At 37.3% G+C, this 72,089-nt stretch overlaps 1 protein-coding gene across 1 annotated transcript; it reads right to left on the bottom strand.

Annotated features, from left to right (window-relative positions):
- Nucleotides 1-4,542: 4,542 nt before the first annotated feature.
- SLC5A7 (solute carrier family 5 member 7) lies at nucleotides 4,543-25,496 on the bottom strand. The gene is made up of 8 exons (XM_056127874.1): nucleotides 25,319-25,496; nucleotides 19,831-19,944; nucleotides 18,860-19,015; nucleotides 13,692-13,840; nucleotides 12,438-12,581; nucleotides 10,049-10,202; nucleotides 7,244-7,461; nucleotides 4,543-5,376 (listed from the first exon to the last, which is right to left on the bottom strand). The coding sequence occupies exons 1-8, from the start codon at nucleotides 25,494-25,496 to the stop codon at nucleotides 4,750-4,752; spliced, it is 1,740 nt and encodes a 579-aa protein (XP_055983849.1). The 3' UTR covers nucleotides 4,543-4,749.
- Between the last annotated feature and the right edge of the window lie 46,593 nt (nucleotides 25,497-72,089).

Consider the following 72,089-nt stretch of genomic DNA (forward strand, 5'->3'; position numbering starts at 1 on the left):
TTATTACTACATTACAGTAATGTAGTAATAAATACTGCATTGTTATTATTTAGTAATTATTAAAAACATTAAAATATAATGTTTTTACATTATATTTTATTATATATTATTTGGATCGCCTCCCAAGCATTATTCAGGAGGTAAGAGGACCACCTCCAGATGTGGTAGATCAACTAGGCCAGGGTTTTGCTGCTAGGGCCTGAGGATATAGTGCTGCTCCTGGAATTATCCCAGCTAGGGGTACCCAAGGCACACTTGGAAGTGATAGGTGGCCTCATTGTACATAATGCATGGGAAGCTAGTGGATCAAACCCAAGGTCAGGTGCAAATTAGATATTCAGCCTAGTCACAGTAACTCTCTCCAGGACCCTTCAATATATATAAATCATTTTAAAAACCATTCGATTCTTTTTAATAGAGTGGTAACACTGAACTACAATCTAATTCCTAGAGTCATTCTATTGTAGATCACTTCAGTTACATTTCCAAATACTATTGTAATAGCCATTTACTTTTCACTAATAATATCACAAATTATAGACTTAAGTGTTTAATTCAATTTTAACTAACTCTAGATAGAAAAATAAATGACTCAGAATGCATGCTTCTTTTAAGTAGATCTAGTTTTATAATAGAAACTAAACCAAAATTAGCATATATACTGATTTTAGCTATTTTAACCAATATCTCATGCTAATTTTACTGGTTTGGAGCTCTGCTTTTTTAGGAGAGCCTTTAAAAGATACAGAAGTAAGGGTCAGAGAGATAATGTGACCAATAAGGCACTGGCATTGCACCAGCAACCCAGGTTAGAACCCAGATACTTCATATGGTATCCTGCCCTCATGAGGAATGATCCCTGGGCATGTAGCCAGGAAAAACCCCTGAGCACAGATGGGCATAACCCAAACCTCATTCCACTCCAAAAAAATAGAAAAGTAGAAATAATATTTATCTTGATCTTATAGCACCCTGGGTCTCTTTCAGTTTTGTTTTCAGAATATCTGTCTTTAGAAAATGATAATGCTAAAATTAAGTTCTTTGATCACAATGGTTACAATGAAGAACGAACACACAGAATCCAATATCATATGCTATATATTCTCTATTCTAGCTCCTAATCATTCCTTCTATAGCATAAATTTGTGATTACACAGAAAGCACAAGATCTCCAGAAATGTATGCATAGTGGTAGACACATGAGTGTAAAATTTCTGCCACAATGTTTATTCTTTCCTTCATTCACCCTTAATTTTACTCTAGGTCCTTATTCCTTACATGCAGTCTAAGGCACTACTGTTAATGATAAAGATTTAAGAGGCCAAAGTTCTTTTGGAGATATGTATACTCACCCTTTAGAAAATCTCTGGAGAATTTAGAAAGAGATGAATGATAATCAGAGGATAACAAAATCTAGTTTATCACATAATGATTAGGTGCATATCTTAAATTAATGGTTATGACAGAGCTCTTTGCCTTTTAAGAACCCAGTATCCATACAGATCTTCTTGATATCAATGGAACTTGTATTTTTATTGAAAGAAATCTTACAAACAGTAGTAGGCCATCTTTCTAATAAAAATAATTTGAATTTTGTGAAATATAGTATACATTTTCCTAACATTTATGCAAGTGGTAACCTTTTGGTATTTGGTTTTTGCATATGGCCCAGTAATTCAATGGTTTGATTCCATTTCATTGCATAATTTCTTTAAAGTACCATTGATAGAGCCCAACAAAGTTAAACCTAGATTGAATTCTATCAATTCACTTTAATGCCATATCATTTAAAACATTTACACTGACAGATTTAAATAAAATTACTTTACTCATAATTCATATAATAATTTAACAGGCAAAATATATGTTTATAATCATTATATATTTATAGATATATGTCTGGAACTTACATAGCAAACTTACAATAAATTATGTAGTATACCAGTGTACATTTTCTTGAAGACTGAAAACAAAAAATTATAGTGTATTCTTAAAAGAAAATGTTAATAGATGCCTCTAAATAAAAAAGCTAGACGCCACTGTATTATATTTACTTATTTCAGGCTTACATTAATTTCACAGTCACATAAAATTCAGTATTTATAAATATAGCAATAATATTGAATTTTCATAATGAGAGTATGAGGCATTTTTGTTGACATTTCAATATAGGTACAGGCTTGATATCTTGAAAACTGTACAAAAAATTATGATACCCAAGAAACATGTTACAATTACTGTGAACATATGAAAATAAATTTTTATTCTAATTATTTATCCACAGGTATTATTAACATAATTTAAATATAGCTAGGCTAGTGTCTAAAATGTTTATTGTTCTATCTTCATTGAGCATACATTTTTGAAAATCAGGTACATGGAATAAAGCTAGAACATGCTCTCTATTATCCATCACATCAAAATACAGCAAGTGATGAGCATAAGGCTTATCTTCCACATCTTATAATTTTGTTCCTGTCCTAGAAAATGGGAGGGAATCCATGAGTGAATTGTGCAATAAAGACTCTGTGATCATTGTTTTATTTCTTTTGATCTTCAACATTTTTTAATACTTAAAAATTATCTTACTAATATTTAGCACATTTTCAAATAGATTTTATACTAGTTTTCAAGTAGGTGGAAAATAATGTATTAACTAAAAGTGAGAACAATTAGCTTAAATTATTTATGTTATTTTTAATAATTTAACAAGGTAAACTCTTCCCATCTCTATCTCTGCAATGCTACAAAATGGATGAAATAGAAGAAATGTCTATTATTTACATTTATTACAACTTAATTTAAATATAACATTTGCTTATATAATTGTTGCATAAAATCATACAATATTAATGTTTACCAAGAGACATTACGTGTTTGTTGTTATCTGTTATCATAAAGGGTAAACAGTTTCTATGGAGACAAGTGCCTAAATAGGTTGAAACAGGAGCTAATGGATGGAGTGGATAAAAAATCATTATGTAGGTAATTATATAGAAAGCATGAAACATTTTTAAAAAATCATATCCTCCAGGAACTTTAATGCCTATCATTAAATTACTTATATACATCAAATGTTTACATCACTGTGGTTTTTCTTTGCTGTGCTTCCTTTGGCTCATCTCTCAATCCATGTCAGATACTCTTTGGATCCTCATACTTAGTGGTTCTATAAGTTTGTTATTTCCAAGTGTCCCATCCCTATGGTAATGCATTAAAATATGTCATGTTGCGATATTTAATACTACTATCCTCATATTTTGAAAATTTACCTGTAGATTTAATATAAGTTTAACCAAAATGTGTATTATTTATATTTTTAGAATATTACAATCAAAACAAGAAAAGAATTTTTTTGACAGCTTTAATATTGAGCATGGAAGTTAACTTATTTGGTCTATAATCTCAAATGAGAAATGTGCTTGGAAAAAGTACTTCAGTTTGAACAATTCAGCCTACCTTACTTTATGGAATCCAATAATAAGATACTTTTCAAGCTTCTCAGTTAACTCTGCTTTTGTAAATCAGCTCCAGTTACTTTTATAATATGATGAGTGAGAAAACATTTAAAATTGTTAAATGGATATGACATACTACATATGATATATATATATATATATATATATACATATATATATATCCAGAAAAGGGGCAAAATATTAGTTGAAGGCAAACCTCATTAAAATTATGTAGACACAATGTAGAGGCATTTTTTTTTCTCTTTAGGTCTTATTGTTACTTTCTGCTTTCTTTAACATTCACTATAAGCTTTTTTTTAAATGATAATTAATCTGGTACTTAAGTGTGGTTTATGCGGAATATTGCCACAAATTTGTTCTCTTTATACTAGATAATCTCTTTATAATAGAATATCCAAAATTGAGTGGATTTTGTTTTCTAGTTTTACTATCATGTGGAGGTGCCAGTTTTTCTCCCATTATACTTTACTAGTACTACCTTACATGGTTCATATTTAATAGAATTACTAATTTATAAATAGATCAAAACATTGCATCTTTGAAGGGAAAGCTTCATATGAAGATGAAATGTATCTTCTGATTAATAAGCATTAAGATTTATTGCTGTAAATTCCCTAATAATCATGTATCTTTGTTCTTCAGTGCCTATCTTAGTGCTTATTGCAAGTATGAGCACAATCAAAGGAATCCAGCACTATGTCAAAAAAATAAACTCAATTTCTATTACATTTCACAAAAAGGAAAAGCACAATATATTTTGTATACCACCAAAAAGAAAAATCTAGCAAATGTTATAAAACATGAATAGAAATGTTTTTCATCACATCAATAAAATCAGCTTGTAAATTCATTACATGATTAATCAATGTGTAGATAAATGATGATTCAAATAGCTTTAGAGCAACAGTTAAACTATGTATAATGCTATTAAATGATGTCTGGAGCAAGCCTATTTGATTTCCTAGGTTCTTTTCATATATATTTAATTTACCATAATAAATATAATTAATCTTGTCATAGATCTTTTTAGTGGGATTTTATTAATTTTGGCTACTGTAAAAACTATTGAACTCAAAATCAAATGAGAATGTATCAATGAGAGAAAGCCACTGCTTTTTGAAGTATTTTCTACTATCTTTGCGTTTGTAAAATTGCACTTTCATATGGGTATTTGGCCTTTTGTATTTTTTAAAATATATTTTTATATGCTGCACACCATACTTTCAGGACTAGCCTGTTTGAGAAAGCAGTTTTATTTTTGCAGGGATTACTATAGATTATCTTCGGTCCCAGATCCATCTGGACTGGAATTGATGTCAAGGAAGGCCTCTTTGTTGGTGAAAGTTGAACTGAGAGTAATGCTCTGTCGAGGCTTCACAGGTGCAAGTTCATCTAACTTAATATTTTCATTTTTGACCAGAATTGTCTTATCCATGTTTTCTTCACTGTGTCTTGCAACAACAGCATCAAACACATCTAATTTTGGTGGCAAGGTTCCACTTTCAAATAGGTATTTGGCTAGATAAGAAATACAAACATTGAATATGAATGAGGTAACCATTGCAAGAGTTTTAAATGGGAATCTCTGATAATATGTACCATTCTTGTCAGAATAGTAACCAGGGTAAAAGATTAAGGGCTGAAGGTGTAAATATGGCTCTCCACCAGTTATTCGTAGGAAAAGGCCGGAAATGTAACCTGCTACAGCTCCATATGTGTTAGTTCCCTTAACAAAGAGCACAGAAAGCAGTTGTGGGAAGATGATGATGTAAACAAGATCTGAGCTGAGGTACCAGAGACCATATACTGTCTTTGTGAGCAAGGCCATGGCTGTTGCAGATGCTCCAAACACAAGTACCGTGATTCTCATGACCCAGACGATTTCCTTGTCTGATGCCTGAAAATAATTGCATAATGTCAAAATTTCACACAATGTATTGGCTCATTTAAACAAAAGAGATAGCATTTTCAGCATTTAAAAAGTGATCTAAAGAATTCTCCTGCATTAAGAGGGGTTGAGGAAAGTGTATTGCTGGCATAAAGATCTATAATACATGATTTGCAGTGGGAGGAGGTCCGGGTTCTATACAAAACACCAGTGAAGTAACTTTAACAAACTTCGGGGGTCCTGGACACAGACCTTTACCCAGAAACACACAAATTCACATACAGATTCCCTAGTTTAAATTGATCTATCAGCAAACTGAACGAAAATTAGAATATCTAAAGCAAGCAGTGTAAGTGGCCCCCTGGATCATTCGGGAAAGATTTCTGCATATCACATGCCAGAGCACTGACCACAATGTGTTTTCCTGAATGTGTGTGTGGGAGAGGCGGGGGGGAATCAGGGAAAGAAAGTAAAATACCTTACATGTTGTCATAAAGCACTAACAATATAGTGACAAGACTACATATTTAGGAATAATTTTTATATGGTATCCCCACTTCCTCTCTTTGTGGGAACACTAGAATCTTTCAGATTAACCATCTCAAATAAGTAAATGGTACTCTTTGATTAACAATGAACTAGAAAGCCAATAGAAAAGCAACATTTTAGGAAGACAGCAGAGAGGGGATTACTGGCTCCTCAGTGATCAAAAGACCATGCTGATAGGCATCCACTTGATTAAAGAAAATCAAGTTGAAAGGGCATTTTATGACAAAAGTGGACTTAAAAAGCCAAGTGAAGAGCATGATATACAGATACCCCTGAGAAAATGTTTAATATTCTGCTTCTCTATGTTTCTCACATTTTTAAAAGACACTGAATGAAAGTTTTTCTAAAGTATTTTAAGTTTCATTAGAAAGACAAAAAGAAGGCCAGGATGATAATATTAGATTCGATCCCCAGCATCCCAGATGGACACCTAGCATGACCAGGAGTAATTCCTAAGTACAGAGCCAGTAATCACCCTTGAGCACCTCCAGGTGTGACCCAAAAAGGTAAAAAGAAAAAAAAATGACAGGAAGCTTAAATTAGACTGATATGAGTTATTTTTAGCATAAAGTTACATTGATTTGCTTCTTTTAATAATTGAATAAATGATAACATAAATATTCATAAGTAAAATTTACATAATATGTATGCTTAATCTAATTATGATCAGTTATATTTTATTCCTTTTTAATTTATTATAGGTAAAGTAATATATATATATATATATATATATATATTTGCTTTTTGGGTCACACCCGGCGATGCTCAGGGGTTACTCCTGGCTCATGCACTCAGAAATTGCTCCTGGCGGTGTCCAGGGGACCATATGGGATGCTGGCAATCAAACCTGTGTTGGCCATGTTGGCTGCATGCAAGGCAAATGCCCTACCCGCTGTGCTATTGCTCCAGCCCCGAGTAATATATTTTTACTGGTTGATTTTTTTGGTATTTAGTCTTTTCACTTTTACCTCACCACCATCAAGATACCCAAGAGCCCCCATCCCATGCTGCTGTATAAACCTGCCACTTACTCCTGTCCCCCCCAAATCTGGTACTCTCACTTTGTCCTGTCTGGTATTCTCAGTTTGTTATCAAGTGATATTATCTATACACTTTTTAGTTTCCCTTTGCATGCATATAGGTGAAATCATCTGTGATTTGTCCTCCCTCTGGCTTATTTCACTCAGTACGATAGTTTTGTCATATTTTAATTAAAAGTATTAATAAGCATGCAATACGACATGCAGAATAAGAATAAAGAATGGCAACAGCAGCAACAAGTTATATTTTTTTTAAAAAAAAACAGTTTTTAAAAAGATGTTCTTACATTTTGTCTGAATGAAAGCTGATAGATGTTCCGAGCAAACATTGAACTTGCTGACAAGATTGAAGAATCTGCTGATGACATAACAGCAGCAGAGACTGCACCAAGACCAAAGAAAGAAATGTACACAGGGCACAGATACTGAAGAACAATTGGCAAAATCATGTCTGCTTCCTCTTTAGTCTTGGGATCTGGAAACCCATACGTAGTTTGGTTCCAGTCTGTTGGACAGAAATAACAAACAACAACCAAAAAGCCATATGTTTTTCATTCTTTTGAGATTCATTAAATTTACTAGGCATACTTTAGAATGAATTTGGTTTGTATGAATTAGTCTAATTAGGTGGGAAGTTCACGTACTGGTCAAGCGAAATTGTTTTATATGTACTGACTTCTAGCAAGTTTGGTTACACTTTTATTTATAATATCTGTACAATATATGGTGGAATATTATAATATAGCACTGTAGCACTGTCTTCCTGTTGTTCATTGATTTGCTCGAGCGGGCACCAGTAATACCTCTATTATGAGACTTGTTACTGTTTTTGGCATATTGAATATGCCACGGGGAGCTTGCCAGGCTCTACCATGAGGGCCGGATACTCTCGATAGCTTGCTGAGCTCTCTGAGAGGGCAGAGGAATCGAACCTGTGTTGGCCACGTACAAGGTAAATGCTCTACCCACTGTGCTATCCCTCCAGCCCATTATAATATAGATATAAATATATATATTCATTCATATATGTATATAGAATAGAGAGAGAGACTTGACTATATAGTTTCATTTTATGATGGTGGCATTTCATTGTAGGAATATATAAAATATTCTTAAAATAAATCATGGATCATTTTGAAACATGAGAGAATACTTATTGTTGATTCCTTAGATAATTTTGCATAAATAAATCAAGAGAATAAAGAGCTATTTTTAGTCACTCTCAGCTATACATAAATTGGGTTTTGTAGTTTTCTCAGCATTATCTCTCAATGCAATTCTTTGTTTTTGAATCAAATCACATTTATTGGTAATGAGAAGTTTGACAGATAAAGTACAGACCATTTTAAAAATAATTTTATTTCTATCCCATGATTTTCAAATTTTTTAGTAACAGTGTTGTTCGCTGAACAAAAGTTTGGGTATAAGACTAAAATTTTCAGGTTTTTGTGCTGATTGACAAAATTGAAACATAAGATCATGTGTGAATGTATAGCCTTTTTTTCAATTGTTTAGTTCATCAGCACATGCTAAAGAATACAACAGAACTTCTAAATGTATGTTAGAATTATTTCTCTTTAATTTTCTAAGCTGGTTAAATATCATGAGTATAGGAAAAACAGATGTGCTTTCCTTTGGGTTCACCTTATTTTTAAAGTTTTCATTTTATATCATAATTATTTGAAGTTACACTTTAGTACTTTGAAGATACAAGTTTTATACTATTAATGAGATGTTATGGTACCAGAAATAATATAATGAATTTTAAAAAGCATAGGTTCTGATATCTTTAGCTTTTAGTCTTTAATAAATATCAGTAATGACAAGATGTTTTTCTAGTTTTCACATAAATGTTATTTTTTACTCTAAGGCATCAATACCATTAGTCATATTTTTAAGTGTTTATGTTAATTGCAACGAACAGCTAGAGTACAGACATGAATCATGATGTTAATTTTTAAAACAAAATAACCCAGAGCCAGAGCAATAGTACAAGGGTTAAGGCACTTTCCTTGCATGTGACTGACCCTGGTTCGATTCCAGCATCACATATGGTCTTCCAAACATTGTCTGGAGTGATTCCTGAGCACAGAGCCAGGAGTAAACCCTAAAAATTTCTAGGTGTGGCCCAAAGACAAAAAATAAATAAAATAAATTAATCAAAATTAAATAATTGAATGGGTTGTTTTACTAATTGAAAACCAAATGAGTCATGTGCATTTCATCCTGGATTATCTTTATAGAACACAGTATCATGAAAGGTAAACATCAAATTTGCTTTAATCATTTCTACCTAGATAAGACTTTGATTTCCCTTTTTTTAAAGTTACAATCAGAAGTTCTGGGGGATACTCCCAGCTCTGTGATCAGCAGTTATTTCCAGCAGTATATGGGAGACCATGCAGTGATGGGACTCAAACCTGGGCCTTCTGTGTGCAAACCATGCACTTAGTCCATTGAATTATCCTTTTAGGCTGCTTTAGTTTATCTTTACCTATACATACTAATTTTTCCAACGAAGAATGCTCCATATTAACTAGTTAATGAAAATGTAAAGAAATAATCTCAAGTTCAAAGATGACCATGGTATGGGCAAAAATTGTTTCAAGCCAGTACATATCAACTCTAGTTACACGTTGATTCATAGAGGAAGTTAAATATAACAAGTGTCTTGGTTTATCTCAGGTTATTAAAATAGAGTCCCTGTGGAGTTGACCATCAATATGCATATTTAAAGGCTATCCCACCTCTCCAGGTGGTGCCAATGTGTACTTCAGCTGGGAAACTTTTCTGACATGAGGTTATGTATAAATGTATATAGACATATATGTATTGTATATAGATAATAAATATATCAGCATAGGAAATGGTGCTCACAAATATTTTATGGGTAAGGTGAGCAATACAAGTGATGGAGATCACTGAACTTCAAAGTGTTTGTTGATAACCACAATAAAGTGACATACATGAACATTGCTGGGAAACAACTGTGAGAATAAGAGGAAAACAAGGGTGAGGGAAGCTAGCATGTTGGTAATTGGTCACTTCCATATATCTAAGTGGGTCAGTTAATGAACCTACAAGAGATGTACCTGTTGATGCTCCAATGGCTCCAATAAGTATTGCTGGTACAGCCATTACCAGGCACCCAAATGCTGCCAGGAAGGAGAGCACTTGAGCATAGGTGGCTGAGGATGAAGAAAGAACCCTTTGAAAGTACGCTTGCCATGGAATTCCACCCAGCATCTACAATAAAAACACAAGGGCATATAATAAATTAATCAACTAACACCTACTAGACATTTTAAAAGTAAGATTTAATTTAATCGTATACAGGATGACCTGTACAGATTGCTATTTCTTAATGCTCTTACGAACAATTTTGAGCAAGTTCTCTATTTCACTTAGTGCTTTTGTTTAACTTTTTTACTGATTCCTCTCTGCAAACGTATCACACACTTTAACTGCTCTCATTCTGCATTTTTCCTACTTTCAGTTACATGAATTTATTTATTTATTTTATTAGTGAAACACCTTGAAGTACAGTTATAGACTTAAAAATTTTTGTGGTTGGGTTTCAGTTATACAATGATCAAGTACCCGTCCCTCCACCAGCACCCATTTTCCACCACCACGGGTCCCAGCATCCCTCCCACCCCCCACCCCCCCATCCCACCCTGCCTCTGTGGCAGGGCATTCCCTTTTGTTCTCTCTCTCTCCTTTTGGGTCCTGTAGTTTGCAAGAGAGGCATTGAGTGGCAATCAAGTTTGGTCTATAGTCTACTTTCAGCATGCTTCTCCCACCCGGGGAGGATCCTCATAACACCCTTTATTTGGTGCTTTCCTCTCTATCTGAGCTTTCTTTTCTCCTAGCACATGCGGCTGGCCTCCAAGTCATGGAGCAAAATTCCTGGTACTAATCTCGGCCACTCCTGCGTGTTAGTCTTCCATTTTGTTGCTTTATGTTCCCCAGATGAATGCAATCTTTCTGTGTCTATCCTGCTCTTTCTGACTCATTTTGCTTAACATGATACTTTCCATGTAGTACCACTTGTATGTGAATTTCATGATTTCATCTTTTCTAACAGCTACATAGTACTCCATTGTGTAAATGTGATCTTTTTCTTCTAGCAGAAATATTCATTTTCTGTAGTTTATCTCCCTCAAGTTATATTTAAAAATACCCAGAAACCTTTATTTGTTCTTATCTGGTGTTTTTAATTATTAAAACACAGCCTAAAAATTATGAATATATGGACTGCAATGATAAACAGAAGTTAAGGTATGGTGGATCCCAGTTCAGTTCCTGCCACTGCATATGGTCCCCCAAGCACTGCCAGGAGTGATCCCTGAGCACAAAGCAGGAATAAGCCCCAAGCACTGCAGTGTTTTACCCCAAAACCAAATAAGATTCTGAAAGTATAAAGTTTAATATAAATCAATATAATTAATGAATATGAATTATCAGAAAATATTGTGACTGTAAGAGTACAAGGATGCAAAGGGCTTGAGTGCTTCTCTGGAACTAACTGTGTACTATGAATCAATGTATTTGGATGTTTTACAAAATGGGATGTGTAGAGTATTAGGAAAATAAAGCATCGAAAATATTAAAATTATTATGTTTTACTCATTTTTTATCTTACATACAAATGTAAGATAACACTTATTAAGTAACTTACTCAGTGCTAGTGTAGTATATTGGTAATTGCATTATACCTGCACTGAAAATGTGCCTAAAGATATTCTTGAGAAGCACACTTTAAAAAGTTTGTGGGTTGGGAAATAGTTAAGTGATTAGGGTACCTGTCACATCCAGGTTCAATCCCTGGAACTACATGGCTTCCTGAGAATTGCTAGGCCTAAGGTGCCCCAAAACATCTCCAGATGTGATTCTGGAGGTTTCTGAGCATCGCAAAGGTATCCTTGGTGGTACCCAGCATCATAGTGTACAAACAGCACTGCAAAGCGTTAGCAGAACCACATTCTTAAACCCTAGCATTGAACCCCTAGCCCAGCTGGCTGAGTGTTCTGAATTAACCCCTTGCATCCTCTGAGAACGACTTCCCATCACCACCAAAACAAATATTTGGAGACTTATAGCACCATTAATTCATATACTCAGTAATTAGCTGTTTCAGAAGAAATTGGCGCTTACTACCTTAATACAAAATTTAAATTCAGGCTTTTAGAAAATTTGTCTCTCAGATTGGGAGAGATATAGCTTAGTATATTTTATCTAAAGAACAGAAAGGTGGAGATGTAAACCCCCCATTGGTTACATCTTTAAGGCCTTATTGGCTCCTTACTTTGATAGTAGTGAACCATACTCAGTAAGTGACTCCATACTTCCAATGGAAAGTGATTAATTCAGGAATAGACATACGCTAGTAGGTGAATTGTAGATTAAACATTATAATATTGAAAAAGAATTTGTTTTAGAGTAATTAGATTTAGTTCCTCAGGTACGGATATCGCTTACCAACAACAGAAAATTATCAAGCCAAGTATAGACTTCATATGATTCAATGGTCCCCAGCCAAGGCTCCCGGTATTTGGTATGCACAGCTGTATATCCAATGTCAGTAACTGCAGGATGGGACATTGCAAATGGGACACTGATCCACTGTAACCAAATAATGATATTAGAGAATTAGGATGTTATTCTTTCACTTTATAACTTATAAAAGTTTCAATTTTCTTTTTTTCTTGCAGACCTCATAGATCAGTAATTTATCTTGACTAGATAGAGAAGGCCCTCCCGTTGTTCATCGATTTGCTCGAGCGGGCCCAGTAACGTCTCCATTGGAGACTTTGTTGTTACTGTGTTTGGCATATCGAATACGTCACGAGGAGCTTGCCAGGCTCTGCCGTGCGGGCGAGATACACTCGGTAGCTTGCCGGGCTCTCTGAGAGGGGCAGAGGAATCAAACTCGGGTCGGCCATGTTGGCTGCGTGTAAGGCAAACACCCTACCGCTGTGCTATCGCTCCTCTAAAATCATAATTTGTATTTGCTCGAGCAGGCCCAGTAACGTCTCCATCACGAGACTTGTTGTTACTGTGTTTGGCATATTGAATACGTCACGGGGAGCTTGCCAGGCGAGCTTGCCGGGCTCTCCGAGAGGGGCAGAGGAATCGAACTCGGGTGGCCGCTTGTAAGGCGAATGCCCTACCGCTGTGATATCGCTCCAGCCCCCTGAACGCGCCCGATTTTGTCTGATCTCGGAAGCTAAGCAGGGTCGGGCCTGTTTAGTACTTGGATAATTTCTATAAACACAGTAAAACTATGATTCAAAAAAATTACATATTGCCTACTTCTGTACTTCATTATATCATTTTACAACATATAGGTGCAGTCATCAGAAATATTTGGTTCAAAAACACTAAAAATAACAACATTATATTTATATATAAATACTTACTTGTTTTTGAGTTTGGGGCCACACCTGGCCCACTGTGAAAGATCTTTCTAGACTCTTGCACAAATTAAACTAACCACACACTTTTCCAACAAAATCTAAAAAAAAGACTAGCTTTTCACCCAATTATTAATGCAATTAAAATTAAATTTTAAATGAAATTTAATTTTTGATGCAATCAAAAATTTCCATATGATAACAATAGAATTTAAAAGTAGAGATGGAGAGTGAAGGGAGAAAGAGAAAAAGGGAGAATGGGAGAATGTGAGAGAGAGTTAACAGACTGATAGAGACAGAGGCAGAGATTTTCACTTACCAGGCCTACAAATATGCAAAAAAGTTGGACAACATCAGTGTAGGCCACTGAGTAGAGACCACCCACCAGGGTGTACAAGATGGCAATGAGTGCGGAGACAATGACAGAAGCATGCACATCAACATCAATGATTACGCTGATGGTGGCTCCTGAAAGAAAGTCAACAAGAAAACTCTGGTGGATATCCTCAGTAGATTCTGTGTTCTGTTTAATGATTTATTAAAAGTTTAGTGACAAGAGCTATTTCACCCTGTGTTATATGAAATGCATTGAATGATATATATCAATATATTTCAAAAACTTGGAAGATAGTATTTCTTTCTGAAAGTAGTGTTTTAGTCACTTGAAGTCATTTAGCAAAGTCCATGTATGGATATCTGAATTTCATAGTATCATTAAAAAATTTTATAAAAATATATATAAAATAATTTGTGATGGCTCCACAAACTCTAAAATATTTTCAATTACATGAAGTATTTATATTAATCAAAATAAACTTCTTAAATAAACATTTATACATTTAAAATTAATATTAAACTTCTATTTTTTATTAACTTTAATTTTTGTAAACTTTAGTTAGGAGACAGCCAGGATAAGGTAACAAGATGTGAGACAAATTTGTAAAGTAAGTAAGTAAAGGCCCTCCCGTTGATCATCGATTTGCTCGAGCGGGCCCAGTAACGTCTCCATTGGAGACTTTGTTGTTACTGTGTCTGGCATATCGAATACTCTCGGTAGCTTGCCGGGCTCTCCAAGAGGGGCGGAGAAATCGAACTCGGGTCGGCCATGTTGGCTGCGTGCAAGGCAGACGCCCTACCCGCTTGTATCTGACAACATTTTCTCTTTCAACTGTGTGAAAAATCGTATTCATTTTAACTGATGGAGTATTTCAGTCCTGTACCTAGGACAACAATGTACTGAAGATCAACATGATAGTTATGTTAACTTTATAACAAAAAATGTAAACCTGCTTCAGGTTCAAATATGTGCCCTTCTAAAATTAAGACTTTTTGAATTACGTTAGTTGGTGTGTTATTTCTAATGAGAATATTATGGTATAAGCACTTGAATTCCTGCTCTTCTTGCTCTATACGACCCTTCCCCATTGTTCTCAAACGCTATATTATTTGTATTTGATATTTTAATATAATACTGATAAAAGTGCCAAATTATATGTAAGATACTTGTTATGTTTTGTGTTTGTATCATCAGTGGCTAACACTGAATTATACTTTTCAATTGCATTGGAAATGTAATCCATCAAGGATGTCTATTTGTTTTCTCAAAGTAAAAGAGGTGCAATTTTTATCTTAAGTAAGAATACAAAATTTTTCTTAAGAATTCTTTTTCGGGCACTAGAGTGATAGCACAGTGGGTAAGGCATTTTGCCTTGCACGTGGCTGACGCAGGTTTGATTCCCATTGTCCCATATGGTCCCCGAGCACTGCCAGGAGTAATTCCTGAGTGCATGAGCCAGGAATAAACCCTGAGCATCACCAGGCATGACCCAAAAAGGAAAAAAAATAGGAACTCTTTTTCAGGACAACCAGTGCTGGTGTGAATGTGGAAAGAAAGGGATTCTCATTCACTGATGGTGGAAATGCTGATGGTCCAGGCTTTGTAGGAAGTGATATGGAAAACATTCCTCAAAAAACTAGAAATAAAACTTCCAACTTACATCTGACCCAGAAATATGGCTCTTTGGAATATACCCTAGTGGCCCCAAAAACATAGTACAGTAAAGCCATCAGCACTACTATGTTCATTATAGCATTATTCACAATAGCCAGGATCTGGAAACAACCCAAGAGCTTGAGTATAGATGAGTGGATGAAGAAACTATGGTACATCTACACAGTGGAACACTAGGTGGCTATTAAGAAAAATGAAGTCATGAAATTTGCTTAGACGTATCATGCTAAGTGAAATCAGTCGGAGGGAGAGGGACAAATATAGAATGATCGTACCCATTTGCAGAGTATAAACAAAATAACAACATGGTATGTGAATATTGCCCAAAGACATTAGAAACAAGGGCCAGTCCATGGTAGGAAGTATGCCTAATGGGGTGAGGGAGTATAGTTAGGACAGAGAAGTCAGTGGTTAACTAGTCACATTCATAGTAAGGTATCAGTAGATCTTATACTAGTTTGCTTTGTTGTTTTTGCCTCTTTGGGAAACCAAACTAAGTACTGCTCAAGTGCTTCAATGTCCCACTGAAGTACTTGGGTTTACTGCCCCGTGGTGGTCAGGAGACCATGCCATGCAGGCATCAAACCTGGGCCTCTTGCATGTAAAGCATGTGCTGCAACCCTTTGAGCCATCTCCTCAGCCCATATACTTCTCTACTTTTAAGATAATGTCACTAATGAACAGTAATTTTCAGTTACTCCTGACCATTTTTTATAATATTTTTATTTCATAAACTAGTTCACAATATTTCATTACATTTAATATCCAAACCCTAATCCCACCACCATTACAGCTTCCCACCACCTTATTTTGGATTCTTCCATCCCAAACCCCAATCTCTGCCCCAAATAAGAACCAAAATAATATATTTTGTAAGGTTGAGCCTTGTATGCATATATATATATATGTGATATATATATATATATATATCACTTGATCACTTGATCCCCCGTAATTCATCAATTTACTCGAGCGGGTGCCAATAACGTCTCCATTCATCTATTCTCCATTTATGCCTCAGAGACCTGTGCCCTACGAAAACAGGATGAGAACGCGATTTGGGTCTCTCAAAGAGGAATCAAAAGAGCTATGCTTGGAATATCACGATTCACTCAAATGAGAGATAGAATCCGGAGTTCCGATCTCTGTCAGCGCTCAAGAATCAGGGACGTTGTCTCATTTGCCAAGGCATCAAAAATCAGATGGGCTGGATATGTAATGAGGTTTACAAACAACCGCTGGACTAGAGCCATTACTGACTGGATTCCACGGGACGTCAAAAGATCGTGTGGACGCCCACCTACAAGATGGTCAGACTGACTTCTTCATCAAGACCCTGAATGATCGGTTTGAGGCTCTGCATGTTCCGTTCTAGAACAGATGCCACTGGGCTATGCTAGCATGCAACAGGGATGAATGGAGACGTTTTATATATATATATATATATATATATATATATATATATTTCCCTCTATGATTGGTTGTCTGTCTCCTACTTTGAACTCCATCTAATGTGGTGCGGTACTCTTGGAGTATGGGTCAGGTGTGTGGTATGATGCATTCGTAGCTGCGCAGTCCAAGAATAGGTTCACTCATGGGTGAGACTCTGAGCAAGTGTGTGGAGAGTGGCCATGATCATTATTATTGAAGAAACATTGGTGTGAATTTAAAAACTCACATTCATTCTCTTTATCAGAGTATAGAAACCAAGCAGTATCAGTAATCCTCACATACATGCTGCTGAATATGTATGTTTGCATGTATGTGTATGTTTATAGAGATATTAAATTCATTAATGCATTTTATATTTATATATTGATATATATACACTTACACATATATGTATGCATAAATAATGCATCAAAGTTCAGAATTTAGTCAGTGTATTCATGTTTCAGGAAGTCTTTTGAAATATTAAGTTATTAATTCTATTTTTCCTTTAGCTCAGTTATATAAATTGATCCTTATTCAGTGATTGAGCATTTTGCCTTCTGCATTCAGCCCACTCCTCTTTAAATGTCTCAGCAGGAAGTTTATTCTTAACACCAAAAATTTTTGGTTGAAAGCAATGACAAATTACCATTGATTTTAGCTCAGAGCAAGGTAGAAAGAAAGGTGTGTTTTTACAATTTCATTAGGCTGTAAGTGCAGTGGTAAATGTAGATAATTAATACTTAGCATCAGGGAAATGCAACATTTTTCACTGAGTTATTCAGTATTTTATAACTATCAAGTTACTTTCTACATTAAGTAACTTTTTTATTTTCTAATTGGTGTCCAATAAAATAACATAGGATTATACAGAAGTTTGAGAAAAAAAGAAAAATACAGTATAAATGATTGATATTACTGATGCCATATCTGATGATAAAATGTGTAGCCTAAAATATTCTACAAAGAAGGAAATGCCTTTTATCTTACCTCTTCTTTGACCACTTATGTCCTGAACAAACACTTTTTCTATTTGTGAGGAGATGGGGGATAATATATCAGGCGGCCTGAATGCCAAGCATTTACTGGTTCACCGAGGAAGGTTATGGAATTTCACCTCTGTTCATCTTCAAGAAGAAACTACTTGATCGGAAGGTAGACTATCATTCTTAAAATTCTCTTACTATCCCTTTGTATTCTAAACTTACAAATGGGTTTTGCATCCAATGGTCTAAAACATGTAGTCCATAGCTTTTAATAGATCTTAATTAGTCAATAGTCACTAGAGAATCTACACTCATTTTCTAAGTCTTTAAACATGTCCACAACCTAATCGTTATGAAATAATGATATTACATTGGAAAGAAAGGCCACATTGTTGGGATTTTCCTTGTTTGAAGAAGTTGCAACCATAGATAATTCAGTAATCATTTGTTCGTTCACTTATTCATAATAGGATTGCAACTACTACTAATATATAGGACTTGCTTCCAATAAATAGGTACTCCCTTTAGATATTGAAAATCATGAAAAGGCTTAAGTACAATGAAAACAAATTCCAGTAGGTACCTAAGGCAGCCAAAGATTAAGGCATCCAACAAATTTTGGATGATTGCTTGGTGGAAGTAACTTTTATAAGATCTGAAAAACACTTCCTGGGTTTTCTAAGTATGTGTAAAAGAAGTGGAGGCTAGTGGGAAGGAAAAATACCCGGATTTGTAAAATATCAGAGACAAGAGGAGCACTTTAGTATGGTAAAAGGAAGGCGAGGAAATAATGAGAAAGTTCATCAGCACCGACATCATCAAAAGACTGGATTTCGGTTTAGTTTCAGGAGAAAAACAGGTATGATCAGATTTGCATTTTAAGAGGATGTCTAAACTTCCTGGTGGAGAATATAGGAGGAGGCAGAACTGCAAGCGAAGATTTCATCATTCCAGGTGGGGGTGACCTGGTTTATTGCTGAAGAAAGTAAAATGTAAAGTTATTCCGAAGAAATTCAATTAGTCAGCTATTCAGCAATAATCACAACCACTTGTCCTTACCTAGAGCAGAAAAAATAGCTGCGGCCCAGAACATCTCTCCCATTAGCGCAGGAATAAACAGGAGCCCACCCATGCGCTTTCCGTAGATCTGCTGAAATGGGTCTAACATGGTCACGTACCCCTTTGAGCGCATAGGTTTGGCAAAGAAGAGACCACCTAAAGTAAGTTAAAACATACATGAGAGAGCTAAAGCATCACAATGTAATAGTTATACATTTTCAATCTTTGGTTATACTATAATTTCCCAAGGAGATACATATTTTAGAACATTTGAAAGTTAATAAATCAGTTTGAAATATCATTCAAGTAGAGAATCAAGAAACATTGACGAAATATAATTTCTTATTATGCCTTACTATATTTATGCTCTATGGACAATTAAATAATATACCTGAGGCAAGCTGATTAAAAAACTAAGTATAGGACAAACGTAGACTCATATTTATTGTATTTATACACTGAATTCTTACATATTTAAAATAGGCACAAGATTCCATGAAGGTATTCTGAGTACAAAAACGTTTAGGAACTCTGCTTAATTCCTGACCTTTTATCATTCTGAGACAGAAAAGAAATTCAGGCGTAATTCAAGTTGGTTTAATTTTAGTAATATATTTGCACTGTTTTTGAAATAAAAAAAGAAAGTTAAGAAATAAAGATCGAGACTTGACTTTTTTACCCATCCCATAATCAAGAGATCAAATAATATATGCGTTGGTGTTCTATTATTTAGATAGTTCTGGTATCAATTTTATACCTTCACATTGCTTTTTCTTGTGATTTCAATTGTTACTCTTAACTCCAGTTGTTGGGGGAGGAAGAAAATTCCTATATTATTGCTGGAGGTCAGGTGATGCTGGACAACCTGGGCTGACTACAACCTTAAAGCCACCCTTTAAGCTATCTTGCAGCCCATAGGTGAGTTCTTCTTGCTTGACAAGGTGGATGACTAAGGTTAAACTTTCACTTACCTAAAACCAGACTCAGAGAGTATCCAATTGGTGCCTGAGCCCAAGCTAGACCATATTCTGGAACATACACTGCTTCAGCTGTTCCATTGATATAACCTCCTCCAACCCAGGTAGCTGAAATAGGATGAAAAGTGAAAAAAAAAAAAGCGCTGTCAAACATGTCATAGCCTAAATTTGCTCAGCAGAATCCCAGTGGTTATTAACCTCTTGTGGCTATTTAATGCTAAAATGCAGTTAACCTGAATCAATACATTCTATGAATATAAAATATAAAAAGCATTTTAAGGTTTAGTATTGAAGAAAATTAATTGGAGATGTCCTAAAAATTCATTTTTATTGATTATATGGTAAAATAAAAGCATTTTAGTTATTGATCTCAATAATATAACTTCTATGAATTCATGTCTCTTTATATTTAAAAATTGTAGAAAAGTTAGTATTTTAAGTTTATATTTACATTTCTATTGGATGGTGTTAACAGATTTTTTGTCACAATATGTTAAGTAATTCTAGAGATAATACATTTTGAGATAATGAATGAATGAATATACGATGAGACCCATTGTAATTATTGAATATACGGTGAAGAATATGTCCACTTCTACTCTCAATACTGTATCAGAGAATATAGAAGAATACAGAAATATCCACAAACGTGATATATCTTTATTTTAAAATCTGGTTCTAAAGTCTTTCCCCAGTAATAACTATAGTTCTCAAGAAGTGGAATGTGTGGGTATATGCACAAATGTGTACATGTGTGGTCCTGGGTATTTATGTTTTTCATTAATAAAGTTGTTTCTTAAATGTTCTGGATACACAAAAACTGAAGGTAGGCGAAAAATATAACTTAACATCAAAGAAACTCCAGTGTGACTTTTAAGTAGATATTTTCTTTCTTCCCAAGTACCTAATACTTATTTTATATATTTATGAATTCATATATAATGAATTTATACATTTATACATAATAATATATATAATTTTATGTGTTTATATGTTTTTATTTGGGACCATAGGATCCCTTTCCTGGCTTTGCACTCAGGGGTCACTCCTGGCAGTGCTTGTGGGACCATATGGGGTGCTGGGGATGGACCCAGAGAGACCATGTGCCAGGAAAGTCTTTTACATGTTGTACTATCTCTTTGGCCTTCTAACACACATTTAACCCTCAGATAGCACTCAGAAGAATTTAAAAATATTGACAGCATACTCACTTGCAATACTTTTGTTCTGATCTAAATCCTTTTTCAGATATTTAGTATTTTAGAGACAACAGATCTTATTTTTTTTACTAGATGATATTTAGAAAAATTTTGTAACAAAATTGTAGCAGAAGCAAAGTTAAAGAACCCAATGAAGTATTTTTAAGCTAATTTGGAATAAAAGTGAGCTGTAAATTCTACCATTTTCTCCAGGAACACAATGTAAAATGCCCTCTGCTGAAACACATATCTTTATTGTTTATATTCCCATGGGGAGGAGGAGTGGTTATGCCAGAAGGAAGCTAGGGATATTGGTGGTGGGAAATGTACACTGGTGAAGAGATGAGTGTTGGAACATTATATTACTGAAACCAAATTATAAAGAACTTTTTGTGTATCTCACTGTGATTCAATTTTAAAAAGTTAATTAAAAAAAAAGAGATTGTAGGTTTCTGAGTTCAAGGCACAGCACAGCTTGGGAAGCTACAGGAAATGCTTTTATCCTCATACTAGCCTTTATATGATGGTAATACACACACAAAAAATGCTACTACTTGTTAATTTTTTTCTACTAAGGTTGCTAAAATTTTATTTTGAGGGGTTTGAAGCCCCACCTGGCGGTGCTTAGATCTCCATACTCAGAGATCACTCCTCTCAGTGCTCAGGATGATGCCTTGGATTGAATCAGGATTGCCCATGTGTCCTAGCCCCTCCTACGATTTTTTTTTTTATAAAATCTTCTTTCCTATCAAGTAAAATTGTAACTATGATCCAAAGAAATAAATCCCTACAGGCACAGAATCTGAGAGTTTCCACTAGACAAGTCTATTAAAACACCAGCAATCTTTTGTAGCATACCAGCAATCTTGCATAGCATAAAGTAAATGCTTTTACAGTCTTACAAGCAAAAAGCCTATTTGTGATAATTTATCATTGTATAGGTCTCCTCTCCTTCATGCAAAAGAGAAAATTAGTTCTTGCATGATTGCAAATATCACAGTACAAGCACAAAGACTTTGTTACTTATTAAGCAAAGTCCCTCCATGTTTTATCTATCTAGTTCCTTCTACTGTTCTCCATGTTAGTATATTTTATCTCAGATTAGTGAATGAGAATAAGAGTTCCTTTAAACTCTGTACATTTTCAGCAAGGTAGCGACAAAGATTCAAAGGCAACATAACTGGGGAATTGACCCACACAATTGTGCAGGGGAAGTGAGAGGGACCAGGGCTGAGTTCCTTGTATGAGGTAGATGGGTACACTGGTGATGAATGTGGTGCTGGGATTATGTTCATGAGAAACTATTATTTTATTTACTATTTATATTAAATAAATACTATTTATTATTTATTTACTATTTTATTTATTATTTTATTTATTATATTTATTTAATATAAATTTATAAATATTATTTATATAATAATTATATTATTTACTATGTTGTAAATTAAAAAATAAACTAAACTATGTGCATCTTAATTTTTCTTCAGTATAATCAATGAAGCTGACGAGGTTTAGATAATATGGTTAAAATTTTAAATGAGTCATGACATTAGTTATGGCAATTTTCAATTCTAAAAGAGTTTAAGGTATGCTTAAAAGCCAAGAGCCCAGAGCATCTTATAGGTAATATCATAATTCAATTCTCCTATATTATTAAATGGAAGCCAATTAAATTGAAAAATTCCAAATAAAAAGAAAAACTTTATGAACACAGAAAATTGTTACAGTGTATTGCAAACATTTTCCATGATCAAAACAGTGACATTTAAGAACTATTTCATTCAGAGAAGCAGTCTTATTGAGTAAAATTTAAAAAATTATTGCTTAAGTTTGCTTTTCTATTTTCTTTGTAACAAGAAAGTGAGAGCAATGTAGTTATAACATGTATTGATTTTTTTTACAACATATAAAGATTTTAGTGACTGGTCCTGATACACAGAAGGCATATTTATTGCTGAGCTATGTCCCCAGGTTCATATCATATTTTAAAAAATAAATTAATATTCCATAGGTTTCCTGCAGTGATGTCTAATGGTGTATGACTAATTCCAACAATACTTAGCCAGGTGGGGGAACTGAGGGCTCAGGATGACCCTACAGTATCATTATTGTGGACCGAAACTGTCAGAAGCCACCAAGGTCATTCCTAAGGTGGATTTGACTGACTTGGTCTATGCCTGTGGTGACAGAATCGAACTGAGAGCCTTGTAAGTGCGAGACTCATGCTCTACCACTTTGAATCATGTCTCTGGCACCCCAATTTTAATTGATTTCACATATCAATATTTTATCCAAATTTTTAGGGGAAAGACATATTTGTGTTATGGCGAAAAAATGAAAATGGAGGCACAGAGCTCTGCAGACTGTTCATCAATGCTAAGAAGAGGAAATAAGAAAATCTATATCAACATTTTAGTTTACTTATCTTTAGATAGTAGGTTGATGACTGATTCTTATTCTTTATTTTTTTGCAAATATCATTATAGAAAATATTGTTCACAGTACAAATACATGTACATATGGAGAAAAATAGTCATGCAGCAAAACTACAAACTATGTATACTTATAAAGAAATAAGATGGAATCTTTAAAAATGTTATATATCTCGGGTGCTGGAGTGATAGCATAGAGGGTAGGGCGTTTTCCTTGCACGCAACTGACCCAGGTTTGGTCATTCCATATGGTTCCCCCGAGCACCACCAGGAGTAATTCCTGAGTGCATGAGCCAGGAGTAACCCCTGTGCATCGCTAGGTATGACCCAAAAAGCAAAAAAAAAAAAAAAGACAAAGAAAGGTTCTATATCTGGATGGGAATATAGGGTAAAAGCACTTGCCTTGAATACTACAGATTTGGGTTCAACCCCTGGCACTACAAATGGTGTTCCCATCATGCAAGGGGTCACTCAAGCACAGAGCTAGGGAAAAAAAAAAACCAGCATCTTAGGGTGTGGTCCCAAGTGCTTCCCACTCCACTACAAAAAATAGAGGGTTATATGTGAGCAGTTGGGAAGGGCTCTGGGTCTGGGGCTGCCAGTAAACCTGAGCCTGGGTTTATAGGCCCTACTAACTTTGTTAACCTTAACATGATTTGATTCTCATAAAATAAAACAAAGCAACAACAAAAAATACAGTTTGGGGCTGATGCTCTAGTTCAACAGGTAGGGTACTCGCTGTGCGTATGCCAGACCTGGGTTGGATCCTCAGCACCACATACAGTCCTCGCAGCTCTGCAGGGAGTGATCTCAGAGCAGAACCAAGAATAAGCACTGAGTATTGACAGTATGGCCCCAAAACAAACAAAAACACCCCCCACACACACACACCAAATCTAAGTTTGTTTTCCATGAACCCTTTCACAAACAATATGATGCAAACAACCAGAGATTCTTCTGCCCTTCACCCCTACCCCTTCTGGGATGTGAGTGCAAGGAATCTCCTTTACAATAGGCACTCAGAGTTTCTGTTAATGTCAATTACATTACCAATGTTTTGAAATCTATAAAAACTCTAAAATAAAATGAGTGTTATTGATGGCTATGTATCAAATGATATACATATAAATTAAAATTTTACCAAGAAGAATATAAAATAAATCACTAAACAGAACCATGTCTGTGCTTAGGACAGAATTAATTGTCCCCCAGAGAGCAGATTGGAAGGAATCCTGGTAGGACACGCCCTAACGTTTCGCCTATTACATCAAGGCATTTAGAAATCCCTTTGTCATTTTTGTTTTTCAGTTCTATGGTTTCCACCTTATCATTGTCTTTCCTGTCAGGAAATTAGTTTATCAAATGGAAGAATTAGATTTCAAAACAGGGCATCAATTAATTTGGAAATGTGTCATACCCAAATTGATTCATTCAGGTTTAAAACCATCACCAGTGAGTGCACATTAAATTTGCCATTTAAAAATAACTCAAAGTCAAAACATCATGCCTACATTAGTGAAAATCAGCTATTGACATTTCATCTCATTAATGGACACGTAACTTGCATCACAAAGACACTTTTGCCCATTTCTCCAACCTTCCTTTTTTCACATTATTTTCATCCACTAAAGAGCCCAGACAATCAAATTAGTTTCATTGATATTAAACCCATTTTGTCCGATTGCTCAAAGTTGAAACCACTTGTTTTTTTAAAAATAAATTAAAAATTATTTTAAAATACATTAAAATGGCGAAAAATCCCCCCAAAGACAAAAGAACAACATTTTCTTTGTTACTGAGAAGCCAAGGCAGTGTAGGCAGCAAGGAATGAGCAGCATCTTCACCTACCTGTCATGGTAAATCCACCCACCAGCAAACCAATGTCTCTACCACCAACTATTATGGCTTCACTCCGCTCTTCGGCACTGCCACTGTTTTTGGTTCTCCAAGCAGCCCATATTCCAACCAACAAGATTAGAAGGTAGAACACGATGATAGCTATTAGTCCTTCCACATGGAACGCCATTTTTGCTTAGGAGTCCGTTTGGTTTAACAACTGGCTACTTCATCAAGACTTCTGAAGAAAACATAGCCGGGCATTATAAACCAACCAATCATGCACACGCAGCCAGTAATGAACCATTTGGTTTATGTTAGATTATGTGCCACTTAAAGCAAAAGTATATTGAAATCATATGGTAAACTAGTAGTTACCAACAAGTGTCCACTATTTTACTAATTTTCTATTTAGCAAGCTATTGTTTTGACCATTCAAAAACAAGAAAATATAAAAATGATAGTGAAGAAATATAATCATACTTATTTTTGCATTTGATAAGTCACTTCACTTACAAAGAGTATTTCTATACTAACATTTTGAAACAATCTTACCATTCAGTCTAGAATTATTCAGTAATGTAATCTCAAAAGAGATTAGCACAATACAATGTTCATTCACCTATCCCTATTTTCAAATAATTTCAAAAATCATTCCAAAGGAAAGGTAGCTATGTAAATAACTGAAAATATATTTAGGAAAATCCACTTCAAAAACTCATGAAACCCAATTTTCAACAAGTTGCTTATTGTTCAAGTTACTGTAGTAAGTAAAATGCTGTGTTTAAAGAATCTAGCCTCTTGATCATCCATTGTCTTCATTCCTTCCATCTCTCCTCCGCCCTCCTTAATAACATACACAAGAAAACAGAAAACCATGGGGCGAAAATGCGGAATTCGTTTTTTAAAAAAGGTGAGGGGGTGCAGCATCAACGCTATTAAATAACAAGAATCTTTAAGACAAAGCTAACGCTTTCATTTTGGGAATTCATCTCTTTATTATCCCACCCCACTCCATCCCCTTAAGTGATTAAGGTTAATTCATGCACCCTGCGTCACATAAACAAGTTTATAGAGGAAACTTCGATTTTTTTTTCCCCCTGCAAGCAAGTGGGCAACAAGACCTCGACGGAAGAAGCAGCCTCCATGGGATTCCGGGGAAGCCAAAGAAGCGCCAGCAGGCAAAAAGCGCTGTGCCTTTGTGACCCTTCCAGAAGAGAAGTTCTTTCTGGGGTCACAACCGGCGCCCCTCAGCTTCTTGTCGGGGCGTGTGAGAGTGGGTGGAGGGGTGCCTGCTACCCATCTGCCGCGCCCCGACTTCCCTGCCACCCGCACCCCGCAGTTCCTGGAGCGCGGGTCAGGGACCCGCCCTCGCAGGTTCACTCAGAAGCCGAAGCGCGTCCCCCTGGCTGGCCCCGCAGCAGCGCCCGCGCGGTCCGGTCCGGTGCGCCCAGTCCGTGCGCCCGCGGTGCCGCCCAGCGGGCTCCTTCCTACCTGGCGAGGGGCGGCGTAAGGTCTGAACCTCCGCCCCGGGGCCGAAGCGGGCTGCCAGGGTCCGGGGGAGACGCAGGCTGGAGGCGCGGAGCGGCTTGGGGCTGGGCCAGGCAGCTGGGACCCAGCTTTGGCGGCTCCAACCGCGCGTCCCCCAGGAGTCGGAGCGCAAAGTTGACAGGTGTGACTGCGCGAGCTGCGAGCTCGGCGTGGTGCGAGGTGGCGGCCGCTCCCGGGGTTGGCACAAGTCCCCTTTATAAGGTGGCTGGCGGGGGCGATCGTCAGAGCTCGGGAGCAGACGTCAGAGTGGAGCGGGGCTGAAGCTGCGGCCTGGGACAGTGCCCTCCGGAGCGGGCGAGTGCGAGTGCCAGGGGAACCAGCGCTTGGGGACCTGGAACACCGCCTGGCCCATGGGCAAGCGCCGAGGCTAGTGCCCGCCTTGACGGAACGGGCACGTCTCTGCCACCGAGGCCTGCGGGTCATTTCCGTTCTAACTTCCTATGACCGTGGTTGGAAGCTGGGAGTGGGAAGACAGGGAGGGTCCCAGAAACTCCCGTTTTTTCAGCGAGGCAGAGTCTGCAGTCAGGAGGGGCGGGGTTCTTTTCTTCTCAACCCTGCCAGGCAATGGCTTCACTGAAATCAAGAATTCCTTGCCCACCTATTCTCCTCTGGTCTAGGGTTGATGTTGTTTTGGGCTTCTCAGTCAAGTCGTTTAAAATTCGTTCCCCTTTCACCTAAGAAAGGTGGTCCAAATCCCCTACCAGTTGTCCAAAACAACAGCAAGATTTGCACATAAGCCAGCCAAGAGAGCTCTTACTCCAGAGTTTGAAATATTGCCAAGTTGTTTTAATTATCATCTACCTACCTATCTTCTACACTTAGATAGCTATTCATAATATTAAAATTATTTATATACCCATATATCATATCTAAATATCCACATCCATGTTGCATATTTTGCTATATTAACATCGAGCTGTACTTTGTAGATCTAAATCATTACAGATTTTTGTGTGTTAAATACATGTGTTCTTGTGTATGGGAAATGGTAAACAAAGAATCACAAATTCTGTCTTTTCACTTCTCCATATATTCTCTTCATATTTTACCATAACAACAGCATTTGAAATTAACAACTGATTGAATTCAGTACAACAATTTCTTTCCTAGTGTCCACCTTGCTGTAGGCAGAATTTCAGACCATCTTCAATTTACTAAACTGGAAATGAATCCCCAAATTTATATTGCCTCTGTTTTTCTTTTCTTTCTTTTTTAAAATTTAATCACCATGAGATACAGTAATAAAGCTTTCATGATTGACTTTTAATCATACAATAATTGAAAACGCATCCCTCTCCCAGTGTACATCTCTGACCACCAATGTCCCCAGTATCCCTTCTACCACCTTTCACCTCACCCCACCCTCTGCCTTTATGGCAGACACTTTCCTTTGTACCCTGTCTCTATTTTTGGACATGATAGTTTGTAATACAGATACGAAGAGGCCATCACGTTTGGTCCTTTGTCTACTTTCAGCACACGTCTCCTTCCTGAGTGATCCCTCCGACCATCACTGACTTAGTGTTCCCTTCTCTTTCTCAATTGCCTTCTCCCTCAGCACAAAGGGCAGGCTTCCAACCATAGACTAATCCTCCTAGACCTTGTCTGTAATGTCCTGGGGGTTAGTCTCATATTATGATATTTTATAGTCCACAAATGAGTGCAGTCATTCTATGTCTGTCCCTCTCTTTATGACTCATTTTGCTTAGCATGATACTCTCCATGTCCATCCACTTCTAGGCAAATTTCATGACTTCATCTTTACTAACAACTGCATAGTATTCCATTGTGCAGATGTACCAAAGTTTCTTTAACCAGTTGTCTGTTCTTGGGCTCTTGAGTTGTTTTCAGATTCTGGCTATTGTTAACAGTGAACATACAGGTGCAGATGTCATTTCTACTGTGCTTCTTTGCACCTTCGGGATATATTCCCAGAAGTGGTATTGCAGGCTCAGTTTCTAGTTTTATGAAGCATGCCCATATTGTTTTCCAGAAGGCTGGATCAGTCGGCATTCCCACCAACAATGAATGAGACTCCCTTTCTCCACACAATCCGTGCCAGCAGTGGTTGTTCTTGTTCATTTTAATGTGTCAATTTCTGTGGCGTGAGTTGATATCTCATTGTGTTTTGATTTGCATCTCCCTGATGGTAGAGATATAGAGCATTTTTTTCAGGTGCTTTTTGGCCATTTGTATTTCTTTTTTTAAAAAAGTTACTATTCATTTCCTCTCCCTGTTTTTGATGGGGTTTGAGGTTTTATTCTTGTAAAGTTCTACCAGTGTCATATATATCTTGGATATTCACTACTTATCTGATGGATATTGGGTAAATATTTTTTTCCCATTCCATGTACTCTCAGTGCATTTTGGTCACTGTTTCCTTTGAGGTGCAAAAGTTTCTTAGTTTAATGTTGTCCCATTTGTTTATGTTTGTTTCCATTTGCTTTCATCCTTAAAGACGCCTTGATCTTCAATGTCATGGAGGGTTCTGTCCACATTTTCCTCCATGTACCTTATAAATTCAGGTCTGATATTGAGGTCTTTAATCCATTTTGATCTGACTTTTGTGCCTGATATTAGACAGATGTCTGAGTTCATTGTTTTGTAAGTAGCTTTCCAGTTTTCCCACCATCATTTTTTGAAGAGGCTTTTCTTGCTCCACTTCACATTTCTTGCTCCTTTATCAAAACTTAAGTGATCATACATTTGAGGGTCTGTGTCAGGTATTCAACTCTATTACATTGATCTGTGAGTCTGTTTCTATTCAAATACAATGCTGCTTTAATTATTACTGCTTTATTGTGAAGTTTGAAATTGGGGATCATGATGCCTCACATCTTCTTTTTCCCAAGGATTCCTTTAGCTATTCGTGGGAGTCTATTGTTCCATATGAATTTCAGGAGTCTTTTGTCTATTTATTTAAAGAAAGTCTTTAAAAAGGCGTCTCCATTTTCTAGTGTCCTTATATTTCTTGAAATAGTTTTTTGTAGTTTTCTTTCCTTCACCTCTTTAGTTAAGCTAATTTCAAGGTACTGATTTTCTGAAGCACTATTTTAAAGGGGATTTATTTTAATGTATCTTTCATCTCTTTCATTACTTTTACTGAAAGCCACAGATTTTTGGGTATTGATTTTGTAACAATCCACTTTACTATGCAAACCTATTGTTTCTAGGAGATTTTATATAGAGTCTTTAGAATTTTCTAAGTATAGTATCATGCCATCTGCTAGTAGTGATAGCTTGACCTTTTTATTTCCTGTCTGGATGCCCTGGATATCTTTTTCTTGCCTAACTGCTATGGCAAGTATTTCCAGTACTATATTGAATAGAAGGTGTAGAAGATAGGTCACTGTCACTGTCCTCCCGTTGTTCATCGAATTGCTTGAGCGAGCACCAGTAACATCTCCATTGTGAGACTTGTGGTAGATGATAATTAAAACAATGTTGCAATTTTTCAAACTCTGGAATAGATCACTTTGGTAAGCAAGAGCTATCTTAACTGGCTTATGTGTAAACGTTGGTGTTTTTCTTTATTCTGCCTCTAATCTCCCTGTTTGAGGTAAGAAAACCTAACAAATTGAAACAGAAATCTAGGTAAGAGATAATTCATTGTGGGGACTATTATCTGGTAGTCTGGATAAATCACTGCTTTTATGGAAAAGGGTTAGGTAGCCTTTCACAATATCCCAGTTTTTAATTGAAGGGTATTAATTCAAACAATCTTTAGAAACTGACAAAAATAAAACAGATCAAATTTAACATAGATATTTATGTGATTTTAATAGATTTATTTGCTCATTATTTTTGACACACCCAGTTTCTGGTAATGGACTTTGGCCATGGGCCAATTTTTATCACTCCTGTAACAATATGCTTAAGGTGATGATGATAAAAAATTTGTAGTTATAGCTGGACATGCATAGTAATTCCAGAGTGGAAATTGTGTACTAGACTAAACTTATGAAGCAATATTCAAATCCAAACTCAGACTTCAGAGGTGACTGCCCTCTGAGAAATATTACCAGGGATTTGGTGGATAAAAGTTTGAAATGTAGTCATGATTCATGGCTCTGTGTAGTGTCCACTTAATCCACTTTAAGAATTCAGTCTTTCCAGATTTTATATTCTGTTCCAGAATCAGGAAGATGCCATGACCTTGTCAGTGGAAGACATTTTTTCCCCAAACCTGGCAGAGCAGCTGTCCTTTATGACAAAATCACGTTGAAAATAACAACTGCTGATGTATTGAGTCTACTTCTTTGAAAACATTTCCTCATTTGCAGAGTCCTCTGTGTTCCTGTGTCTGATCTGAGGATGATGCTGTTTGTAAATTCTTGCTCAAGAACATACCCCTACCAGACACTCTTTGTCTTCAAAATGTACCACCTCCTCCACTTCCTAAGGATATGGGATTATGCCTGGAGTTAGAGAAATACATGTCTAGGGGATGAATTGCAGCTTTGGGAGATAAAAAGCAAAGCTGACATTTCCAAATTATTTATTGTACAGTCATTTTCTAAGTGCCTTTTATTTTTCTTCCAGACACATTGTCCTAAGTACTGAGAAACCTGTAAACCATTGTATATCTCCATCCTTTAAGTCATTTATCATCAGAGATTTAAAAGCAGGAGTGAACAAGTAAAAGCTCTTGTTTGAAATACTGTTGTAAATATGAGGAAATATGTGATGCATCTTTCCACAAAGATTTTAGGGGAAGCACACAAAAACTACCATGTCCAGCATGAAAAGACTGGTGGCTAGTCTTTCTAAAGAGAGATTTGTTCATTCAGCACATGATGAACATGGTGCTGGAATTGTGGTAGGAGCTAGATATATAAGAATATGGGATATTATATAAGCCTAAGGTCTGAGAAAAGGGCTGGACATAACTCAATATAAAGCCAGTGCCTTAAATGCTTCAGTACTGAGGTTTGATCTGAGAACTACAAAGGAAAAAAAAAGGTGGAGGAGGCAGAGGAGGAAAAGAGGAGAAGGAGGAGGTAGAGGAGGAGAAGGAGAAAGAGAAGAAGAAGAAAGAAGAAGCAGGAGAAAGAAAAGGAAGATGGGAAGAAATAGAAGGAGGAGGAATATCAAGAGGAGGAGGAGGAGGAGGAGGAGGAGGAGGAGGAGGAGGAGGAGGAGGAGAACAAAAAAACAGATAAAGGAAAATGACCTATCCTCAATTTGCTTATAACCTTGTTACTCAGAGAATGACTTTATGTTGTAACATTGCTGTTAGTTTGGAGAAGACCTAAAGTAAGTAAGTAAAGGCCCTCCCGTTGATCATCGATTTGCTCGAGCGGGCCCAGTAACGTCTCCATTGGAGACTTTGTTGTTACTGTGTTTGTCATATCGAATACGTCACGGGGAGCTTGCCAGGCTCTGCCGTGCGGGCGAGATACTCTCGGTAGCTTGCCGGGCTCTCCGAGAGGGGTGGAGGAATCGAACTCGGGTCGGCCATGTTGGCTGCGTGCAAGGCAAACGCCCTACCGCTGTGCTATCACTCTAGCCCTGGAGAAGACCTAGAGTATTTTATTTTCACTGTAAACTGGATATGTAGGAGGTGTATGAATTTAGAAGTGACTTTATAAGGAAAGCTTCCTAAATGTATTCTTCAACTAGCCCAACACTAGGGAAGCCAGAATAAGACTCAACTGTAGTGCTGCGCTATAGCACTGTCATCCCATTGTTCATCGATTTTGCTTGAGTGGGCACCAGTAACGTCTCACAACAAATTGTGAAACTTGTTGCTCTTTTTGGTGTATTGAATACATCACGGGTAGCTTGCAAGACTTTGCCATGTGGACTAGGTACTCTTGGTAGCTTGCCAGGCTCTCCAAGAGGGGTGGAGGAATCGAACCCGGATCGGCTGCGTGCAAGGCAAATACCCTACCCCTTGATCTATCACTCCAGCCCAAAGCCTCTCAAAGCTCTATTATATGTCAGAGAAAGATTGTAGAAGAGAGATCTTTTGCTGTATGTAAAAAACAAAAGGAACAACATCATTTTTGTGTGTAGTGGGGGTGAGGGGGGCTGAAATATTTACCTAAGTACTTTTCATTCTTTTAGTTTAAATTTTTCTTTCATGTGAAAATTTTAGAAAAAAAATACAAGTTTAGAATTCACCTCAGGAACATGAGGATTAATTCAACTATATATTGTAAAATACTATGTACAATCCTAGTGCAATGGATAGTTACCCTTTGGTGCTCTATATCTAGTAAATAATTACTGCTGCAGCAGCAACTTATGTTGTTTGATTCATTGTTAAATCCTGAAAAAGGTTCTAGCTTCTGTGTAATAGTTAATTGTAACTATTAACTATATAGTTATTTTATGTGTCTTAGATAATATCTTACTCATTTTTTACATGATGGCAAAGAAATACTTAGCTAATAATCTCATCAGTGGTTTTGAAATTTACATATTTTGTGAATCACATAAAAAGGCTAATTTCTAAATTCCAGTTCTTGACAAACTTTGACTATGTGAAATTTGTGTCTTTGGAGATAGGCCTGGAAGAAATGGCAATAATCTCCTTTCAGAAAGTGACTATAAAGACACATCTAACTTCCTCCATCATGATCAATTCTAAGAGCAACTTTTCAGTTATAACTATTTTATCTTGGTTCCTATGTAAAAAGAAACCCATCCTCATTGATTTAGTCTCAGTTCATACAACAATCCACAAAAAATTTCTGTTGTCTTTGCTAAGTCCAGACTTCAAACTGTATTGTACAAGACTGTTCTCATATACAATTCACTATTTACTGATGCATTTTATCTGTCCACAGAAAAATATTCTATTTCTTTATTGAACAGTAAACTCTGTGAAGAAAAAGATTACATTCTATTGATTATTATCTATTCAACATCTTAAACTGTATTTCTGATACTATTAAAAGAAATAAACTGAATTATCATTTTCCAGAACAAAAAATGTGACTCAAATAAGAGCCAGAGCACATTAGAATAAACCTTTATGCACTGACAATAACAATAGTATTAGAATTAATTAATTGGATAGGAATTAATTTGATTCCAATGTGATTCTCCAGCAAATGTCATTATTCTTCTGCTTTACAGGAAACAAAATCTGAGGACAAAAATTTAATGTTTTCAGAAAAAAGTCCTGGGTGATTATACAATTGCACAGCCTCAAAAATTGTTAAAAGTATGACTAATGAATAGTTAATTTTAGGGTCATTAATTTCTCTCCATTGTCAAAATTTGTCAAAAACGTTCTGTGTAACTATTGCAATAGTTCTTGGAAGTAACAGAAGATGTTTTTCTTTCTTGTTATTTGTGTAACATTCTATTATAAAATATTTAATCAAATATCAAAGTTGAAATATGTATCAGTTCTAATGCCTGTGTAGCCACCATTGAGATTTGACAATTAGTTTCTCTTTAGCATGTCTATTTTTCTAGTTTTTCTGAACATTCATCAATTTTACTAATATGCTCAATATCACTGTCCTACCATTGTTCATCAATTTGCTCGAGTGGGCCCAGTAATGTTTCCATTGGAGACTTTGCTGTTACTGTGTTTGGCATATGGAATACATCACGGGTAGCTTGCCAGGCTCTGCCGTGCGGGCTTGATACTCTCCGTAGCTTGCCGTGCTCTCTGAGAGGGGCAGAGGAATCGAACTCGGGTTGGCCATGTTGACTGCATGCAAGGCAAACGCCCTACCACTGTGCTATCGCTCCAGCCCATGCTCAATGTATTTTAAAGTAAATAGTATAAGTGCAATCCCTCCTGAGCAAGTACAACATCAACTAGAGTTCAATGAGTTCATATACGGTTATGTTGTTTCTACTGAGGTCTGATGAAATAAATTTAATGAATTGAGAGTATATAGGATTAATTTTGGGAAATTTGAATCCATGTGTATCCCAAACCCTGACCAAGATATAAATGAACCATTACTTTCACTTTCATAAAGTTCCTTTCCAGCCCATCCTTACCACTAGGCCCAATAGACAAGCAATGTTCTGATTTTTAGTTTAGTATCTTATTTTGCTATTCTTGAAATCATATAAGTGAAATCAAATAGTATGAACTTCAAGTTCAATGTTGAGTAGCAGTGGCAAAGAAAATCAACCTTGTCTTATTCCTGAATTTAAGATAAATTTTAAGTCTAAACTAGAAAAACTTTTCCATATCTTTCATTATTTTGATTTTTTTATATTACAATTTTAATCAGTACTCTTTTTTTAACCACACAAGGCTACTGATTTTTGTCAATCTTTATATGCATACACTGATGTGTGTGTGTGTGTGTGTGTGTGTGTGTGTGTTTGTGTGTGGTGCTGTGGGCTGAACCCAGGATCTCATGCATGAATGTCAGCAAAGCACTGGATCCCATCCCTTAAGTAGTTTTACTTCTTCATTTTATGAGTGCCTATTAAAGTGTTACTGCACGGATACTTTTCAAAGGTCAAAGTGTGTTTACATTATGGGAATAAATCCACCTTGGTTCATTTTTATAATACTTTAAATATTTTGTTTTATTGTAATATCCTTGTCTGGATTACTTTCAGGTTAGTGCTAGATTAATAATATGAGTAGAAAGTTTCTCCTCTTCAATTTTTCAAAGACTGTGATAAATAAAAATGTTAATTCCTTAAATATTTGGTAGAATTAACCAATGAAGTTTTCTGGAACTTATTGGAACTTTTTGGGTGTTTCATTTAATGTTATAGATCTATTCATATTTTCTCTTTATTAATGTTTAAATTTTGGTAGAATAAGTGTTTCTAGAATAAGTGTTTATTTCTCTAGCCTAATTCATTGTCAATCAACTTTCTATTGGCTTTTCTTATTATCCACTGTATTTCAGTATCATGAATAGTAATGATTCCCTTTTCACTTCTGATTTTAATAATTTGAGACTTCTAAATTTTTCATAGCCATTCTATTTGTTTCTCATGTTTTCCCCATTTTTATTTTGTTCTGCTTTTGAAACAAAAGCACTACTGAGATATGCTCAGTAGTGCTCTGAGTTAACTCCTTTTCTGTACTTGGGGATCACACCTGGCTGTACTCTGGGACATATGCAGTGATGGAGATATAATCAGGTTGTCTGTGTTTAAGGCAAGCACTGTAACTCCTGTACTATCTATTGAGGCCAAATTTTTGCCACTTTCAGATGATCATTTTGTTTATTCTTCTCTACATGAAATTAATGCATATCAACTCTGCCCTTAACATTTTTTTCTGCTATAATTTTAATTTTTGTTTTATTTATTAATTGCCTTATTTTGGGGCCACACATAGCTGTGCTCAGGGCTTACTCCTGTCTCTGCTTAAGAGTCTCTCCTGATGGGGCTCAGGAGACTAGGGGTGCCAGAGATCAAACCTAAGATACCTGTGCCTTATCTCTCTAGCTCCTTCTATCTGAGGTTTTAGTATACTGTTATTTTTCTAGTTTCTTCAGTTGAAAAATTATCAATGAATCTTTCTCCTTATAGTGTAGGCATTAGTAGCTATAAATTTTCCTATAAATGCTTTCACTGTATTATGTAATTTTATGTAAATTGTCTTTTTGTTCTTTTTCCTCCCAACTTATTTCCAATGCCCATTGCTTTTTTTAAATTTGGGTTTACTGCCTCTTTTATTTAGATACTTTTAAATTGTCATAGGTATCTGAATAGTACAATTTTTTAACTTAAGCTTTGTTTCATTTATTTGAATATTAAAGATATGATGTGTGGAGCCAGAGCAATAGTACAATAGGTAGGATGCATGTCTTGCACATGTTCCATTTGAGTTTGATTCCTGGTACTCTATATGGTCTCCCAAACTGACCAAGAGTGATCCTTGAGTTCACTGTTAGGAGTAAGCCCTGAGCACATCCAGGTGTGACAAAAAATCCAAAAAAAATTAATGTATAAAATATGCATGATTCAAATTGTGGATGTTATTATGGTAAGGAGAGAGTTGTACATGTGTGGGTACTCACACATTAGTTGTGGTATTCACACATTTAGCTTGCTGGGGGTTGCACACTCAGGTACAGAACACATACTGAAGGTTCCACTTCTTTCATTGGGTTGTGCTTTTTGGCCAAAATAGACATATACAGAATATTTCACTCAGCAACAGAATTTGTCATTTTCAAAATGTATCTGATGTTCATGCACTTTATTTTTGTAGCACTTACGAGCGTTGCTGTAGTGCTAATACAGGTGATAGCCAGAGGTCATATCCTGTCTACATGCTTGTTCATCTTATAGTAGTACTCATTTGGGGAACACAACTTTGGTGCAGTCAGATATCACTTTCAGTCCAAGGGATCAGAGGCAGCAGAGCTTCCAGGATTATTCTTTGTCCCTATTATTTGTGACCTATATTTGCAAGATAGGTGTTTTCACCACTGTTCTACTATTCCAGGCAAAAGTTATTTTATAAACGTTTTGGAGAGAAAATCTGGGGTTTTACAAGCAGTGCTCAGAGACCTGTGGGTGTGTGTCTCCTGGAGATCTTTGGCCAATAGGGATGGCAGTTTTAGTGCTCTGCTGCTCACATCCTGTGATGCCGGAGATATTCTCAGCCACCCTGGCAATGCTCAGGGGCCTCCAGGTCACATTTGATGGTGCCTAGATACCTCTAGGGCTGTACCTGACTGTGCTTGGAGGGCTGTGTAGTATCGGGGTTGCAAAGTGTAGGCATGTGCCTTAAACCTTGTACTATATTCTTTTGGCTCCAAACTTTCTAATATTTGTTTTGCAAGTAATGATCCTGGGCCCACTCAAGCAAATGAATGAACAACGGGAGGACAGTGACAGTGACAGTGATGTATGTCTTATATGGAAAATGTACCTGATGTATTTTTTTTTCTTTTTGGGTCACACCCGGCGATGCACAGAGGTTACTCTTGGCTCTGTGCTCAGGAATTACCCCTGGTGGTGCTCAGGGGACCATATGGGATTTGAACCCTGGTCGGCCGCGTGCAAGGCAAACGCCCTACCCGCTGTGCTATTGCTCCAGCCCCAATCTGTTGTATTTTGAAAAATAACAAATTTTGTTGCTGAGTGGAATATTCTGTATATGTCTATTTGGTCTACTAGTTTCCAATATAACTCAAGTCCTCTATATCCTTATTAATGTCTATCTATTCTTTCAATTGTTGAAACAGGAGTAGAGCAATTTCCATTATTTAGAGGGTTGCTTGTTAATTTTGCTATTTCTTCCTTTCTTTTTTTTTTTTTGAGGAAATGCTATTTTTAATTCTATAAAATTCTTCATATGACCTAAAGGTTTGAACATTACTATTACTTGAATTATTAAAATAAGAATTTTTTTATGACTACATTTCTTTTTTTCTACTTGGGATTCCCCATAATCCATGGAAGAGAAGATGATTGTGGTAACAGAGACAACTTGGCAGTCTACTAGACTATTTATCTAGTTTATATGATAAAATTTAAAAGTTGAATTTATTTGAGTTTACTACTTAGAGAACTATAGTTTACATAATTTAAAGCAAATATGGCATCTGGAGTAAGCATTTTTGAATAAATTAGTGATATAATGACATTTCTTTAAAGTCATAGCCCAACACAAAATTATATTAAAGGAATTGGCTGCAATAGAAAGAAAAACATATGACTTAGTCAGAACTGTATGATTATGATCTATAGTGTTTAATCTAAAAAGCTGAAAGTTCTTTCCTTTATAAATTTTTTTTAGTAAGAAGAAATGTTACTTTAATAAGTTGCCATGCTATTCCTTGGTAGCAGCAACTTCAAAGTGACTCAGTGACCTAACTGCACACATGACATGGAATGATTTGTGATGACAGTAGTAATGATTCTTACAGTGATAAATAACATATTTCTTACTGTTACAACAACAACAAACCATAGTTCAAGTATTATCAATGAGTTTAGGAAATGACAGTGTAAGTCAGTTTATAGCTCAAAAGTCATAAGTGATTTCCAAATGTCAAAAACATGGAGAGGAAGCAAAAACATGAAACTCCACAATATTCAAATGTCAGAAAATGGAGGGAAGTCAAACATTGACATAAATCATACAGAAATTAAACAATTATCATTATCCTAATGAGAGATTAAAAATCTCCATTGAATGTTGTTTTTAAATTATTTTTTCATTTAGAATACACTTGTGGGGAGTTGAGGGAGAGTGAAGGGAATTGGGCCATAGTCAGCTGTGCCCAGGGCTTATTCCTGGCTATGTGCTCAGGGCTTAATACTGGTGTTGCTTAACCATCCATGTGCATTGCTGAGGATTAAACCAGCACAGCTGCCAGCAAGGCAGGAAATTTACCTTTAATACTGTCTCTCCAGTACTAATTTGGATTACTTTTACAGAGAAAATAATGTGACTACATATTTTAAAAGTTCTCATATACCCCAATTTTCCTATGTTATTATTTTATTTTAGTACTATATGGTATTTTTGTCATATCGTCCATGTATTAATGCATTAAAACTAATTCTCAAGTCAGATTTTCTGAATTTTTAATGATTTCCTTTCTGCCACAGGTTACCACTCAGGTTACATCATGGGTCATCATGGCTCTTGAAATTTTTCTGTGTCAGTGTTTCAGATTTTTCTTGTTCATAATGACTCAGTAGTGTTAAGAAGTATTGATCTAATTCAACACAGTGGGGTTTGATGTTCTCTTTACTAGATTATTTTAAGGGTTTTGAGAAGAAAACTATTAATGAGTCTCATCATATGATGGTCATGTACTACCAATATGACTCAGGACTAAGATACTTACCTTGAAAACTTGGTTAAGGCAATGTTTATTACGTTTCTATATTAAAAGTTAGTTTCCCTCTTACCTATTACACAATTCGGAAGAAATTCATTATTATAGCCTTTACTGAGGGATGACTGGGGAAAAAAGACTTCAGCTCTTTGAGGGAAAGAAATTTCCATTACTTAGTTGGAATATTTAGTACAAATTTAGTCCATTCCTTTTACTTAATTATAATAATACTTTGGTTATATTAGTGCCATCCTTTAGATATTTATTTCATATCTTTATACTCATTTTATTTTGTTTTGAGTTTGGACCACATTTAGAGCTGCTCAGGTATGTTTTGACTCTGTCCAGAAGCCACTTCTGGCAGGACTCAGGGAACTACAATGGGTGCTGAGGATCACACCTGGGTCACCTGCATGCAAGGCAAGTGTCTTATCACCAGTCCTAATTCTCCAGAACCACTATTTATTTATTTTTATTTATTTATCTAAGTTTAAAATTAAAAGCATTTTCAATTGATGACTTTGTCTCACCAGCATATTGTTGTTCTGTGTTTGTGTAGTTAGCATTTTCTTTACCATTTACAGTATGTATTCCAGTATCATCTTGCATATTCTCTGCTCCATGTAGTATAAGTCATTTACAAAAGAATTGTTTCTGGAATTTAACTGCTTCTAGCTACCCTCAGATTAGTTTGAGTATATATATATATATACATATATATATATATATATTCCTGTATATATAGCAGCCACAAGGGTGATAAGTGAAAAATTGGAGTATTTATTTTCTTATAATTATCTTTCAAATTTTATTTATTTATTTTGCTTGTTGGGTCACACCTGGTGATTCACAGGGGGTTACTCTTGTTTCTGCACTCAGGAATTACTCCTGGCAGTGCTTGGGGAGCTATATGAGATGCTGGGAATCGAACCTGGGTTGGCCACGTGCAAGGCAAATGCTCTACTCGCTATGCTATTGCTCCAGTTCCAATCTTTAAACTTTTAAGTAAGAAACTAAAGTAAATCAGTGATTGGGGCAAATTTTACATTGTAAGGATGAAGACCAAACTTTTTTTTTCTTTTTGGGTCATACCCGGTGATGCACAGGGGTTACTCCTGACTCTGCACTCAGAAATTACTCCTGGCGGTGCCCAGGGGACCATATGGAATGCTGGAAATTGAACTCAGGTTGGCAAATGCCCTACTGGCTATGTTATTGCTCCAGCCCCAAGAAGACCAAACTTTTATCCACCAGTTAGGAACACCAATTCCATAACCATAAGAGACTGCTGTTATTCCCAGCATAATTGGACAGTTTTATGTCATCTAAGATGTATGTTCTCTTTTGAGGACAGTATTTTTGAAATCACACAATCGTACTTTTAAAATATGTTTAAAAATGTCAAAACTAAAGATATGCATCAGGTCTCTTAGGGTCAGAAATATAGCTGATAAAAAAAAACATACATCTTTGATAGCATAAAATTCTGGATGATACTTGGAATAACTTTGAGAATAAATAGTACATATAATCACTGCTATAAAAAGTCTATTTGGTAAGTCTTCCAGTTCATGACGGGGCAGACACTAATTTTTCTTTAGACAGATGGAAAATCAGCTGGATTTGGAATCATGGTCTGCCTATTATAATTGATTATCGTGTTTTATTTATGCTGATCATTTTGTATATAATGCATTCTGCTGGTAAATATTATTAACCACTGCAGCTCAGTAGACAATGAAAAAAAGTTAACAGATCTTTACCACTATACAATCAATGACTCAAGAACTTGGTAAGTGCTGTATGTCCAGAAAACATCTTAGATAAAAACTGACAAAAGTTAACACTTAAAATCAGTTACATTATAATATAATACTAATTCCTTAAGGTAAATCAATTTGCAAGTGGAAGATTTTCACAATTTATTAAGAATAAAGATTATGTATTATCAATGTAAAATGATATAAGAGATTCTGAGTTATTAGATTTATTTTGAAAGCAAAGGAACTTGGTCAAAACTATAAAGCATTAAGAGTCATATTTCTGTGCATTTCCTTTATATTTAAGTACATCATAATAGATTTTACATCTGAGTTATCAAAAATTAATGTTGCACACTAAATTATTTTCATCATTAGAAGCTCACTTCCAACATTTACCATGTGATCATTTTTTTTTCTGGATTAAGGTCAGTTTATTTAATGAATAACATGAAGTATATTTCTATTTTTTACACGCCATAAAACAAAATTTCTTTTAGATAAATGAATTTATCATTCTCACCCCACTCTTGTAAAAGTATTTCATCTTCCTGGAATATGTTCATCTATATTGGTACCTGACTTTGTCTTCCCAAAAAACTAGGTAATTACTCCAATACCATTAATCAACTGTTGAGATTGCTAGTCTTATAAAGGTTAGCTTAAAATGTAGGACCCTGACTGTATTCTGGAAGCCTGGTTTTAAGAAAGATTCCAACTTCCAAGAACTGGTAAAACAGGCTCATTAAGGCTAAATTCTTTGTGAAAGCAATAGAGTTCATGCTAAATACTCTCATTCCTTCTGAGAATTTTGAATTTTAGTACATGCTTTGAAGAGTGTATCTACATGAACAGTTTCCTGCTACCCCCTAAGTCTTGGGTACTGGGTATCTTAATAAGCCATGGTAAACAACATTTCACAAATGTAATAAATTGTTGCTGAAAGTATTGGGAGTGTCCTATGTGACTTCATTAGAAGACTCTTGCACACACAACATTTTTCCTTTCCTCCTGATTGTCACTTATCTGACTTAGAGTTAAAAGGTATTTCTTAAACATTTATTTGGATGTTTATTTTAGATTTCTGTGTTTTATTTCAAATTGACTTTAATTATTTCAGTCTGTAATAATGTATCTAGATTGTTATGTAAGATGATTTAGTAATATGAACTGATTATAAATATTGATATTTAAACACATGCATATTCTCTGTAATATAATGACAATATACATTGTCATTAGTAAATTTATTCATTAAATCATTCAAGAAATACATATATATACTATGTGCCAGATCTATGCACATAATGGTTTGGGTTGTTTTGCTTGGTGTTTTTGTATTTGCCTGAAAAGTTGAATTAAAGAAAAGATTTATTTAAATATTTTAGAAATTATGCAATTGTGAAATTTTGCACTTCTATATATTGTACTAGTAAGCAAAAAAGCCATGTGTTATTGTTTGTTTTTATTTTTGTTTTTTAACCAGTCTCGCATGTTCCGAGAAACAATTCTTCTCCAGTGTCGAAAATGGCATGGTGAGATTCGTGCCTTCTTGTCTCAGTCAGACCAATGATGTCGTACTTGATCATTCATGCTTGTACCATCAGGTCCTCGATGGATGCATCTGATGCTAGTGTATGTGCATTGAAAGTACAGACGATCATTTTTGTCTTCCTTCATTGTGGCAGCCTAGTTCCGCCTTGAGATTTTATCGACCTCTCCTTTCTCATCCTTCTCAGTGCTGCCATGTCAGTGAAGCCTTCAGGGTCAGGTGAATGAGACCCATTGTAGTTACTGGTTTCGGCATATCGAATACACAAAAAGAGGTGTCGGAAGCGTTGGTGTCCTTGTCAACACAAACTTGGCCATGAGCATTGATTCATTCGAATGCCTAACAACCTGAATTGGACGTTTACATTTGAATAGATGTGGCTCACTGCCAGCAGTTTCTATCTTCATTGTCTACGCACCAACATCTCATTATGATGAAAGAGAAATCGAGAAGTTCTACATGGAGCTGGAGAAGTTCTATAAAGAAGACCACACCTTCTACAAGATCATTGTGGGTGATTTTAATGCCAAGATAGGACCAAGAAGATTAGCTGAAGAACTTCATATCAGGACCCATGGCCTAGAATGGAACGAACAGGGTGAGAGACTGTCTGAGTTCATCATGTCTACCAAGACCATCCATGGTAACTCACAGTTCCAGAAGGCAGAAACTAAACGTTGGACATGGGAGTCTCTCGGTGGACAATTCCACAACGAAATATCATATTCAATTGACAGTTTTGCCTGACCGATGTCACTATTGTCAAAAAATTCCGAACGGGATAGGACCACTGTCTCCTTCTTGCAAAATTCTACTTTACAGAGAGAGGAGAAAGGGCTGCAAAGTTTAAAAAGAGAACTCCCAGAACGACCACCAACTGGGAGCTCTTTGGCACTATTGCAGCAACATGGGAAGATGCCATTGTTGACAACATTGATGAGGAATACGATTGACTGGTTCAGCACCTCCATGAATGTGCGAGGAATGCCAAGAGAGAGATAGCCACAAAAAAACGCCCGTCTCCGAAAACTCTTGAGCTTATTCGCCAACGTGGTTTGGCGCATGCCTCAAGCAACCGCAAACTAAAGTCCGAGCTCGCAAAGCAGCGCAGAGATGCGATCAAGGAAGACCTCAAAGAGAGAAGAGCAGAAGTGCTGGTAGGTGTGGCAGAAGCCGGGGAAAGTATTCATTAAGCCCGCCTGTCCTTCGCCAACTACAAGACCAAGATGACTGCCCTCCGACGTCCTGATGGATCCATCACATCCTCCAGAATGGCAATGGAGAAGATTATCCATGACTTCTACTCAAATCTCTTCAATAGCCATGTCCACTTGCCAACATAACAAATTCCACAGGTTGGATATGTCGTTCCCAATGTTCTCCCTTCCAAAATCCGACACGTCTTTTCGTCAGTAAAGAAATGAACAGCACCCGGCCCAGACAAGGTCAGACCTGAACACCTGCAGAACCTGCCGTCAGTACTCATCAATACACTGGCTCGGCTCTTCACTCGCTACCTGTTTGAATGCAAGGTTCCGTCCCAATGGAAAACCAGCAGGACCATACTACTCTTCAAGAAGGGAGACATCCATGACATTGGCAACTATCGCCTGATCTGCCTATTGTCTGTCATCTACAAGTTTTTCACTCGAGTCATCCTAAATAGGATTGGCAGAACACTAGATGAAGGACAACCATGCGAGTAAGCAGGGTTCCGCAAAGGATTCAGCACCATCGACCTTATCCACACGATAACCAAGCTCATTGAGGTTTCTCGGGAGTTCAAGATGTCGCTCTGTTTAACGTTCATTGATTTAAAGAAGGCCTTTGATTCTGTTGAGACGGAAGCGGTCATTGAAGCCCTAGCCAATCAGGGCATTCAAGCCCAATACATCAAGATCCTCCGTGAGCTGTATTGCGGATTCGCTACCAGGATCTCACCATTCTACAAAGAAGTGGTAGTTGATGTCAAGAGAGGGGTGCGGCAGGGTGATACCATTTCACCGAAACTCTTCAGTGCCACCCTCGAGAACATCATGCGACGACTGGAATGGGAAGGAATGGGAGTGAAGATAGATGGTCGGCAGCTACACCACCTCCACTTTGCTGATGACATTGTTTTAATAACACCAAACATCAGCCAAGCTGCACAAACGCTGGCTGACTTTGACCGTGAGTGTGGAAAGGTAGGACTAGAGCTGAATCTTACAAAGACAATGTTTATGAGAAACAGCCTCGTTCCTGATGCCCCGTTCACTCTCAACGGAATGACCACCTCCGAATGCAACAGCTATGTGTACCTAGGTCGAGAAGTCAACATGACAAATGACCTGGCAACTGAGCTGCGCAGGAGGAAGAGAGTGGCTTGGAACTCCTTCAAGAATGTGAAAGAAATAGCTAAGAGGACAAAGAACCTCCGGCTCCGGGCACATCTCTTTGATTCCACTGTTCTTCCTGCATTAACATATGCCTCAGAGACCTGGGCCCTACACAAACAGGATGAGAATGCTATTCAGGTCTCCCAAAGAAGAATTGAAATAGCTATGCTTGGAATATCACGTTTCACTCAAATGAGAGAAAGAATCCGGAGTTCCGACATCCGTTGACGATCAAGAATCAGGGACGCTGTCTCGTTTGCCAAAGTGTCAAAAATCAGATGGACTGGTCACGTAATGAGATTTAAATATGACCGCTGGACTAGAGCTGTTACCGACCGGATTCCATGGGATGTCAAAAGACCGCGTGGCTGCCCACCTACCAGATGGTGAGACTTCATCAAGATCATGAATGATCGGTTTGAGGCTCTTCATATTCCCAGAGCGAACAGATGCCATTGGGCTACACTAGCACGCAACAGGGGCAAATGGAGACGTTACTGGCACCCGCTCGAGCAAATCGACAACTAATGGGAAGTTAAGTGATAAATGATAACCAGTCTCACTTTTTATTGCAAAAATCTATAGATCCTCATATTTACTATATATTGCTAATTCTTGATCTGATACTAGTAACTGCTTACATTTAGTTTTCCACATTAAGAGAATATTTCAGGGGCTTATTAGATAGCACAGCCATTAGGGCATTTGCCTTACATGCACTGACCTTAGATACAATCAACAGCAGCTCATATGGTCTCCCCAGAACTGGCAGGAGTCATTCTTGAGTGCAGAGCCAGGAATAAGCCCTGAGCACTGCTAGGTGTGACCCTAGAGCAAACCAAAAGTATATCTAACAAAAATAAATGTGTCACTGTTATAGAAAAACAATATTTATGTGAAACAGAAACAAATCAGTAGCATAATTTTATCACTGATTATATTGTAAGGTTCTGACTAATGCAGTGAAAGCCTTAATTTTGAGCCATTTGTCTGTTTTTACTTTTTCAGTATCTCCAAGATAGGTTATTGTACAGGAAAATAAAAATTCTGAGGAATGAATCATTTTTTTCTCCATCACAATGACTTACACAAAGTAAGTGAATCTAAATCTCTATTACAAATAGATGTGTACTTATGTTTCTTATTATTGGGAATGGTGATATAGTTTTACTGAGCCTTCAACTCTTATTTAAAACATTTCTCTGACTTGACACAATTTTGAAATGGCTTTCCTGGCAGAGAAGTAGTGTTTTATAAACTGGAAGCAATCTGTTGATTTGTTCTGTTTCAGTCGGTAGTTCTGGCATATTTGAACAGCTTAAATTAGATTTCACATAAAAATTCAGATTTCTTATGAAAGCTGAGATGCTCATGTGATTGATTGCTGGCTTCCACAGGAAAAAGATGATAGGTTGCGTAATTGATTTTTCTTATGGGGGTTATGGAGGAGAGGGTAGGGGACTAGATGGGGGAGAGTTTGTACCAAACTTGGTAGTGGTGCTCTGGGATTACTTTCACATTCATGCTGGCTCCTGGTGGTGCAAGGCAAGTGTTTTAACCCTAATGACATTTTTTGTCACCATTTGAAACTACTTAATGGACTGTTCTTATTTTCTGAGACCCAACAGTGTCACTTTATAATTACTGTTGCAGTTCTTTTTTGCTATTAGAGTAAGAATTTTGAGAGAATTAAAAATGATTAATGAACTAATATCAATCAAGAAAATTGATAGTTTAAATATTTTTAAATTTTTTTAAATGCAGAAATAAAGACAGTGTGTCATTTTACTATTCTCAACCTTTCACTCATTTTATTTTCTGACTGGTAACCACACACTCTTATGCCTGTGACTTCTATATACCTGAGCTTTACTTTGCTCAAACATTCAATTAAATCTGTGTGTTTGTATGCATTGTGCATTTTTATTAGCTACAGTCAATGCAGTGGCAATTAATTAAAGAGATAACATGCTTCATTTTTCGGTATTGAAGATACAAAAAGTAATATTGTCATATAGGTGTCCAGAGTTTAGCAAACTGTAGTGGAAAGGTTTAAAAATTGTTCCAAAATTGACTATCTTTAAAATGTGCATAATTTCCCACCAGCATCCTGAGGACTTGCAGCCCTCTTCCAGCACCACCCTGACTCCCTCCACCAGGTGTGTGGACCTTGCTGGACGGTGAACCACTCCCTGTGTGCATCCTAACCTGAAACCTGGAGGCAACTCCCCCCAGCATTCACAGGACCTAGAGCATGGCAGGGGGCATGGCCTCTGGGGTGGCACCCACAGTTATTTTCCCCTTTCCCAGCACTCGGGACTCACATCTCAAGCTCCATAACCTAATTCTGTGGAGAACATCCTGGATATCTCAAACACATTAGGCCAATAATCCACTAATCTATTTCAATCTCACCAAAATAACGGTGAACACAAGAAGCTGTACAAGCCTAACATAAAAGAACACATACTCTGAAGTTTCATTAGAGGCCTCACATAAATCACAGAGTAGCACCACATAGGAAGGTAGTATTGTAGAAGGGAAAAAAAGGCGATAAATATCAAGGAGCTCATCCAGAATTCTTTCTCGAATCGAGAGAGAGATGCTCATAGTGAACTGGAGGGCCCCACCTCTATACTACCACAAAAACATGAAAAATAAAAGCAGCGTAAATCGCCACCAGAGGAGAAGATGAAAAGAGTCCAGAAGCCTCAACAGAGATTACCCACAAATATGATCTCTTCGATAAAGAATTCAGAGATGAAATGTTGAAGATGATCAATGAACTCAAAGAAATGGTGGAACAGGCATCCAGTAAATTAAAGGAGAACATGAAAGAAACAATGGAACAGACAGCTAAGAATGAGAGGCAGAAACAGGAAAGCTACAATCAGAAGTATCACTATTCAAGGATTTGGTAAATGAAATAAAAATCTCAGTAGGTGCCCTCAACAATAGAAACACTTCAGCGAAAGATAGAATCAGTGAGCTTGAAGATGAACTGCAGAGGACATATAGGCAACACCATACAATGGGAAAAGACATCAAAATAACTCTAGGGCTACTCAGAGACCAGGGGATGAACTCAAGAGGAACTACATACGAATCATCGGAGTACCAGAAGGACAGGGAGGCAACCCCAATGAAATAGCAACAGTTAAAGATATCATTGCTGAGAAGTTCCCAGAGCTAGAGAATGCAGGCATCCAGATCCCAGGAGTCTGAAGGATACCAACTAAAACAGACCCTAATAAAAAAAGACTCCAAGACACATCATAATCATAATGATGGATACCTTGAATAGAGACAAAATACTGCAAGCAGCAAGGTCAAAGAAGGAAATCACATACAAAAGAGCACTCCTTAGATTTACAGCAGACTTATCAGACCTCCAAGCCTGAAGACAAAGAGGGATATAGTGAAAAAAATCAATGGAATATTTTTTCACTAAACTCTCACTTAAATTCGAAGGAACGATACTGTATTTCATAGAAAAACAACAGCTCAGAAACTTGATATACTCAAAATCAACATTTAAAAAGGACTTAAGAAGCTACTGACTGTAAGACAATAAAAATTCCTACAAGCACAACAAACCTCTACAGAAAGATGGAACAAAACCCCATGACAATAATGTCTCTCAATGACAATGGTTTAAATGTACCAATTAAGAGACACAGAGTGGCAAAATGGATTCAAACACTGAAACCAATATTCTGCTGCCTACAAGAAACACATCTGAACATTTAGAGTAAATATCCTGCAAGCAAACAACTCCATCAAAAAAGTTGGGGTGGCCATACTAGTATTTGACAATATAGATTTCAGTCTGAAAATGATTAGAAGGGACAACAAAGACCATTTTTTAATCATCAAGGGATATGTACAGCAGAAAGAAATCACACTCTAAACACATACGCACCCAATGAGGGGCCAGCTAAATACTAAAACAGCTGCTAATAGACTTCAAGGAGGACACTGGTAGCAATGCAATAGAAGTTGGAGACTTCAATATCACGTTAGCACCTCCAGATACATCAACAAGATTAAAACTCAGCAACACTGAGTTTTGAGGAAGAAATAGAAGAGAGAGGGTTTATAGACCTATACAGGACTTTCCATCTCCCCAAAACTGAATACACATTCTTTTACAGTGCACAGGGAACACTTTCCAAGATAGACCACGTGCTGGTCACAGAGCATACCTCAATAGAATCAGGAAGATAGAAATTGTATCAACTATCTTTTCAGACCACGATGCACTGAAGATAGAATTTCATATAACACACAGATGTGGAAAACCAAATCAAACACCTGGAAATTAAACAACTCAATGTTGAACAACGAGTGGGTCAGGGAGGAAATCAATGAAGAAATCAAAAGATACTTGGAAAGAAATGAGAATGAAGACACAAGCTACCAGAACCTGTGGGACACAGCTAAAGCCAGATTAAGGGGAAAATTTATAGCTCTGCAAGCATTTCTCAGGAAGGAAGACAGGGCCCACATAAATAACTGGGCTTCAAGCTTAAGATCTTAGAAAAGCACAAACAAAAGGAGCCCAAACCAGGCAGAAGGAAAGAAATAATAAAACTTAGAGCAGAAACTAACAACATGGTAACTCAAAAAGCAATCCGAAAGATCAATGAAACCAAGAGCTAGTTCTTTGAAAAATAAAAAGTATTGATAAGCCAATAGCAAGACTCACAAAGAAAGAGAGAGAGAACTCTAATGAATAAATGAAAAGGGGGACATCACAACAGACACCAAAGAAATTCAAAAGATCATCAGAGATTACTTTGAAAGTCTGTATGCCATGAAACAAGAGAACCTAGAAGAAATTGATAAATTCTTGGATTCCCATAACCTCTCAAGGCTGAACCAAAAAGATTTGGAATACCTGAATAGACCTATTACTATCAAGACAATTGAAATGTTAATCAAAAGTCTTCCCCAAAACAAATTTCCATGTCCAGATGGATTTGGTAGCAAATTCTTCCAAACATTTAAAGAGGACATATTGCCAGCTCTTCTCAAGCTTTTCCAGGAAACTGAAGAAACAGAAATAATCCCAAACAGCTTCTATGAGGCACATATCTCCCTAATACCAAAAGCAAACAGAGACAACACACACAAAAAAGAAAATTACAGGCCGATATCCCTTATGAACATGGATGCAAAGATCCTCAACAAAATATTAGCAAATAGAATCCAACAACTCATCAAAAAGATCATGCCATGACCAAGTGGTATTCATCCTGGGGATGCAAAGATGGTTTAAGACTCACAAGTCAATTAAGGGAATCCATCATATCAATAAAAGAAAGATAAAAACCATATGATCAAATCAATAGATGTAGAGAAAACAATTGACAAGATCCAGTACCCATTTATGATGAAAACTCTAACTAAAACGGGTAATTGAAGGAACTTTATTAGAATGATGTCATCAGCAAAGCGGGGGTGGTGTAGTTTCCAACCATCTATCTTCACTCCCATTCCTTCCCGTTCCAGTCATCGCATGATGTTCTCGAGGGTGGCACTGAAGAGTTTCGATGAAGTGGTATCACCCTGCCGAACCCCTCTTGACCTCGATGATCACTTCCTTGTAGAATGGTGAGATTGTGATAGTGAATCCATAATACAGCTCATGGAGGATCCTGATGTATTGAGTTTGAATGCCCTGTTTGGCTAGGGCTTCGATGACTACTTCTGCCTCAACAGAATCAAAGGCCTTCTTTAAATCAATGAATGTTAGACAGAGTGGCATCTTGAACTCCCGAGAAACCTCAGTGAGCTTGGTTACCGTGTGGATATGGTCGATTGTGCTGAATCCTTTGTGGAACCTGCCTTGCTTGCATGGTTGTCCCTGATCAAGTGTTTTGCCAATCCTATTCAAGATGACTCAAGTGAACAGCTTATAGACGACAGACAACAGGCAGATTGGGCAATAGTTGCCAATGTCATGGATGCCTCCCTTCTTGTATAGTAGTACAGTCCTGCTGGTTTTCCATTGGGACAGAACCTTCATTCAGACAGGTAGCGAGTGAAGAGCTGAGCCAGTGTATGGATGAGTAGTGACGGTATGTTCTTCAGGTGTTCAGGTCTGACCTTGTCTGGGCCAGGTGTTGTTCACTTTTTACCAATGAAATTGTGTGTCAGATTTCAGAAGGGAGAACATTGGGAATGATATATCCATGCTGCGGAATTTGGTGTATGGGTAGGTTGACGTGGCTATCAAAGAGATCGAAGTAGAAGTCATGGATAATCTTCTCCATTGCCCTTCTGGAAGATGTGATAGATCCATCAGGATGTTGGAGGGCAGTTATCTTGGTCTTATAGTTGGCGAAGGTCAGGCGGGCATTGCAAATGCTTTTCCTGGCTTCTGCCACATCAGCCAGCACTGCTGCTCTTCTCTCTCTGAGATCTTCCTTTATTGCTTCTCTGCACTATTTTGCGAGCTCAGACATTCATTTGTGGTTGCCTGAGGCTCATGCCAAGCCACATTGGCAAATATAAAGTTTCTTTATATACTCTCAGGATTCATATGAAAATCATTTTTATGTTTTAATTCACTTACCTGAATGAGCCCATTGGATCGAAATCAATTCATAAGCTACAGTGGCAATGCTGATGTTTTTAAAATTTAAAGCTTACGGTCTAGATAGATAGTATTGATTTAAGGTACTTGTTTTGTGCACATAGCTGACAGTTTCATCCTAGTACTATCTCAGGCCCCCCAAGGACCTGCAGGAGTGATTCTTGAGCATGGAGTCAGAGGTAACTGAGAAACTCTGGGTATGACCCAAAAAGGGGAAAACATTGAGACCTTAATTGGTTGCTCAATTGAAAGATTGATAGTTCTCAAAGTGACAATAGATTAGTTGGTTTAACAAAGATAGAGATTCTGAATTATGGAAAGCAGAAAGGGGTTAAAGAAAAAGTCTATGATTTGATTTGGGAACTAGCTGTTCCTAACAGTTGGGGGATTTAAGGACCTTTTTAGAAAAGCATTTGCTTTACCTACTATCTGTCTGTCCTCTCGTTGTTCATCGATTTTACTCGAGCGGGCCCAGTACTGTCTCCATATTGAGACTTGTTGTTACTGTGTTTGGCATATTGAATACAACACAGGTAGCTTGCCAGGCTTTGCCGTGCAGGTGAGATACTCTCGGTAGCTTGCTGGGCTCTCTGAGAGGGGCGGAAGAATTGAAACCGGCTCAGGGGAGCTGTCTGTGCACAAGGCAAATTCCCTACTGCTGTGATATAGATGTATTTTTCTTTCTACTTTTTCTCTGAAAACCACTCCTATTTATGCGATGGAAAGATAGTACAGTGGGTAGGGCGCTTGCTTTTTGCAAGTGGTCAGCCCAGGTTTGACATCCAATACCTATATAAATGATCCTTGAGCCTAATCAGGAGTGATCCCTGAACTCAGTCAGGAGCACGTCCTAAGAATAGCTGCTACCTATGCTCTTCCCTCCCCACTCCCTGCCCCTGCAAAAGAAAAAAAATTAGTATTCCTGTTTAGGGGCTGAAGATGAAGAGATAGTACAGTCGGTAGGGCACTTATCTTGCACAAGACTTAAATGAGTTCAATCACCATCACCACATATGTTTCACTGAACACCACCAGGAGGGATTCAAGAGCATAGTAGCAGGATTAAGTTCTGAGCATCACTTGGTGAAGTCCAAAACAGACAAAAATATTCATATATAAATTAATTAGAGCGTTTTATTTATTTATTTATTTGGCTTTTTGAGTCACACCCAGCGATGTACAGGGATTACTCCTGGCTCATGCACTCAGGAATTACTCCTGGTGGTGCTCGGGGTGACCATATGGGATGCTGGGAATCGAATAATTTAGGAAGCAAATATTTAATCTGATGTTCTATGTACTCTGAAAATAATGAAAGTTCAAATTTAATTGCTTTTCTCTGCAGACAGCTTTTATCCTTTTAGAGTTCAGATCACACTAATAATTTTTAAATTAATGTGAATGACATATACTTTTTATGTCTACAATTAGATAATATTTAAAAATCATGTAAACAGTTTAAAAATTTGTCTAAAAATTTTTCTAATCACCCTAAGAAATGGTTATTTTATACTTCAAGTGAAAAATATTTGCAGCTAATTTTCCTTTATTGTCAATTTCATCTACAAAACGATCTCTATGTCATAGTAATATTGTTGTTATTCAATTCCTGGGTAATGAGCCTAAACTTAACCTAAATAAATTTAACCTAAATAAAATGTTACATGAAAGAATGAGTTCTCAAAGACAATACTTAATAATTTATTCTTTACTTTATGGCTAACATTACAAAATGCCTGTGGCTATATTCTCCTTGAATGTGCATGATTTGCATTCTATAATCATTATTAAGGGACTGGACTATTGCTCAAGTGAGGTGAAACAGTATGTAACAAATTTGTTACTACTTCTCACTGCTTTGCATGCCTGGGGAAGGAAGAAGAGAGAAAGCAATACATGCATCATATGTGGAGCAATGGTACAGGGGTGAAAGCACTTCCCCACCAGGTGGTCACTCTCAGTTCAATTTCCCAGCACTGTGGACAGCAATGCAGGACAAAGCCCTCAACACAGAATTAGGACTAGCACCCACCTGATCATCACCCCATGTGGCCCACAACCAAAAAAAAATAATGTCCTGTATAAATTTCTTTTTAGTCATTAATTTTTTTAACATTCTCTTAACTATTTAAAGTGAAATAAACACTTTCATTGTTCAGATGAGGGAACCAATGCCTTCTTAAGAGAAAATTGTTGCCAGTGGTGTGTGTGCTGGGGAGGTCAGGACTGGTAATTTGTGCAAGAACTAACTTGTAAAGACAGACTCTTTTCTTTACATCACAGAACAGAATTTCTGGAGAAGACAGAAAGCATACTAAGAAAATATACAGCAAGAAAATATGAGAGAACAGAGAGAACCCCATAAATAAAAGAAAAGAATAACAAAGCATGTCTTGAGATGATGGGCAGGAAACTCCAGAATGAGATGTCATAAAATGAAGACAATTTATACACCCTGAGTGGGCCACTGCAGAATGGGACATACACTGCTTTATTTGAAAGCTGACTTTATAGTCTTATCATTTTCCTTTTCTTCTGACTACCAGATCTTGTGCTGAGGAACTTTGATTGGTTGTTGTTATGGAAAAGGACTTTTTAAGATTGGGGGTTTCTTTGCTTGCCTCAGTTTAGGGTTTGATTTTCATCCCAAGATTACAGCACACATATTGTCGAAATGCATCTTGCCTCTCCAAATATTTCTTGAGTTTTTTATGACTCAGAAACTTATTGCCTGGCATCCTCCTAACTTACTGCCTACTATCTAATTCCCCCTTCGTGATTTTACCCACTAAAATCTTTAGGGCTGTAGAGTCAGAGGTCATTCCACTGGGACTGCTTCTTACTGGGTAGGCAAAAAATCCTACTGCTACAGTATACTCAGGTTCCTGTCCTCAGGCAGTCAAGACTGAAAGCTGAGGACTTGAGATCGCCAAGCTTCAGTAGGAACTTGATGGTGCTGGAGAAATGGACAGTGGGTACGGTGCTTGCTTTGCAACTCAGCAGACCACGTTCTATTTCTGGTACCCCATAGCATCCCTGGAGCCCTGCCAGGAGTGATCTCTGAGTGAAGAGATAGGAGTGAACCCTGAGCACCACTGGGTTTAGCTCAGAACCCAAAACAAAACAAAGTAAATTCAATAGAAAAATGATTTGTGAAAGGGAAGATCAAGGAAAGTGGGGAATGTGATAACCTTTATGTAGGAAACCCAGGAAATGTGGAAAAGCTCCCTTTTAAATTATTTTCTTTACTAGGGGGATGAGTGTGTACTTTGCATTGGGTTTCAGATATGCAACACGTGAAGATAAGAGAGAAAGGGGAAGATGAGCTTGTTTGAAATCAGATTCTGTTCTGTATATTCTGGGTCTATATACTGGGCCCATTCTCAGAAATTTTCCTCTGGGGCCAATCCTTCTCATCTGTCCTGTGCATTTTCTTCTTGTTGCCATGAAGCTGTATCACTACTTATGTATCAGAGTGAAATATCTTGCTATCTTATTTAATTTCTAGTGGGGTACTGGTGTGTAATTTATTTAAGTTCCAAGGCTGCCAACATCTGAAAGAATTAGATCAAATAGATTAGATGAAGGAAAATGATTTTAAACAGAGGCATTACACCCTGGAGAAATCAAAGGTTTTTTTTGACCTAGGAAAGGCAATGTGTTTGAGAAAATAATTGTTGCAGAATGAATTTTGTTTTTTCCTTTTGCATATTGGTGACTCTATTGTAAGAAATTGCTGGGCTCAGTTTCTGCTGGCACTCTGTCAGTTACTATTACTGCCAGGCACTTAGCTTTCAGAAGAGTTCAGTGTAAATTTTTCTTAAAAAGGAATTTTTGGATCCTAAGTAGGTTCACAAGAATAAGGTAGCTCATTTTCTGTCAGATTTTCATCTTCATTTTATCCTGAGGCTCAACTGATATGATGAGCAGGTCGGAGCAGTAAGCCACAGGCAGCCAAGGACCTTTTCATTTTATTGAAAAAACCTCCCATGAGACAGCTTCTTTCTCTTCATAGACTCTGTATTGACATATTCCCTTTAACCACTGCTCTGTTTCTATGTGGATTGATTATGATAAGGCTTACATAATTTGGGATGAAATGCATTCACTTGTGGAATAAAAATTATCAGTAGCACCATGGCATTGGAACTAGTCACTGAGGAAGCTAAAAAGCCTTTCCATTACTGAAAGGTTCAGAGGAGGTGCTCAGACTCAGACCCAAGCCATGGGGTAGTGAAAGAATTTAACAGTCAGAGGGAGACAGTTTAGGCAGAGCAAAGTCAGTTTATTGAAAGAGAGTATATTGGTCAGACTGACACAGTGAAGGACTCCAAAGAAACCCCAGGGTTCATTTTGGGGCACTGGGGACTAAACCCTGGTCAGTCACTGGCAAGGCAAACACCCTACCTTCTGTTCTATCACTCTGGTTCCATCTTGGGGACACTTTTTTTAAGGCTACTCTAGGGGAAAAACTTGTGCTTTCTATAGATTATTTAGTCCTGAGAGAGAGCAAGCTGGAAACCTCTAATCAGTTTTTGGGAAAAAATATATTGTGTATATAATATTCCAAACCAATCACATAAATAAATCAATAAAGATATAAAAAGATTACATAGAGTAATTTACATATAAAATTTATATAACAATACATATAAAATGCTCTAAGCCAGTTTTATATAGATAATAAAATATACATGACATAATTTTACCCTATGTCAGAAATGAAATAGTGCCAATTCTAGGAATTTGGGGGCAAAGCATAGAATATATATCTTACTGGGCCAAATGTATGATGCAGGGGTACCTAGGAAAGTTCTAGGAACTGTAGGGGAAAACTGGAACAATGGTGGGGCTTCTTGAGTATACTAGGAACAACTGATTATCTTCACAAGGGGGTCTCAGTGTACCAGGCCCTTGAATATGGGGACTTAGGGCAGGCATGATTTTAGGGAATGCTAACTAGATCACTTCAATCACCATCTTCAACCAATATCTTCCATGTAGATATCTGTGGCAGTGGATGAAATCATTTTCTATAAATCTTTTTCTTTTTATCTCAAATTCAAAACCTGAATAAGCAATTTGCTTGATAGACACTAATGCAAACTTATCAGAATATTTAAGATACTATATATTGTTTAAAAATATTTTGAAAATTAAAAATTGTATGTAATGTAATTTGTTTAATTAACCATATTCTAGTGTCATAAATTATCTATTAAAATGATTGAATAATCATTAATCAGTGAGGTAGAATCACAAAACTATTTTATCTCTGCATTTTTTATTCATAGATGTTTTTCCAATAGAGATTAACTCTGAAGATGGGTATCTTAGTAAATTTCTCACATTACTATTAAGTCAGCCAGCATTTACTTCGACCATGAGTGTGGACTTCAGCTGAATCTCATGAAGACAATGTTTATGAGAAACAGTCTCATTCCTGACATTCCATTCGCTCTCAACGGAACGACCATCTCCGAATGCAACAGTTATGTGTACCTAGGTCGAGGAGTCAACACGACAAATGACCTGGCACCTGAGTTGCACAGGAGGAAGAGAGTAGTTTGGAACACCTTCAAGAGCATCGAAGAAATAGCTAAGAGGATGAAGAACCTCCGGCTCCAGGCACATCTCTTCGATTCCATTATTCTTCCTGCATTAACATATGCCTCAGAGATCTGGGCCCTATGCAAACAGGATGAGAATGCTATTGGGTCTCCCAGAGGAAAAGAAAGCTATGCTTAGAGTATCACGTTTCACTCAAATGAGAGGAAGAATCCGGAGTTCTGACCTACTTCGATGGTCAAGAATCAGGGAGGCTGTCTCATTTGCCAAAGCATCAAAAATCAGATGAGCTGGACATGTAATAAGATTTGGAGATGACCACTGGACTAGAGCCGTTACCGACTGGATTCCAGAAGACATCAAAAGACCGCATGGCTGCCCACCTACAAGATGGTCAGACTTCTTGATCAAGACCCTGAATGATTGGTTTGAGGCTCTTCATGTTTCTAGAATGAATACACATCATTGGGCTACATTAGAATGCAACAGATAAAACCGGAGACGTTACTGGTGCCCGCTCGAGCAAATTGATGATTAATGGGAAGTCAAGTGATCAAGTGACTATTAAGAGAATTTTATGACAAATATCAGAGAATATTTAAATGAGCAATCACTAAACTTGTGAAATATTCATTTATAAGTTTATTTTTTATGTCTATCTTAGTGATTATAAGGATAAAATGTAGTTTTGCTCTCAACACTCACTGACCTCAAAATAGTGGGAATAAATACACAACATCTCATGACTGAAAGATATTTAGGAACTCACTCTGGGTTTTTCTATCAATGGGAACACACATTGACTTTTTTATTCTTCCTCAAGTCCAGGTCCATAGCTAAAATCTATTGAAAAAATAAAACAAATTATTCAGTCCTTTAAAAACTGGTGGGGGGATGGGTATTTGATAATTGTATAATTGAAGCCCAAGCACAAAATTTGTAAGTCTACAACTGTACCTCATGGTGTCTCACTAATAAAAATTTTAAAAAAAAAGAAACTTTGATACATTAAAAAAAAAACACCATGTTTTCTTATTACATTAAAGAATATAAATTCTAATTAAGTATCCTCACATTTTCATCTTTCAAGGAATTACCCAGCTCATCTACTAGGAGAGCAATGAGCTTTTGTTAATTTTTTATGTTACAATTGTATTCAGTAAATAATACATTCGTAGAGAAAATTAACACATGTCTTTAAAATTTTTAATACTCACTGAAGAGTCAGCACAGAGTCTTTCATTAGAAAGAAACAAAACTAAGGTTATACAATAGAAATAGCTACTTAATGCAAATAGTGATAAAGTATAGATGGCTACTATGCTTTTTCTTTTAGCTTTATTTGTGAAGTATTTTCCCGTCAGTAATGTTCTTTTAAACACTATACTAAATCAAAGCAGACAGGTGATTTGTAAACTTATTTACTCTCTTAGACTTAATGCTGAGCTAGATTAGTGGATTACCATTTCAGGAGGAAAGATTTTGACAAGCAGGAGAAATTATAGAATTTCCTAAGTTCAACAGAAAACCTAACAAACAGGTTTGATTGAAGGTTTTTAAAATAAACTAAGAGTGATGGAGAGAAATAGACAACCTGATGTTAGATGTGGTACTGGAACATTGTATTGGAATAATTGAAACAATTGAAACACTATTATTATCGCTGGAGCGATAGCACAGCGGGTAGGGCGTTCGCCTTACACGCGGCCAACATGGCCGACCCGAGTTCGATTCCTCCGCCCCTCTCGGAGAGCCCGGCAAGCTACCGAGAGTATTTGATATGCCAGACACAGTAACAACAAAGTCTCCAATGGAGACGTTACTGGGACCGCTCGAGCAAATCGACGATCAACGGGAGGGCCTTTACCTTATTATTGATAGTATTATAAATAATGATATTAAAATTTAAAAAGAATAAAATAATGTAAACCTGAACAACATGCCCTAAGTGAAAGAATACCTTTATTATCCTACAGCAAAAATACACATTTGAGATAGAATGAGGACTGGACTTGGATTCTCACCCCAATCAAGAAGTCTAATCTCAAAATTCCTTGGAGAATTTTCCTGAAGGCAAAAACATTGCCCAGCCAGCAAATTCTTCAGCACGAATAAGCATTTGTGCAAGAGAGGGAGGGGTTCATGGAACTGTCTCTTGCCATCATAAGCAACTTGTCTGATATCTGACATTCTAAAAGTGAGAGTAGGGCAACACTTTGTCTTAAGACATATGTAATTGATCTCTACTAGGCATGCTCTGCTTGAAGTGTCATGTACCACAGCAGGCATCCATTTGGTATGGTCAGACCAGGATGCCTTATGCAGTGCCTGGAGTTGTGTTCACTGCTTCCTGGCAATTGACAAAAAAGTAACTAGATTGGACATATGCTTTTAAATCTCAAACATGAGGGCTTAAATATCCAGAGATAGCTCACTTTGGGGAGCTAGCCATGACATTTAGACCTGTTTTTCCTCTTTTATGACCAGGCGCAAGCGCCCTTCCTAACATTCTACAAGTCCCCTTTCCACAATAAAATTTGTGGGATAAAAGATCTATATTTTTGTAGATTTCTATTTCTCCAGAACCAAAGAATCTAGGCATTTCTTATACAATCATTGTTCCAGTAAAATGGGAATACCAACATAGAGAGCATTTTTGTTTAGCCTTTATAGTGTAACTGTGAAGGTTTAATTCCATTTCTGCTTGAGGATGAAATGATGGAGAGATATGGCAATGAGTCGAGAAAAGGTTTTATTGGCATCAAGTCAGCAGGTTGGAAGATGGTGCATTCAGATACTCAAAGTAATGATCCTGTCTGCATGAACAAAATAAGTGCTTTTTTGGTTTTGGGTTTTTTTTGGAAAAAATAAGAAGTTACATTTTTAAAAGAAGTGGATTTCAGACAGTGGGAACCAGAATAAACAACAAGTTGCCGCATTGGCTGGTCCCTGAGAGATACTCCATCTTACTTTCATTCTAAACAAAACAAGATTAGACTTTGGGGGGAGGTAAGGTGAAGACAATTGTCCTTATTGTTAGGTTTTGGAGTAAGGGTAAGACAAGATCTAGACATATTCCAATAGCATTAATAACTGATAAACACACAGTAAATGAATACTTTGATCTTAAAGTAGATGATTGTGGAATTTCTAGCAATATATTCACTAGGTTTATACACACAGTTTTTCAAAATTGCCTAAGGGGATTTCTAAGAAAGTCAGGTTTAGTGTAAACAACCTGAAAATAGTAATGCAAGGACTAAAAAACAAATGATAAGAAGATGTTGATGGGAGGTGTGGGGAATCAAGGAGAAAGAAACCTTGATAGAGTCTCAATAGTTACTGTGATCCTGCTTGATCTACCTTCATCTCCCACCATTTTCCCAAGAAGTGCCTAAAGTTAGGACTGATAAAAGTCTATCAAGAATACCCACATGGCATGAATGCTTCAGTCACTCTGACACCACAATAATGCAGTCTTCAAACTTTACCCGAGGTTCACATGATCTTGGCACAAAAACTAGTTCTTAAGACTCTTCTTTTCTAAGAGTCATAGTTATGAACTCAGGCAGGGGCAAGAGATTACTCTTTTTAAGAAAAGAAAAGTCAGTTGCCACCCACGAGCGGCTCTCCAGCACAGCCATGGCACCAGAGGCAGACAGACCTAATCCAGAGCCCGGCAGCTTGGGGCAGAAATGTGAATGGACTATGCGTTAAAATTTGGGGCCATCTCCCTTCCCCCCCACCCCCCGAGAGGGAAAAGGTGTCTGTCTCTTCCACCATCCCCCCACCCCCAGCAGCATGGTGGCCATTGCCTCAGAGTTTATTGGAAAGCCAGGTATGAGCCAGTAGTGACAAGGCAACTGCAGCCTCATGGGATGGGGGTCAGAACCGGCTCATCCTTCATGCCCTACCGAGGCCACGATTTGCCCCCCGACAAGTGGCTCTCTGGCGTGGTCATGACACTAGATGCACAGAAACCAATCTTGGAATTATCTGGCTCTTGGCAGAAATCCCTCCAGACTTAATTAGTAAAATATTAGAAATCCAAAATCATGCAGCCACTATTGTGGCCACGTGACATCATATCGTTTTCATAACCAGCAATAGAAAAATTATTTCACAATGCCTTTTCAGCAGTTTTGATTGTTGGGGGGAAATTCTAAGCAATAATGGTGCATCTTTTGTTGAAATAATGAATGTAATCAAAGTAGAGAGAGAGTAAGGTAGAAATCATCTGCCTCACAGGCATAGGGGGAGGGGGTATATTGGGGTTCTTGGGGGTGAAAAATAATTACTGGTAAAGGGAAGGGTGTTGGATCATTGTATGACTGAGACTTAAACTTGAAAGCTTTGTAACTTTTCTCACGGTTATTCAATAAAAAAAAATTAACAAAAATATTTACAGCTAATGAAACTATCTCCAGAGAGAGAGAAAAAAAAGAAAGAAAAGAAAAGTTAACCCCAAATCACCCCAGGTTTCCTAGTTCATCATCTACCTTCTCAGAAAACTATTTTAGGATACAAATAGTGAAGTAGAGAAATTTTGATTAAAGAAGACAGAAAAGATAACTTATGAAAGAAATAATTCTTGTTACTCTGAAAAGGAGAAGGCCCTATGAAATTAAAGAAAGGATGCCTGAATTCTAAATTGGAATGAATTTGCACCAAAATAAAAACGTGCTTTTGCTTTAGCTGGTGGGTTACAAAGGGATTTACCTGAGCTACACTGGTATGAGCTTTTTGTAGATATGAATCTATTGCTAGTGAGTTGTCAAGGGAAAAAGAACTTTGAACTTTTAATAATCATTAATGTTCTTTGTCTGTTGCAGGGTGGAGGGGGACACCTGACAGTGCTCAGGGATTACTCCTGGTTCAGGTATCACATCTGGCAATGTCCAGGGTACCATATATAGTTATGGGCATAAATCTGGGTCAGCCACATGTAAGACAAGTGCCTTACTACTGTATTATCTCTGCAGCCTTGGTCATTCCAACCCTTTAGTTTATACTGAAGTTACTCGTCTCTTGAGAAAGTCTAACCTTCTCTGGAGTGTCTCCAGCATCATTCAGAGTCTTTGTCAGATCTCAGTTCCTGCATATCTGAAGGGGATCCAGCCTTTACACTTTTGGTTGACAAAAGGATGTTAAATCAGTTAACTTCTTGTCCTTAGATTAAGCTGTAGTTTTGTTATTTCCCAAAATTCATTGCCGGAGACCTCTACCTACTAGCCTGAATCACTGGGCATTGATTTTCATATGTAGCCTTAGATAAAGCACATCTGAATTTGTTTTTTCCAGCCCAAACTCTCCATGATTATAGGCACTTCAGAAATTCCAAGAAAGGGTGACTGGATAGAATAATATTCCTTAGATGAGATCCCTTGAGCATCCTTGTTTGTCTGAAGGCCTGAAATTTTATCTCAAGTTAAAAATAGTGAGTGCACAAAATATTAAACAAAGCCTCTGGGACAAAGAAATTTTCATAATAATGGCTTTTTCTACAATGTTGGTAAATCAACGTATATGCTGGGGAAGGGGTCTTTGGTGAAGAATCCCTAGATAGAATGATTGACACTGCTTCAGAGCAGTTTGATTGAGACTTCTTCAAGGAAGAAAGTTCTAGAAGAGTTCTGGCATTATTCAACAAAAGAACACAATTCAGGAGAAACAGAAGTCTGTGGAGAGTCAGGTTATTTTCTTTATGACCTACTATCAATGAAGATAGAGCAGAGCAATTTCCAGGATGCATTCTGTTATCATCATTAGCCTCCACTCACTCACTTTTGAACTTATGCCATTTCCTGGAATTAGAAACTGGAGAGATTAATGGTTTAATGAAGCTTGCACAAAAAGACCATTTGCACAATAAATTCGCCAGAAAGTAATGTTTACATTCATTTAGCTTTACTTACTGCTTTCTTTTATTGAACATTTATTTAAAAATCCAAAGCATCATAAATGGGAATTTATGTCAACATATCACCAGCTTCTTTATCTTTAAGGAGATGTTTAAAAAAAAAAAGCCATCCTGGGGGCTGCCACCTGTCTCAGGGTGTGTGTGGTTTGACCTGTGACTTCAGTGATGTTGCCCATGGGTGGGCGGGGGTGAGATACCTGTGCAGACTTTCGTGAGTTCCAACCAGAGCCTATAATTGGGGACAGCGGATACTTCCAGCCTTCCAAAGGAACTAAGTTCTCGCTCTTCTCCCAAAAGCTATACAATGAGCACCACTGAGGCCTCGATGTCAATCAAGGATGTGACTATGGAGTTCAGCCAGGATGAATGGCAGTACGTGGGTCCTGCTCAGAGGATGCTGTACAGAGACATGATGCTGGAAAACTACAACCACCTTGTTTCCGTGGGATATTGAAACTTACGAAGAATACATACCCTATTCGTGTGGGGAAATTTTTCAGATTTCAAAACCTATGAAGTAAACAAGTGGGTTTTTCGTTTGTTGTCTGTAATATGTTTATTATCTAAACCCCTAAAAAACAAAAATTAATACTGTGATTTGACTTGTATCACCTTTATGAAGGGGTCTTCCAAAAATGAAAGCCTCAAAGAGGTGTTTAGATAACGGAGCTTTATACCATTTTTCCAAAAGGACAATATATTTGTGGAGAATTAATAGTAAACAATAAAGAGTTTTGAATTTTAGAGATTATATGACAGGACGAATACTCATAAAGTCAATGATAAATTATTTCCTTAATATTTGTAAAGCTCTAAGTTGGTGCCATTTCTTTATTTTTAACAAAGCAACATTTAATTTTGTGGTAATTTTTTTTTAAGTATCACATTTTACCAATAAATTGTAGAACCCTGTAAAAACTCCATCCTGACAAATTTGCTCCACCACCTGTTTATCAACAGACCCACTATTTAAAGAAAGATGTTCAGAGCACACAGCCACAGAGAAGAAAGGCCTCAGGGATGCTCCACAGCTCCTGGAGAATGCACCAGGTCCCCAAAAGAGCCGTTATCACCGGGAAGTCCCAGATGGAGTGGGTGCCGCAACCCGCCTCCTCCAGATGGAACCCCAGTGACCATGAGCCTCTACAAGCATAGCTTGAGTATGCGGAAACCAGGACTTGGACTTTTACTCCAAACTGCTGGGACCGCCCCGGCTCCCAGGTAACCTCTGATTCCGGAAGTCATGCCAACAACCCGCCCCCCAGCGCCATCTTTACAGCACACAGCCACAGAGAAGAAAGGCCGCAGGGGAGCTCCACAGCTCCTGGAGAATGCACCAGGTCCCAAAAAGAGCCGAGATCATCGGGAAGTCCCAGATGGGGTCGGTGCCGCATCCCGCCTCCTCATGGTCACCCCGGTGACCATGAACCTCTACAATCATCGAGTATGCGGGAACCAGAACTTGGACTTTTACTCCAAAGTGCCCTGCTGCTTACGTGGCCATGCGACACTTCCCTATATACAAAGTGATCAATGGAAAGTAAATCATCCAATGTTTCTCCCTGAAAATCAGGCTTAACTCTTATACAAACCACAACACCCAATAGGAGAGAAAGAACAAAAGGGAATGCCCTGCTACAGAGACAGGGCGGGATGGGGGTGGGGGTTGGGGGTTGGGAGGGACACTGAGATTCGTGGTGGTGGGAAATGGTTACTGTTGGAGGGATGGGTATTCAAAATAAATAAATTAATTTAAAAAAATAAAAAAAGATGTTCATTAAACATAGACAAGTAGAAGCCATAAAAGAGAGTAAGTACAAGAGAGATAGCTCACACCAGTTTGATATCTGGCATTATATCCAGACTGTCAGCAGTGACCCCTGAGCACAAAGCCACAAGTAACATTTCATTATTTCAGGTGTGGCCCCTATACCTACAAGAAAAAAAAAGATAATATATAGGTGAGTTTCTTTCCTCTGTGTATTAAACTTTCCTATTTTTCCATAAAACTATGTAGTGGTCAGAACTTCTTATCCATTATGTAAAACCAACCTCAATCTGCATCTGAATCTGAACAGAAGTCCAGCAAAAACCTCTTTTTCTCCAGGATGTCCCTTGCTAGTCACTTTCAATGTTCATATCACTTTGCCTGGAGCGATAGCACAGTGGGTAGGGCGTTCGCCTTACAAGCGGCCAACATGGCCAATCCGAGTTCGATTCCTCCGCCCCTCTCGGAGAGCCTGGCAAGCTACGGAGAGTATTCGATATGCCAGACACAGTAACAACAAAGTCTCCAATGGAGACGTTACTGGGCCCGCTCGAGCAAATCGACGATCAATGGGAGGGCCTTTACCTTTACCTTTACCTTTACCTATCACTTTGCCTAGTGGCCTTTTTAACTTCCCCTCAAGCTTTACCAGGTCTTCACTCTGCTCAGCAGAGCTCCAGCCTGCAAAACAATGGCCTCTATATTAAGATCTTGAGAGCTCTTAGTCAAGCTGGGTGAATTCTATCCCAGAAGATCCAATTTTGACCTTTTCTGCCACAGGCTTCCCCCACTTATCAGACCTCTCTTCATATCACTTTCTGTATAAAGTTTCAGTTTCAGTTCACCCAGATGTATCTGAGTATATATGATATCAAAGGAAAGTTGAAGTGGTTGAACTTCCACATGCATGGCTTGGCTCCAGTCCGTTAGGTTCTAAGTTCACACAAAGATAAAGTGATTACAGATTCTAGGTCCGTATTTGGCACCCTAATAGCAACTTGAGTAAAGTACTCTCCTCTTCCTTCTTTCTTTCTCTCCTTTCCTCTTCATCTTCAACTCTTCCTGGAAGTGCTAAAATTATCTTGACACAAGTTCTTCCATTCTATTAGCTGACAGTGACAAAATACGAGTCACCTGAGACCCAAAACCAAGAATATCGTCATTTATTTAACAACATTAATGTTTTACATGAGATTCCAAGCACAGGTTCTCTATTTAGTTATCAAGCACTGTTGAACATGAAACCCCAAACTCATGACATTCCTAAAAATATGTAGATAGCCATTTACTCTTTGGAATCTCTCCTTAGCTTATCTCTCTGACCACTGTATCCTTTAATAGACTTTCTTTACTTTTGCCTAAATTTCTCACAAAAGGGTAAACTCTCTACCACCCTGTATTCATGCCCTTCTGGTCAGGACTAAAGGATTCCCACTTCATTTTGGCACTCTAATAGGAACTTGATTGACACAATCTCCCCTTCCCCGTTCTCTCTTCCTCTTTCTTCATTTTCAACTCCACACTGGAGAGATCTTCAGTTCAGTCATGGATTGCAAAATGAAGCTCTCTAACAGCTTCCAAACTCAACTGGTTTATAAATCTCTTCTTTAGTCAACCTATTTCCCCTACACTCCCTCCTTACTTTCACCCTGAGCCACTAAATGAATTCCTGATTGGTGTAAAGTCACTCCTCCCTCTATGCATGCCTAATTACAGATGCCAGGAATGAGACAGTCAATTAATTGGTAGGACTCTGTATGACTCAGGGCTTTACTTTGATAAATAAGAGGAAGTCCTAGGTTGATGTTCAAAGATAGCCCATATTCTGTGCATTCTATTCAAACCTCTAGGATGACTAAAAATACTAGACTAAAATTGATCTAGGGGCCGGAGTTATAGCACAGCGGGTAGGGCATTTGCCTTGCATGCGGCCGACCTGGGTTCGATCCCTGGCATCCCATATGGTTTCCCCAAGCACTGCCAGGAGTAATTCCTGAGTACAGGCCAGGAATAACCCCTGAGCTTCACTGGGTGTGACCCAAAAAGCAATAAATAAATAAATAAATAAATAAAATTGATCTAAATTAGATTGCAGACTTTCTATATACATGCTATACATTGTGCTGTATATAGTATCCATACTATGTATTGTGGGGGGGGAGGGAATTTAGGCTACAAGGTTACAATAGTCTTCAAGTTTCTGGTACTGATGTTCAAAGCTGCTGCCCACCCCAGCAACCCACTTGCCCATAACCCTCTCCCACCCCAATGTCCACTCTAATTCAGTGTTCCATTCCTCCCGTCCAACCCCCAGTATTTGTTAGTTTAAAATTTTAAGATATGAAAGCAATGCAAATGTTCAACAATAGATGACTGAATAAAGAAGTTGTGGTATATAAGCAAATGAAATATTTTGACTATCTCTAGGAGAATAAAGTCATGCAGTTTTCAGAATCTTGCATGTAATTAGAGGAAATTATGCTAAATGAAACAAACCAGAAAGAAGATGGAAAAAGAAAGGATGATCTCACTCTGTGGTACATAAAGAAACAAATCAAGGGTATGGACAATATCAATCAATAATAAACCTCGAAAACTAGCATAGAGAACAAGAGTGCTAGGTAAAAGGGTAGGTAGTAAGGGGAGAAATTAGGATGTTGGAAAATAGTTCAGGAATATAAGTTTAGGGTCTGAGCAGGGGGATGGTGCAAAGAGAGGTAACCTTGCAACCAAAGCATAACAATCTACAGACTCTTTTTAAAAAGCACCTCATACTCTTTTGTGATGAAGCTTGGTTACTTGTTAAGCAACCAGGTCAGAAACTCTTGCCATGAAATAGGACTATGATTTAAAATACTATCTTTCAGATACTTGTTCATCATAGAAAACTAAGAAAATGAACTAACGTTGCATATACACTGCTGCAAGTATCTTAGTAATTTTTCACTTATTTCCTAAAATTATCATAAAGGCCAATTTTAGATAAAAAACAAACTGAACTCCTTCAATCAAACCCCTGAACATATACAGAATTTTATTTATTTACAATAAAGACACAGCTAGGAAGAAGAAGAAAAAGGAACTGGAGAGAGAAAAAGGAGGAGAGAGCTACTCCAAACTTAAGTCCTCCACCGGAAGTGTGAATAGCCCTGGTCTGTCACCCATCTCCTTGCCTGCACCCCAGCCCTCTACCCGAAGGCAAGCTCCTCTCAGCATCTCGCAGGGACCTGCAATCCCTGCCAGATGCTATCCCCAGAGTTCCAAACTTAAGTTCTCCATCAGATGTGTGGACCCCCAGTGTTGGCCCCCACCCCACCACCAGATCTATCTATCTGGCACACCTTTTAAATCTATAACCATAAAACAGTGCATACACACTAACGTCTTCACGAAATTAGTGCTTACAGTACACTAATGTCTTCTTCTTCATGAAGAAGTTACTTTGTCTGCACCCCACATTTGAGGTACTAGTTAACCCAGGCCTCACATATACCTATTAATAAGCCACGGCAACACACAAAGAGCCCAATTGCAGGGGCAAAGACACTCAACAACATGAGAAAAAAAAACTCCAAAATTCAAAGGTCACTATGTTAAAACAACACAGAAACTCACCAAGCCTAATGATCAAAGTTGCTAACCCAGATGAATCAAACAGTAATGATGAACTCTATATCCTCTGAGATAAGTAGTTTAAACTGGAGCTTTTAAGGATGTATAAGGAGCTCAAAGAAGCAATCTAACACACTGCTGATAAAATACAAGAGGATATGAAAGTGAAGGTGAGGAAAATGCAAACAAATACAAGGATAAATGACAGAAATAAAAACCTTGGAAGATGAAATTAAAAACTCAGTGGAAGATCTCTGCAACAGACCTGCTGAGGACAGAATCAGTGAGCTCCAGGGTGAGGTGCTGAGAATCTCCAGACAATAGCAGAAAATGGAAAAGAGCCTCAAAATGAACCAACAGATGTCAAGAGAAAATCGGGACGAAGCCAAGAGGAATAACATAAGAATCATTAGAGTCCCAGGGGGACAGAGACGAAACCCTGACAAAGAAGAAACTGTCAAAGACATCATTACTAAGACGTTCACAGAGCTGAAGAACACATGTGACCAGATTCAGGAGGCCTGAAGGGTACCAGCTAGAAGAAATCTAAATAAAAATACTCCAAGACACATGCTTATCAGAATGATGAAAACCATAGACAGAAACGAAATTCTGAAAACAGCAAGATAAAAGAAAGAAATTGGTTACAAATTAGCATTCTTAAGATTCACCGCAGACCTATCGATGAAACACTCAGGGCCCGAAGACAGTGGTGGGATATAGTGAAAAACTCAATGAAATAAATTCCTTGCCTAGAATACTTTACCCAGCTAGACTCTCATTCATTCAGAAGGAACAACACACAGCTTCAGAAACAACTCAGGAACTTCATAGCTTCAAAACCATGGCTGCAAGAGCAACTAAATGGGCTACTTTAAGACAAGACAAGCTTCAAATACACCAAATTTTGACAGAAAGATGGGACAAAACCCCATAACAATAATCTCTCTAAATCTTAATGGGCTAAAAACACCAATTCAAAGACACAAAGTGACAGAATGGATCTAAAAATTGAACCCAACATTCTGCTGCATGCAAGAAATACATCTGAACAGAGAAAACACAGACTCAAAATAAAAGGATGGAAAACAATTCTACAAGCAAACAACTCCCTCAACAAATCTGGGGTGGCCATTCTGGTATCAGAACATGTTGATTTCAGACTGAATCACAAGAGAGAGTGAAGGTCATTTCTTATTGATCAAGGGATCTGTACATCAGGAAGAACTTACGCTCATAAATGTATATGCGCCTAATGAGAGACCAGCAAATACTTAAAATAACTACTCATAGACTTGAAGAAAGACATCAACAGCAATATAATACAAGTGGGAGTTTTCAACACTGCTTTATCGCCTCTCGACAGATCAACCAGACTCAAACGTAGCAAGGACATACTTTAACTGAGGGAAGAAATGGAAGACTAGGGTTTATAAATGTTATATATATATATATATATGTATATGTGTATATATATGACATTTCATCCCCAAAAACCTGAAATCACATTCTTCTCAAGTGCACATGGGACATTCCCCAAGATAGATCACATGCTGGGTCACAAAACATGCCTCAAAACAAAAAAGGATAGATATTGTATCAGTGATCTTTTCAGACCATGATGCACTGAAAATCGAAGTGAATCACACTCAGAAACAGAAATTCAAACTAAACTCCTAGGAACTAAATAGCTCACGATTGAACAATGAGTGGCTTAGAAAGGAAATCAAAGAATAAATCAAGATTCCTGGAAACGAACGAGAATGAAGACAAGAGTTAGCAGAACTTATGGGACACAGCAAAAGCAGTGTTATGAGGAAATCTTATAGCTCTACAAGCATTCCTCAGGAAGGAAGTTCAAGTCTACATAAGTAACTTAACTTCACAGCCTAAGAGAAAGGCCAAAACAAGGATCCCAAACTAGACAGGAGGAAAGAAATAATAAAACAGTGCAGAAATTAATGGCATGGAAAAGCCAAAAAGCAATCCAAAAATCAGTGTAACTAAGAGCAGTTTCTTTGAGAAAATAAACAAGATTAATAGTTCACTAGCAAGACCCACAAGAGAGTGAAAGAGAGATCCTTAATAAACAGAATCAGAAACAAAAGGGAAATATTAGGACAGAACCCACAGAAATGGAAAGGATAATCAGAGATTACTTTGAAAAGCTTTTTGCCATGAAACTAGGCAACTGTGAAGAAATGGATAAATTCTTGGATTCCGATAATCTCCCAAAGCTGACTCAAAAAGATTTGGAATACTTGAACAGACCTATCACTATCAAGAAAATTGAAATAGTAATCAAGTGTCTCCCAAAAAACAAAAGCCCTGGTTCAGATATATTCACTAGTGAATTCATCCAAACCTTAAAAGAGAACTTATTCCCAATCCTGTTTAAGCTTTTTCAAAAAATTGTAGAAACAGAAACACTTCCAAATAGTTTTTATTTTCTTCCTTCCTACCAAAAGCACCTTCCAAAAGCACCTACCAAAAGCACCTTCCTACCAAAAGCAGAAACACCACAAATAAAGAATTACAGACCAATATCCCTGATGAATACATATGCAAAGATCCTCAACAAAATACTAGCAAATAGAATCCAATGACTCATACACCATAAACAAGTTGGATTCATCCCAGGGATGCAAGAATGGTTTAGCACTTGCAAGTCCATGAACATAATACACCATATCAATAAGAGGGAAGATAATAAACATATTATCATATATATAGATGCAGAGAAGGCTTTTGACAAGATCCAACACCCATTTATGATAAAAAAAAAACTCAGCAAAATGGGAATCAGAGGAATTTTCCTCAGTATAGTCAAAGCCATCTACCACGAACCCAGAGCAAGCATTATTCTCAATGGAGAAGAACTAAGAGCCTTCCCTCTAACATCGGGAACAAGATAAAACTGCCCACTCTCACCACTTCTATTCAATATAGTACTGGAAGTACCTTCCCCAATGTCAAACTGTACTACAAAGCAGTAGTAATTAAAACAGCATGATTTTGGAATAGAAACAGGACCTCAGACCAATGGAAAAGAGATGAATGTTCAACCCCATCAAAAAATAGGGAGAAGAACAGAAACTTCCTCAAAAAATAAATTCAAATGGCCAAAGACACAGGAAAAAATGTTCTACATCTCTAATCATCAGGGAGATGTAAATCAAAACAACAATGAGGTATCATCTTACACCACAGAAACTGGCATACATCAATAAGAATAAGAACAACCAGTGCTGATGTGCATGTGGAGAGAAAGAGTCTCATCCATCATTGGTGGGAATCTGACTGATCCAGCCATTTTGAAAACAA

The sequence above is a fragment of the Sorex fumeus genome, unplaced genomic scaffold (assembly GCF_029834395.1).
Source record: "Sorex fumeus unplaced genomic scaffold, SorFum_2.1 ptg000006l, whole genome shotgun sequence".
NCBI classification, from domain to species: domain Eukaryota; kingdom Metazoa; phylum Chordata; class Mammalia; order Eulipotyphla; family Soricidae; genus Sorex; species Sorex fumeus.

Excerpts from the sequence above, each read along its gene's own strand:
- SLC5A7 (XM_056127874.1), bottom strand. The coding sequence starts at position 25,496 with ATGGCGTTCCATGTGGAAGGACTAATAGCTATCATCGTGTTCTACCTT. Across the intron at positions 10,203-12,437 it reads TTGATAATTTTCTGTTGTTG|ATGCTGGGTGGAATTCCATG; the intron begins GTAAGCGATATC and ends TTTTTATTGTAG. Across the intron at positions 5,377-7,243 it reads AGCTTTCATTCAGACAAAAT|GCATCAGACAAGGAAATCGT; the intron begins GTAAGAACATCT and ends AATTATTTTCAG.